The following is a 60,908-nucleotide window of genomic DNA, read 5'->3' on the forward strand; positions in this document are numbered from 1 at the left end:
TTGTCATCACCATTATTCTACGATGTAGAAAATAGTAAAAATAAACATCCTTTAACGAGTAGGTGTGTCCAAACTTTTGACTGGTACTGTATAGACAAGCCAATTGTACCAAATAACATTTTTTTTCCAAAGCAAGATTTTGTTACATGTAGAAACATCGGTCTGTCTGTAATTCTTTAAAGTATCTGTCTGTAAATCCTTCTATGTAAAACCCTTAATCATTCTCTATCCATGTTACAAAATATCTGGTTAAATGAGAAATAACTTGGTTCAATTCACACAAAATATAATACTGTTCGCAGGCATGTCAACTGTCTAAACAAGTGAGAGAAGATATTTGTTAACATAACACATTGGTCAAGGTGGACACTTCTCTGCCCTATTTAAGAAAATTGAGGTTTTGCGTATGATTATAAAAACACTTGAGAATACCATACTTGTGTGAATGTTCAAATATTGATTATTATGAGGTGAATTGTTGTTTGTTTTATATGTATGATCCTTTCAATTGTTTCCTCTCTTACCAAGGCGTTAATAAACACTGTCTTCGTCAGCCATCAAAAAATGTCAATATCTTGTACTTTGTGGTATTTTTAACATTCAAATGACATTGTTGCTGGGTCATATTTTTTTGCCTTATTCTTACTCCTGGAACGCTTTGAGTAGGGCCTAAATAGAAAAACAGCAGTAGAAATGGTTTGTAACAAGCGGATCTCCCAAAACAACACTCTCCTAAATCTCTTCCATCACCAAGAGTCTCTCTGTGTAATGAATACTCAGGGGAAAAAAGGTGTAGATTCACACGCAGAGCGCGACAGGTGTTTATTTCGCCATTGCAGAAGGCAGGAATCGTGGTCACAGGCAGGCAACGGTCATACACATTTAGACAAACAGGCAGTTGAATCAAAACTAGGACTGAAGGCTATAACTGGTTCTCGCCAAACAAGCTAGGAAAAGGCTTAGTAGAGTCAAAATGAACAATACCTCACAAAGGCACAAAAAACAATGAACTGAACTAAATAAGGAGCTTATGAGACAAGGTGAGTAACTAACACAGGTGAAAACAATGAACAAAAATGAAAGACAGTGTTATGTTCAAAAACACAAAGAAACAGAGCTTACGTTCCAGAACACAAGGTTGACTAAGAAAATAAATGCAGAACCTTACACTTTGAGGCAAAATACTTTTGCCTGAAAATCCACAAGATCACAAGCGAAGCAACAACTTCACAACAACACAGAAGTTTCTCGTGACACCCGAGAAACACAGAGAGAGTAGTCTTGCACTTTTGAAAGACTGTGTGTAGGTTTGTAAACTTAATAAACTTAAACACTGAGATAACATTTAAGTTAATTGCTAATCAAAGGGTTAGTTGAGGTAAAGGCCTCGGAAATCAGCAAATCACTAAAATTCCTCAAGTTGTCAAATAAGCAGAAGTTGATCAAATAGCCTAGAATTGAACAAATAGAGGCAGGCCAGGGATCAGGTTTGTAATTTCCTTCAATTGTCCAGTCGATGAGCAACGCAAAAGCCAGACATTGAGAATGTAATCAGAGGCCCCATGACAAAGCACACGTTCCCACAGCTGAAACCATCTCCCACAGGGCAGGCAGCACAACATCGCCTCTCTGCAGACTTTGACCGAGGCAGGATGGGCACAAGGAAACACACAGAGAGAACAGGACACAGTGTATCTATCTCTCACATGGGTACATCGGATGATGGCACGATCATGCTCAATGGCACATATCCAACACATTCCTGGTTTAACTACATACTGTACAATTGAACCAGAGTTGTAGTAGATAGTGGTGGAAAAGGTACCCAATTATCATACTTGAGTAAAAGTAAGATACCTTAACAACGATGAGACAGCTTATAGGGAGGAGGTCAGAGACCTGGCCGTGTGGTGCCAGGACAACAACCTCTCCCTCAATGTGATCAAGACAAAGGAGATGATTGTGGACTACAGGAAATGGAGGATCGATCATGCCCACATTCTCATCGATGGGGCTGTAGTGGAGCAGGTTGAGAGCTTGAAGTTCCTTGGTGTCCACATCACCAACAAACTTTCATGGTCCAAGCACACCAATACAGTTGTGTAGAGGGCACAACAAAGCCTATTCTCCCTCAGGAGACTGAAAAGATTTGGCATGGGTCTTCAGATCCTCAAAAGGTTCTACATCTGTACCATCGAGAGCATGGTTGCATCACTACCTGATATGGCAACTGCTCGGCCTCCGACCGCAAGGCACAACAGAGGGTAGTGCGAACGGCCCAGTACATCACTCGGCCCAGCTTCCTGCCATCCAGGACCACATACCAGGCGGTGTCAGAGGAAGGCCCTAAAAATTGTCGACGACTCCAGCCACCCTAGTCATAGACTGTTCTCTCTGCTGCCGCACAGCAAGCAGTACTGGAGCGCCAAGTCTAGGTCCACGAGGCTTGTTAACAGCTTCTACCCCCAAGCCATAAGACTCCTGAACAGCTAATTAAATGGCTATCCAGACTATTACATTGCCCCCCTTTTACACTGCTGCTACTCTCTGTATATTATCTATGCATAGTCACTTTAACTCTACCTTCAAGTACCTCAATTACCTCGACTAACTGGTGCCCCCGCACATTGACTCTGTACCGGTACCCTTTGTATAGCCACGCTATTGTTATTTTACATGTGCTCTTTAATTACTTGTTACTTTTATTTTACATTTTTTACTTATCTATTTTTTACCTAACAGTTATTTTTCTTAAAGCTGCATTGTTGGTTAAGGGCTTGTCCAAAGAGTTTAAGGGCTTGTAATTAAGCATTTCACTGTAAGGTCTACACCTGTTGTAAGGTCTACATGTACTCCGCACATGTGACAAATAACATTTGATTTGATTTGACCAGTGATGTTCTCTTGATAAGTGAGTGAATTGGACCATTTTCCTCTCCTGCTAAGCATAGAAAATGTAACAAGAACTTTGGGTGTCAGGGAAAATGTATGGAGTAAAAAGTACATTATTTTCTTTAGGAATGTAGTGGAGTAAAAGTAAAAATGGTCCAAAATACAAATAGTAAAGTAAAGTACTAATACCTAAAAAAAAAAACTGCTTAAGTAGTACTTTAAAGTATTTTTACTTAAGTACTTTACACCACTGGTAATAGGGTATCAATAAGAACAAACTGATTTTTACTAACACCCTGGAGTTTGGTTATTTGTTGTTACTGATAGATGACTACTTCTATGACCAAAGTTCCAAAGACTGGACCTAAAATTGTGTATCATCAGTCATACAAGAGGTTTCACAATGATTCCTATGTCAAAGATGTAAATAATATTTGCTGGTCTAATTTGTGTAATGAGGAACATTTGGACACTGCACTTGAAAGCATTTATAAAACTGCTTCTTCCAGTTACTGATAGGCATGCACCCATCAAGAAACTGACTGTTAGAACTGCCAAATCCCCATGGATAGATGATACATTGAAAAACTGTATGGCTGAGAGGGATGAGGCAAAGGGAATAGAAAATAAGTCAGCAGACTGGCAAACATACAGTAAATTGAGAAATCACTTAACTAAACTAAACAAAAAGAAGAAAAAAACTATACTATGGAAAAAAAGATAAATGATATAAAGAATTATAGTTAAAAGCTCTGGAGTACTTCCAATTAAATTCTAGGCAAAAAATAAACTCGGCTCCATCCTTCATTGAGGCGGATGGCTTGTTCATAACAAAACCCTTTGATATTTCCAACCACTTGAATAACTTTTTTGTTGGCAAACTGAGGTATGACATGCAAACAGCAAATGCTGAGCCTTCATATTCATGCATAATGGCCCAAATAATGAAATACATGCACTGTAGTTTTGAGGTCCACAAAGTGGTTGTGGAAGAGGTTACATTTTTTTTTGCTATCTATAAATAAAGACAAAACCACCTGTTACCGACAACATGGATGGTAAATTGCTGAGGTTGGTAGTGGAATACATTATGTTAGATGTTTGCCACATCTTCAATTTAAGCCTAGAAAACGATGTGTGCCCTCAGACACGGAGGGAGTAAAGGTCATTCCACTACCCAAGAATAGCAGAGCACCCTTTAATGGTTCAAACAGTCGACCAATCAGCATGTTACTGTCACATCTGCTCCCACTACGCCCTCTGGTGTTCATCGGTGGCGTCTTAACCTGCAATTCTCCCCCTGTACACTCTCTCTCTTGGTGTGATTGTGTGGTTGGAGACAGATGTGCTGGAGTCAGGGCAGATCCCAACCAGCTGCAAATCTTCCCATAAAATCAAGACCTCTACATAAACTCATTCCTGCCACTTCCACTCTGCCAGATCGTAATATCTGCTCATTTACCGCTCTGTCTCTGGATCCTGTACTACGTCTCACCACCCAACCACCTTGCTCTGGACTTCACTCACCACCACTGCCTTGGATTCCCCTCAGGACCTGTTTACCCTGTTCAACTCAGTCAACTCCAACCTCAGTCTACACTTCTGGTTTTTATGTAACTCATCTGAGCTACCCCGGTTCTGCACTCCACATCTCTCTGTGACAATAAACATTTTGGTTCATTCATTCCTGCTTCCGCATCTGAGTCCGCTCTTGGGTTCCCCTGTTTTCGCTCTGCGTAACAGTACGACCTGGCCAAGAAATTAACCCAGCAGACTCTACTACTCTTCGCCGAATTCTTGTGGGGCAAGGCACTCTTCTTGATCAACATGACCAAGCCTGTCTGACCTACAGGTCCGAATCTCTGTTCAGAATTCACAACCTGTCTCCAGTTCCTCTTCTCCTCCCGTGAACCTTTTGTTCCGACTCCTGAGTGCTATAATGGCAATCTTGAGTTCCGCACCCTCGCCGCAGAGAGCGGCTGGAATGACGAGGCCCTTCAGGAAGCATTCCGGAACACACTTACTGAGACCCTCAACGACGAGTTGGTGTCTAGAGAGGAGCCTGATGGACTTGATGAACTAATTTCTGTCACTATCCGCATTGACAACCGTCTCCGTTAGCGTCGAAGGGAGAGGGAGGGTAGGGTTGTATGTCCCATGATGTCTGCTTCTGTGCCTTGTTAAATTTCTCTGACTGCATCACATCACCAGGCAGATCCCAATCATGAACTGATAAAGGAATGTACAGTATATGTTTAAAGTAATGACTAAAGAATTCCACCCTGAAACATCTAATACTATAATTCTAATAATGTATGTGTGTGTGTGTAAGAGGGAGAAAACAGGCTGGTAGTGTCACGTTCTGACCTTTATTTCCTTTGTTTTGTATTTATTTAGTATGGTCAGGGCGTGAGTTGGGTGGGCAGTCTATGTTTGTTTTTCTAGGTTTTGGGTATTTCTATGTTTCGGCCTAGTATGGTTCTCAATCAGAGGCAGGTGTCATTAGTTGTCTCTGATTGAGAATCATACTTAGGTAGCCTGGGTTTCACTGTGTGTTTGTGGGTGATTGTTCCTGTCTCTGTGTTTTGCACCAGATAGGGCTGTTTTTGGTTTTCCACGTTTATTGTTTTGTAGTGTTCGTGTTTATCTTTGTTTATTAAACATGAATCAATATAATCACGCTGCGTTTTGGTCCGCCTCTACTTCACCCCAAGAGAACAATTACAGGTAGACTACACATGATAACTGAAAAAGCTGACAACAGGAGGGCCTGATGTTTATGGCCTCTCTAATCTAGAGAGGAGAGAACGGCGAGAAACTGCCAAGGCTGGTAGAAAAGGGATAAACCTGTGTGTGTGTGTGTGTGTGCGTGCGCGTATAGGTGGTTATAAAGACTGTTCAAATGTTGGTTGACTTGAGAGCTCTCATGAATAAACTACAATGAACCTTTTGCAGAATCTGAGTCTTTGCCTAATTCTTATTAACCCTAGCTTTACAACCTTGGGGGAATTTGTCAAAGCTATAGTGGCATGAACCCATGCAGCTCGGCCGGACCCGTCTATCTCCAGAGGAGAGGCAGTGGCGTATCAGTACTAGGAGCTGTCTGTATTGTGGCCAGGTTGGCCAACTGGTCTCCACTTGTACCCTGTGTCCAGTAAAAGAGAGGGCTCAGCAGTAGTGGGGGATGAGCCAAATCACCTGCCCATCCTCTCCCAGACCCCTGCTTGAGGCCAACCTTGTCTGGCAGAGCCAGGCTTTTCCTCTGTCTGCTCTCGTCGATTCAGCCGCCGACGAGAGTTTTCTGGACCGAGGGGTTGTTAAGCAGTTGGGCTTGGACACTGTTTTGCTCGATTCACCTCTATAAGCCAACGCTCTCAATGGAAAGCTACTCTTCCGTGTTTTGGAGGGAAATGTTACTGCTATCCTGCGTCTCTCTGGTAATCACCAGGAAAAGATCTGTTTCCATATAATCGACTGTTCTCACCCACCTCTGGTTCTGGGCATCTCATGGTTAAAGCTACACAACCCACAGATTGACTGGTCTTCCGGAAGGGTTACTACTTGGGGTACATTTTGCCATTCTAATTGTCTACATTCTGCCCATTATTTTCTACATTGTAGAATAATAGTGAAGACATTAAAACTATGAAATAACACATACAGACTCTTGTAGTAAACAAAAAAGTGTTAAACAAATCAAAATATATTTTATATTCTTTAAAGTAGCCACCTATTGCCTTGATGACAGCTTTGCACACTCTTGGCATTCTGTCAACCACCTTCATGAGGTAGCCACCTGGAATGCATTTCAATTAACAGGTGTGCCTTATTAAAGGTTCATTTGTAGCATTCTTTTCCTTAATGCGTTTGTGCCAATCAGTTGTGTTGTGACAAGGTAGGGGTGGTATACAGAAGATAGCCCTATTTGGTAAAAGACCAAGTCCATATTATGGCAAGAACAGCTCAAATAAGCAAAGAGAAATGACAGTCCATCATTACTTTAAGACATGAATGTCAGTCAAGTTTCTTAAAGTGCAGTTGCAAAAACCATCAAGCACTATGATGAAACTGGCTCTCATGAGGGCCACCACAAGAAAGGAAGACCCAGAGTTACCTCTGCCATAGAGGATAAGTTAATTAGAGTTACCAGCCTCAGAAATTGCAGCCCAAATAAATTCTTCACAGTGTTCAAGTAACAGACACATCTCAACATCAACTGTTCAGAGGAGACTGCGTGAATCAGGCCTTCATGGTCGAATCGCTGCAAAGAAATCACTACTAAAGGACACAATAAGAAGAAGACACTTGATTGGGCCAAGAAACACAAGCAATGGACATTATTTCCATTTAACTAGGCAAGTCAGTTAAGAACAAGTTCTTACTTACAATGGCAGCCTTTCAAATGGTGGCCTTCCTGCAGAGACAGGGATTAAATATACAAATAAATTAAATAAAAAATACAGGACAAAACACACGTCACGACAAGAGAGACAACATAACACTACATAAAGAGAGACCTAAGACAATAACATAGCATGGCAGCAACACAAAATGGCAGCAGCACAACATGGTAGCAGCACAAAACAGGGTACAAATATTATTGGGCACAGACAACAGCACAAAGGGCAAGAAGATAGAGACAACAACACATCACGCAAAGCAGCTACAACTGGCAGTAAGAGTGTCCATGATTGAGTCTTTGATTGAAGAGATTGAGATAAAACTGTCCAGTTTGAGTCTTTGTTGCAGCTCGTTCGAGTCGCTAGCTGCAGCGAACTGAAAAGATAAGTGCCCCAGGGATGTGTATGCTGTGGAGACCTTTAACAGAATGTGACTGGCAAAACGGGTGTTGTATGTGGAGGATGAAGGCTGCAGGAGAGATATCAGACAGGAGGGAGTGAGGCCTAAGAGGGTTTTATAAATAAGCATCAACCAGGGGTTCTTGCGACGGGTATACAGAGATTACCAGTTTACAGAAGAGTATACATTGTGCAGTGCAGTGATGTATCCTATGAGGTGTCTTTTTTAATATCTAGGAATATTTCACTTTCTCTGGTCATCGGAGTAACAAAATTAATTGGTGAATGAGGCAAAAATAATGTGACTTGTGTTTCACCATCAGCTGTAGAATGTCGCCTTTTCTCAGCAGACCGTTGCTCCCTCCTTGCAGGCCATCAGTCCAGAAAAAAAGCCAATTGTTATGCTCACTTAGGCACTTAGTGCCTCACATGTAATATAACAAATTATGAATTACCAGTGTGATCATACTTTAAATGGTCTGATAAGAACAACATTGGCAGGGCAATTCAAGCATAGTCAATACTCAGTGATAATGTATTAGGCACTGCCTCTGGCAGTCTCTATGGGAGTGCCACAGGGTTCAATTCTTGGGCCGACTTTCTTCTCTGTATACATCAATGATGTCGCTCTTGCTGCTGGTGAGTCTCTGATCCACCTCTACGCAGACGACACCATTCTGTATACTTCTGGCCCTTCTTTGGACACTGTGTTAACAACCCTCCAGACGAGCTTCAATGCCATACAACTCTCCTCTGGCCTCCAACTGCTCTTAAAAAGAAGTAAAACTACATTAGAATATGTGGACAACTACAAATACCTAGGTGTCTGGTTAGACTGTAAACTCTCCTTCCAGACTCATATCAAACATCACCAATCCAAAGTTAAATCTAGAATTGGCTTCCTATTTCGCAAACAAAGCATTCTTCACTCATGCTGCCAAACACACCCTCGTAAAACTGACCATCCTACCGATCCTCGACTTTGGCGATGTAATTTACAAAATAGCCTCCAATACCTTACTCAATAAATTGGATGCAGTCTATCACAGTGCCATCCGTTTGGTCACCAAAGCCCCATATACTACCCACCACTGCGACCTGTACGCTCTCGTTGGCTGGCCCTCGCTTCATACTCGTCGCCAAACCCACTGGCTCCAAGTCATCTACAAGACCCTGCTAAGTAAAGTCCCCCCTTATCTCAGCACGGTGGTCACCATGGCAGCACCCACCTGTAGCATCCACCATGGTCCTTTATTTTGCTCCTTTGCACCCCATTATTTTTTATTTCTACTTTTGCACATTATTCCACTGCAAATCTACCATTCCAGTGTTTTACTTGCTATATTGTATTTACTTCGCCACCATGGCCTTTTTTTTGCCTTTACCTCCCTTATCTCACCTCATTTGCCAACATCGTATATAGACTTATTTTTATATTGTATTATTGACTGTATGTTTGTTTTACTCCATGTGTAACTCTGTGTTGTTGTATGTGTCGAACTGCTTTGCTTTATCTTGGCCAGGTCGCAATTGTAACTTGCCTACCTGGTTAAATAAAGGTGAAATAAATAATAAAATAAAATATAGCCTACTGCACAAAATGTCATTGCTACAGAACTGTTTTTAATTGGTTAACGTTGCATTGGCTTACGTTAAAGTAATGTTGTTGTTTTTTTGTTTTTTAAAATCTGCGCTGTAGATCTCGGCTTGCATTTTGGCTCAAAGTGATCTTTAATTGATAAAAAGCTTCGATATATAATATATCTAAAAAAAATAGTCGAACACCAGATGAAGCCAACACGACGCCACACCAAAGATGGCCAAAAAAGAAAGACCATGAAAGGTGCCCTGCGAAGTGCCTGTAGGATATGTCGAGATAAACAAATTTAGGTCCTCTTTCTTGACTTTAGCGAGCTAACTAGCTGAATTGCTATCGTTCAGGTATTCACATATGCGGTAACAGATAAGGAAATCTCTCAATCCGTTTATTTATGTCAGGGGAACTAACTTGGTCGAATTACTAGCACGAAAGTATCGTCATTACTAAGCAGCTTTAGCTAGTTTTGATAGTAAAAAAAATAGGCGACCCAGCTCATTGTTTTTAGCTAGCTAACGTTAGCTTTGACAAACACCAACAAGCGAACTCCATCTAGCCAGTATCAATTGAATTATAAGGTAAGCAACTACTAGTAACCAATGACCTGTAAACGAACTGTAATATATTATCTAACTAGGCTTACAGGTGGGTGGGTGCATGTATGTTGGTTGGCTAGTTTGATGGTTGGCTAGTTTGATGGTTTGTTGCTAATTAGACTGCTAGCTGGGTAGCTAGCCAGCTTGTTACTGGCAATATCAATAACCAGAGCCATATGTAAGGGATAATCACTAGGGGCTAACGTTATGTGTACTATGGAAAATAATGAACAACGTGGAATGTGTGTTGCGGCGTGGAAGTAACCTTCCACGGAGTTGCATTATTTTACAGAAAACACATAGAGCACCTAGTTGAAACCCTTTTTATACCATGGCTATAAATTAACACATTAGCATTAGCTGCTAGAAATGTGTTCAACACCACTGAAGTACATAACAAGTTTACTACATAGCTACAGTAGTTGCCATGGTAATCACAGATTTGTAGCTTGCTAATATGAATATCGAATTCCACAATGCCAATAATGTTTTCAATTTGACTTTTGCTTTCAAAAAGTAGCTCAAATAGCCATTTAATTCTACCATGCAATTTAGGGAAATATTGCACGCTCTAGGATACCATTCAAGCCAATCAGAAACGAGTATTCAACAATGCCATTATATAAATGTAGTTATAAACTGGGTGGTTCAAGCCCTGAATGTTGATTGGCTGAAAGACGTGATGTATCAGACTGTATACCATAGGTATGACAAATTACTATTTAGTGGTCTAATTACGTTGGTAACCAGTTTATAATAGCAATAAGGCACCTCGGGGGTTTGTGGTAAATGACCAATGCAATATCCACATCATTGCTATCCACAATTAATGAGGGGAAATATATATAGCTAGCTAGTGAAGAGGTTAATTAGCTTTCAAGTTAACTTCATGTCATAAGAATTTTTCATGAGTAATATGGCAAGTCAACATTTTACACTTTAGATTTTTGTAATTTTCAGATGCTCTTATCCAGAGCGATTTACACAGGCAAATGGTGTTAACTGCCTTGCTCAAGGGCAGCACGGCTCAGGGATTAGAACCAGCGACCTTTTGGTTACTGTTCCAAGGCTCTTAACCAGGAGGCTACCTGCTGGGCAGGGCACTAGTTTCCTGTCCCAAATTGCAATCCGTAATGTAACTTTTGGATTACCCAGACTCAGTAATGTAATCTGATTACTTTGTTTCTTTTGGATTACGCTCCCCTTAAGAGGCATGAGAAGAAGACAAAGGATCCATCAAACACATTTGGTGTGTCATCATAGTGGTCTCTGACATGTGGTCAGACTCGTTCAGGTTGAACAAACTTGAACGGACTTGAATGTCATTAAGAAAACAAAGGAGTTGTAATATATTTTTTCGCAAACATCCTTTCTGAATTTAAAAGTAATCCATCTAGTTTTTCAAGGTATATGTAATCTGATTACAATATTTTTGGCTTGTAATGTAGCTGATTACAGTGAGTTTTTTTTGTAATCATTTTACATGTAACTGATTACATGTTTTCAGTTACTCCCCAACCCTCAATCCAACTATAGTATATCGTGGACATTTCTAATAAAAATGGTAGTTATCTACACATCCTTGTTCTCTTGTGGTTTTGCTATCCAGCCATGTTAATTGAGTGTTTTTATGTCTTCCCACAGGACTGTGTTAATGAGTAGACATGTCTGGTATCGCTCTTAGCAGACTGTCACAGGAGCGCAAAGCATGGAGGAAAGACCACCCATTTGTGAGGAGCTACCATACAAACAGTGAAAATAAACTTGTTCTGATGAATTGCAGAAGGCAAGCTTGTTCCTCAAACCTTATTCCCTCCCTCTCTCTCAGGGTTTTGTCGCTGTGCCTACCAAAAATCCTGATGGCACTATGAACCTCATGAACTGGGAATGTGCCATTCCGGGGAAGAAGGGGGTATGTCAACTTTTACTTTCTGTAGTTTTTACTCTAACAAGACCCAACAACCACTACCAGTCTGTCAGAATGAGTAAACGGATATCATAGTGTTTCTTATAGTACATAAAAAAATGGCCAACACAAGTACAAATACAAACTGATGTGTTCTCATTTAAAGTATTTTTATAGTGTGTAGGCACACCCTCGTGTGCTGGAACAATTAATGGATGTAATAACTATGTTCTTCAATTCTCTAGACGCTGTGGGAGGGAGGCCAATACAAACTCCGAATGCTGTTCAAGGATGATTATCCTTCCTCGCCGCCAAAATGTGAGTAAACCTGCAGCTTGTTGTTATCGACCATTCACAAGTCATCAAACCGGCATTAGGCTATAGTAATAGAGCTAGAGCCTCCGTGTGGCAAGTTATTAGGAGATATCTAGGCTAATCAAGTAAGATGGAATTAAAATGACAGAACTTAAGTTAAATGAAAAGGACAGGCTACATCACCAAGAGCCAACAGGTAGGCTGCTTCTTAAGTTGAAGAGGAGAATACACAGTTATGTAGTCTCAATTAGCCAAGCTAACATTAGCTCAAGTCAGGTACTATGTAATCAGATGAGATGAGCAATAACTAGCAATAAGTTAGTTTACCAGCGCGAGTCGACTTGGTTGCTATCTCTCCCCTTCCTGTTCCCTTCATCACTCACTCACACCGCATGGCCCCACGCCTCTGCCTGCTTGAGCTGCTACTCTCATACTGTATATACAGTCATTGATTACAGCTCCAGTTAATAAAGTAGCGTAAATTGTTACAGCATTGTTGAATTAGGTATTTCTATAATATTTCTTTAATCGCCTATATGAGGACGATCAGGGCCTATAATTGGTAGTTTTGTGATTGCTGCACTTTGATTTTAATTTTGTGAAAAACAAAACAATTAAGGATTTTTTCTTAACTTTAACAATCCCAATTTAATTTTGACATTTTAACACCCCTGATGTGCAGTGTTTTGTTCCTAGTCATTTTTGATATCGATGGTAAGGAAGTCGACAGAAATGCTTTTTAATCATCTCTTCTATGTCCTCTCAGGCAAGTTTGAGCCACCCATTTTCCACCCCAATGTCTACCCATCTGGCACGGTGTGTCTTTCCATCCTGGAGGAGGAGAAGGACTGGAGGCCAGCCATCACCATAAAACAGGCACACACACACACACACACACACACACACACACACACACACACACACACACACACAAAGAATGGGAGAGGCATCAAGTGCTTTCACCGGTTTGGAGGAATGCATGACATTGGCTCAACGGGTATCAAATTACTCTATTTTTTTATGTGGATCAAAGCATGGTACTCTCTGGTCGAGTGATTGTCTTCTGATCTGCATTGTTTTGTATTTCAATCCATTCTAAAAGCTGACTTCATCTGTTTTGTGTTCACAGATCCTGTTGGGTATCCAAGAGCTTCTCAATGAACCCAACATCCAAGACCCAGCACAAGCAGAAGCCTACACAATTTACTGGTGAGTTTCAGTCGAGAGATACTTAAAAAAATATTTTTGAATGTTCTACTCTATAATTGATACAGGTAAAGGGGCTCTTAGTGTGCTTTAAGACACTTCAAACATACACAATCTCACTTCGTTAAACTGAAAATAATAGCCTTGTTGGCTGATACTCAATTTCATAATGGACTAATCCCCCTTTGTTGTCTCTTTTAGTCAGAACAGAATGGACTATGAGAAGAGGGTGAGGGCCCAGGCCAAGAAGTTTGCCCCCACATAAAGCTCAGCTGAACATCTGCCTGAGAAGCCTGATACAACACCTGGGTACTGAACAGCAAGCAGCACTTAGAGGACCAATCCAATGATCAATCTACAATTTGATATGTTCTTCTTTACATGAGAAAAGTGTCATGTAGCCTACATTAGAGCCATTTTAAAACAAAACAAAAAAATCATTTGTCCACAATTTTTGTTGTTGCCATTTTCACTTCTAAAACACTTTCTTATAATTTAGTAAGATTCCATTTGGATTTGTGATCTATAAATCAGGAAGCTACTTTGCCTTATATTTAGTCTTATCAAATATTCACAAGGTTTAATAACAAATCATTTCAAATTGCAGTGTCTGATACATCATTTTGTAACTGAATCTGTACTTAAATAAATTACCCCCGTAAGTTAAGTGAGCCTTATTTTTCTGTATGTCTGGTCACATTGATTTTAATTGTAGATTTTTATTGGGATGCCCCTTTAATAAGATGGACGTCAGCGCTGAGAGTGTGCTGCATAGAGAGCTGAAGAGGTTTACCTCCAAAGACTTGAGTGTATGTATATAATATAAATATGTAGGTCCATATGGATCTTATGTTCTTTTCTATTGTTTTAGCAAGTTGATATTTGTCTGTGGTATTAAAAGTAATAAACACAATGTAAGAATTGTGAAATAAAGTTAATTGAATGGAAAATACTAAAGGTGTCCCTTGTTCCTTTTACTTTCTTTGCTGATAGTTGAATGTGTTATTGTCTGTGGTAAATGTACAGGGTATGAGTATTTAGTAGGGGAGGTTTTATTTGACCTTTTATTAGGGATTATGGTTTAAACTTTATTTTCCTGTTGTGGTGTTATATTGGATAACTGAGTGACCTTTAGCTCTTGAGTATGGAGTTCAAATGTCAGGTAATGCGCTCTACGCTGTATCGGAGCCCCCTTCACGCGACTACCTTCTAGGATAATTAGAACATTATCCAGATAACGTGTTACTCTTCACCCTGATTGGACGATGCGTGGGGTTCAGAAAAATCTAATTTATTGAGGTAAGGTTAGCTGCAGGATCGCAAAACTACAGTGACTGAGGCTCTGAATCGAAGCAGAGATGCAAGTATATTTAGGCTGTACTTTTCCCAAAATATAATTTCTCACTTACAGACATTCTATGCAATGCGCCTGACGTGATAATTAAACGTGCCAACGATGGTTATTGTAGCCCACCTGACCCATCTACAACGAATTCATGCCAGGAAAATAAGGTCACATTTTTCCGGTTTGGTTCAGCTTGAGTTTTGGTTTAGGCTATATCCCAATGAGGGTAAGATTACGTTTGAAAAATAAGATGCAATTTGAACGCTAATGCGGACACTTGTGTAAAATAATAAATAGGCCTAGACCTTCAGCGTCCCAGTGTTCTGTAAATGAGCGATTTTGAAAGTAGACGCACTTGTCAACTGCAAAAGTAATCTTATTCGCGGGAGGGCAGCACAGTATAATTCTCTGTTGGGTTCACACTAACCTTTTTAGTGCCAAATAGTCCCATTGAAAGCCAATACTCTGTCAAACAGTTACTATACGTCGAGAAAAGTGTATTATCTCTATTTAAGCATTAGCATATGTTGATTTGTTATGGCTCATGGTTGCCCAAATGTTTGTGCATCAATAGATTTATTATGAAGGAGCTTATAATGCTGCATCTTTTGATAGAACACTGGGCAGTGAATGTTGACATGGGAAACCTACAGGACTGTACCAACAACAAGAATACTTGTGGTCAGGCAGTGCATTCTTTAGTTCTGTTCTTTGCTTACATGACCAAGAATCCTCGACGCCTCTTGTTTGTTAGTCAAGGCAATGACCTCCACTGGCCAGCCGGAGACAACAGTTGGAGACAAGCCGCAGGTCAGTAGCGTTGCAGAGGGATGGTATAATTCAGTTTATATCCCAAAACGTGGTATTCCACCATAACCTATGCACACTACAGAGCTCTCAATTATGTTTTTGCAACTGTGTGTGTGTTGGAGGCGAGAGTTTTAGCATGCCCGGAGGTTCCTCCTCTCGTGCTGCCTCACTATACTGACAAAGGGTCAGCCTTCGACCCTCCCCATTGCTCCTACCACAGCCTGGGCCACTGTCTGCGCACCAACATCTTTCCAGGTCAGTGTTGCAAAGTGAATTATCAGCACATATACAGTCAAGGATTACTGTTCCTCTGTCTAATGCTCATGTTCTTTTCCTGTCCATGTTTCTATTCTATTCTTCCCAGGAGCTCCTCCGGTGTGGAAGTCCCTGATATAAGACTCCTACATCGGTCACCCCTTGCCCGCCCCTCCTACAGACACCCAGCGTTGGTACGGCCTCAGGACTGATGCCATTGGTGGGTGACCTGCTGCTAATGCCACTTATTGCTATATCAGCACTACCAAACCCTGTTTTCATTCGTCCTCGTTTAATTTGTTCTTTCATAGTGAAATGGACAGAAAGAAACATTGTGAACCAGAAGTTGAACAAGGCGCTAAAGGCAATGGAGAACAAGTGGTCTAAATGAGGCCAGGGTGCAAGTGGCCATTTCACACCCTCACCGCAGCGCTCATGCACCCTCTACATTATGCACATCTCTTTTTACACATATATCTACATGCAAGCCTTTACAAACCCTTTCTGGTACGTTCAGTCTCACATTCACACACAATTGTGCGTCACGTTACTCTTACATATTTCTTGACTGTGGTGTCAAATTAGGGAAATTACCTTTTGATGAACTGTATATCTATTATAATTCAATTATAATTCATATTTTTTATTAATCTAAATTCAATATCTGGCAAGGTTGCTGGTTCAAAACCAGGGGGGGGGGGGGGTTGTGCGTCACGTTACTCTTACATATTTCTTGACTGTGGTGTCAAATTAGGGAAATTACCTTTTGATGAACTGTATATCTATTATAATTCAATTATAATTCATATTTTTTATTAATCTAAATTCAATATCTGGCAAGGTTGCTGGTTCAAAACCACTCTACAATCTTTACAATATATATTTTTAAAGTACACTACATGACCAAAAGTATGTGGAAGTATGTGCTCATTGAACATCTCATTCCAAATTCATGGGCATTAATATGAAGTTGGTCCCCCTTTGCTGCGTATAACAGACTCCACTTTTCTAGGAAGGCTTTCCACTAGATGTAGGAACATTGCTGCAGGGACTTGCTTCCATTCAGCCACAAGAGCATTAGTGAGGTTGGGCACTGATGTTGGGCGATTAGGCCTGGCTCACAGTCGGCGTTCCAATTCATCCCAAAGGTGTTCGATGGAGTTGAGATCAAGGCTCTGTGCAGGCCTGTCAATTTCTTCCACACCGATCTCGACAAACCATTTCTGTAAGGACCTTGCTTTGTGGGCGGGGGCATTGTCATGCTGAAACAGGAAAGGGCCTTCCCCCAAACTGGGGGAAAGTTGGAATCACAGAATTGTCTAGAATGTAATTGTATGCTGTAGCATTAAGATTTCCCTTCACTGGAACTAGGGCTTAGCCCGAACTATGAAAAACAGCCCCAGATCATTATTCCTCCTCCACCGAACTTTACAGTTGGCACTATGCATTGGGTCAGGTAGCGTTCTCCTAGCACCGCCAAACCTAGATTTGTCCGTCGGATTGCCAGAGGGTGAAGTGTGATTCATTACTCCAGAGAACGTGTGTCCACTGCTACAGAGTCCAATAGCGGCAAGCTTTACACAACTCCAGGCTTGTGTGCGGCTGCTCGCTTATGTAAGCTAATTTCATGAAGCTCCCAATGAGCAGTTATTGTGCTGACGTTGCTTCCAGAGGCAGTTTGGAACTCGGTAGTGAGTGTGGCAACTGAGAACAAATTATTTTTTATGCGCTTCAGCACTCGGCGGTCCCATTCTGTGAGCTTGTGTGGCCTACCTGTCACATCTGCTCCTGCAACGCCCTCAACTGCTCATCCTGTATCTCCTTGACCTGCCGCCACTCCCCTGGTACTCTCTCCCTCTCCCTCTCTCTGTGCGTGTGTGATTGTGTGGGCGGAGATAGGTGTGCTGGAGTCAGAGCAGATCCCCTCCAGCTGCAAACTGTTCCATAATCAAGACCTCAACAAATACTCAGCTCTGCCACTTCCGCGCTGCCAGATCGTAATCTCTGCTCAGTCAGTCTACTTTTCTAGCCGTTTTTTACTATTCAGATCCTGTTGTGCCTGTTTTCCTTGCCTGACGCGGTTTTCCTCTCCCCTACAGTTCTGCCTGCTCTGACTCTGGTCCCTGTCTCAAATCAAATGTATTTGTTACATACACATGGTTAGCAGATGTTAATTAGATGTAAATGCGAGTGTAGCGAAATGCTTCTGCTTCTAGTTCCGACAATGCAGTAATAACCAACGAGTAATCTAACTAACAATTTCAAAACTACTACCTTACACACACAAGTGTAAAGGGATAAAGAATATGTACATAAAGATATATGAATGAGTGATGGTACAGAGCGTCATAGAGCCCCACGTCTCATCATCCTGCTACTCTGTCCTGGATTCCCCACTCTACTACTCCCTTGGATTCCCCTCCAGACCTGCTTACCCTGTCTCAACCCCTCTTGCTCCTGCCTTGGCCTCTGCACCTGGTTTCCAGCAACCCTAGTTTACCAGCAACCCGCCCGAGGTATCCAATAAAGACCTTGGTTACTTCATCCCAGTCTCCATGTCTGAGTCTGCTCTTGGGTTCCCCTGTTCCACTCCACGTAAGACTACCACTTCGCGGCTAGCCGTTGTTGCGCCTAGACGTTTCCACTTCACAATAACAACACTTACCGGAACAGGGCAGACATTTTACAAACTGACTTGTTGGAAAGGTGGCATCCTATGACGGTGCAACGTTGAAAGTTACTGAGCTCTTCAGTAAGGCCATTCTACTGCCAATGTTGGTCTATGGAGATTGCATGGCGGTGTGCTTGATTTTATACACCCTGTGGCTGAAATAGCCAAATCCACTCATTTGAAAGGTGTCTACATACTTTTGTGTATATATAGTGTATCTTATTTTCAGCAATTGTGGGTGTGGGTGACACAAGCACTTTCGTTATGTGGCCTTGAATTAAAAGCTTTAGCCCAGCTGTGACTTTTCACTCTATTCTAAGAATAGAAACCAATTAGTCAAACAATTATATAATTTCTAAAATTAAATGTTTGGACACCAAATTACTCATTTTGGAGCTTAGGATATGATTTCAATCTGATTAGAATGATAGGCCCCACTTAGAGTAATTACAAAAAACGTTCCACTAAGAATTCCACATGGAATTGTTTTAAGATGGTCTTACCAATGATCATTTAGCTATTTGATTTAGAATTTTATGACCCCTTTAGGTATCTATTTATCGATATATATATTTTTTTGATCAAACATTGAATTTGGCTTTACTGCTATTTGCACATAGAAATGCATTGATTAACAGATACATACATGAAACACATAGTCGAAAAATAAATCAAAAGTAAGTAAAGTGTCAGAGGTGTTGTGATGGTACACCTTTACAAAACATTGTTCTCACCTCCTCCCTTTACACACCACAGCCCCTGTACCCCTGTCCCTCCTGTGGTCTACTGGAGATTGTTTTTCTTATTGCTTCTACACAAACTGCACATAACACTGAGGCCTCGCACCAACTTCCCGCCACAAAGCGGACTCTGACCTTTCAACAAGCGTCATGTGTGTCACCTACCCAACCCCCGCCACTCTTCTGCAAGCCTCCCTAACCCATGCTGCAGAGTGAAAAGTACTCAGCTGAGCCCATATATCTGATGGTGTCAAAGTGCCATCATGGCCAAACCAACGCATTCACTTGCATTCTGTGAACAAACAGGCAGTTGTTGCGACACAAGCCTGAACTTCACTTTGTTTAATGAATGCTTTGTTCCTCACCGTTCACATAAAGAGAGTGTTTCACAATGCACTCCTGTACCAAAAGATAAAGCATGAGTTAAGATGTGCAGATACACTTCACAGGACCTGCTCATCTCAATGTGTTTTGTAATGTTGTAACAAGTAGAGGTTTCCATTGGTTTCTATGATGAATGGATGATTTTCATTTTCATTAACAAATTCATTCCACTACATTGATTGATACAAAGCATTTCATGTAACCGTGTGACATAAAATAGCTATCTACCTATTGCTTATGTTGTTTTGTAGGTCGCATAACATGTAAGTATGTGAAAGAAATCCAACAATGGAGGAAATGGGTATCATGCTGGAGATCTGACACTGTCAGGTGCCTGCCATGACCTTCTGCATTACACCATAGACAAACCAATACTCATTCTATGAGGAAAAGGCCTGTCTTTCTATGGCTACAAAATGAGAGGTCCGATGACCTTTGCTTTGTCATACTAACTCATCATAAAATACTAACTCATCTTCATCTTTCTATTGCCATTTCTATTGACCTTCTATTGACCTTAACAAGGATGTTTTGACTCCATTATCCATTTACTACTTGTTTAAATTTATGACCTGACTTGCATTCATGAGTATATTGGAAAACCATTATTTATTTTAACACGTCTAAATGTAGTGTATTCACCTGACACCTTGATCACACCGACAGTGTCATTGCGCAAAATCGTACAGCATCATCTGTCACGACTCCTACCGAAGGTGGCTCCCCTTCCTGTTTGGGTGGTGCTCGGTGGTCGTCGTCACCGGCCTACTAGCTGCCACTGATCCCTTTTCCCCTTTCTGTTTAGTGGTTTCACCTGTTTGTGTTTTAGGCTGATTAGTCGGGCTTTATTTACCAGCAGGCCTGGTTTGGGATTGTTTGGTGTACTTGTGTGCACGTCTGTGAGTTACGGTTTTCCCATTTTCGTGGGGTTTGCTGGACTGTTTAAGTCCCCCGTGTTTGGGGCATTTGTTTTGGTGTGCGCCCTGTGTTTCGTGGGGTTGGCTTATGTTCACCATTTTTGTGCATTAAAAAGTATAGCACTACCCTGAACTCTGTTTCCTGAGTCTGACTTCTCCCCCACTACACCCCGGACGTTACAGAATCCCGCACCACCTGATGGAGTCAGCAGGAGCAGCTGCCAACCCCCTTCCATCGATGGAGGAACGTGTCCTCCATCATACCACCGCCTTCCATCGGATAGGATTGGCGATGGAGAGAATGGACCGATGGGAGAGGAGTGGAATGGCCCAGACACACGGCCGATCGGTGCTGGGGGGGCCGTCTGGGAGTTGAGAGGGCAGGCGGAACACTTCTCGGTCACCCCAGGTGAGTCAGCACCAAGCTCACCCAGAACCCCCTATTGGTCACATGTTTGTCTTGATTTTGTTTCTTGACTTTTCTTCCTCTTCCCAGCATAAGGCGCTAGTCGATTCAGGCACAGCTGGGAACTTTATGGATCGTGGACTCGCCATCAAGCTGGGTGTTCCGCTAGTGCCGATAGATTCACCCTTCCCCGTGCACTCCCTAGAATACCGGCCATTACGGTCAGGGTTGGTCAGGGAGGCCACGGTTCCACTGGACATGGTGATGCAGGGGAACCATAAGGAGCGGATTAGTCTCTTCATTATCGATTCACCTGCGTTTCCAGTGGTGCTGGGGGTTCCCTGGCTGGCTAGTCACAATCCTAGGATTTCGTGGAGACAGGGGGGTTCTCCAGGGGTGGTCAGAGGAATGTTCAGGGAGGTGTATGGGAGTTTCCATCGGTGCCACTTCGGTGGAGAGTCCAGACCAGGTTTCCACTGTGCGCATTCCCCCTGAATATGCCGATTTGGCTATCGCTTTCAGTAAGAAGAGGGCAACTAAATTACCACCTCATCGACAGGGGGATTGTGCGATAAATCTCCAGGTAAATGCTGCGCTTCCCAAGAGTCACGTGTACCCATTGTCGCAGGAGGAGGCGTTGGCTATGGAGACATACGTCACGGAATCTCTGGGGCAGGGGTACATTCGGCCCTCCATCTCACCCGTCTCCTCAAGTTTATTTTTTTGGAAAGAAAAAGAGGGAGGTCTGCATCCGTTCATTAATTATAGAGGTCTAAATGCCATCACGGTCGGGTTTAGTTACTCAATACCTCTCATCGCTACGGCGGTGGAATCATTTCACGGAGCACAGTTTTTCACGAAACTGGACCTCAGGAGCACGTATAGTCTGGTGCATATTCGGGATCGAGATGAGTGGAAAACCCCGTTTAGTACCATATCGGGCCACTATGAGTACCTCGTCATGCCGTATGGGTTAAATAATGCTCCAGCCATCTTTCAATCCTTTGTAGACGAGATTCTCAGGGACCTTGGCAGGGCGTGGTTGTCTATATTGATGATATTCTGATCTATTCCGCCACCCGCGCCACGCATGTGTCTCTGGTGCGCTAGGTGCTTGGTAGACTGCTGGAGCATGACCTATACGTCAAGGCTGAGAAGTGTGTGTTCTCCAAACGAGACGTCTCCTTCCTGGGTTATCGCATTTCCACCTCGGGGGTGGTGATGGAGTGTGACCGCATTAAGGCCATGCGTAATTGGCCGACTCCAACCACGGTGAAGGAGGTGCAGCGGTTCTTAGGGTTTGCCAATTATTACCGGAGGTTTATCAGGGGTTTTGGCCAGGTAGCGGCCCCCATTACCTCACTGCTGAAGGGGGTGCCGGTGCGTTTGCTGTGGTCGGCAGAGGCTGACAGAGCCTTCAATAGGTTGAAGGCGCTATTCACAGATGCACCAGTGTTGGCGCACCCTAGCATTCATAGTGGAGGTGGACGCATCCGAGGCTGGGGTGGGTGCCGTGCTATCACAGCGCTCGGGTACGCCACCAAAACTCCGCCCCTGCGCTTTCTTTTCGAGGAAGCTCAGTCCGACGGAGGGTAACTATGATGTGGGGTACTGGGAGTTGTTAGCAGTGGTAAAGGGCCTGAGGGTGTGGAGACACTGGCTTAAGGGGGCTAAGCACCCTTTTCTCATCTGGACCAACCACCAGAATCTGGAGTATATCCGGGCAGCTAAGAGACTGAATCCGCGTCAGGCAAGGTGGGCCATGTTCTTCACCCAATTCAGGTTCACTCTGTCTTATAGACCAGGCTCCCTGAACATGAAGACCGAGGCGCTGTCCCGTCTCTATGACACGGAGGATCGGTCCAGCGAGCCTACTCTCATCCTTCCAGCCTCGAGGCTGGTGGCACCAGTGGGATGGGAGGTGGACTCGGACATCGAGCGGGCTTTACGGGTGGAACCTGCGCCTCCTCAGTGTCCGGCTGGTCGTAAGTACGTGCCGCTTGGTGTTCGTGACCAACTGATTTGGTGGGCTCACACACTACCCTCTTTGGGTCATCCTGGTGTGGCGAGGACAGTGCGGGGTCTCAGGGGGAAGTATTGTTGGTCAACCTTGGCTAGGGACGTTAGGTTTTATGTCTCTTCCTGTTTGGTGTGCGCCCAGAGTAATGCTCCTAGGCACCTTCCTAGAGGGAAGTTACAACCCCTCCCCGTTCCACAACGGCCATGGTCTCACTTGTCAGTGGATTTCTTGACCCGATCTCCCCCCGTCTCAGGGGAACACTATGGTCTTGGTTGTTGTGGATCGGTTTTCTAAGTCCTGCCGTCTCCTCCCGTTGCCCGGTCTCCCTACAGCCCTACAGACTGCGGAGGCATTATTCACCCACGTCTTCGTCTCTGATCGGGGTCCCCAGTTCACATCCCGGGTATGGAGGGCGTTTATGGAGTGTCTGGGGGTCTCGGTCAGCCTGACCTCCGGTTATCACCCCGAGAGTAGGTGGAGAGAGTGAACCAGGAGGTGGGTAGGTTTCTGCGGTCATATTGCCAGGACCGGCCAGGGAGTGGTCTATGGGCGGAGTTGGCCCAGAACTCACTCCGTCACTCCTCGACGAACCTATCACCATTTCAGTGTGTGTTGGGCTAACAGCCGGTCCTGGCAGCTTGGCATCCGAGTCCCCGGCGTACACGATACGGGCCATTCTGGACTCAAGACGCTGGGTGAGGGGCCTGCAGTACCTCGTAGACTGGGAGGGGTACGGTCCGGAGGAGAGGTGCTGGGTACCGGTGGGGGACATCTTGGACCCGTCACTGTTGAGGGATTTCCATCACCTCCATCCGGATCGCCCTGCGCCTCGCCCTCCGGGTCGCCCTCGAGGCCTGTGTCAGCGCGCTGCGGGAGCCGCGCGTCAGGGGGGGGGGGGGTACTGTCACGACTCCTACCGAAGGTGGCTCCCCTTCTTGTTCGGGTGGTGCTTGGCGGTCGTTGTCACCGGACTACTAGCTGCCACTGATCACTTTTCCCCTTTCTGTTTATTGGTTTCACCTGTTTGTGTTTTAGGCTGATTAGTCGGGCTTTATTTACCAACAGGCCTGGTTTGGGATTGTTTGGTGTACTTGTGTGCACGTCTGTAAGTTATGGTTTTCCCATTTTCGTGGGGTTTGCTGGACTGTTTAAGTCCCCCGTGTTTGGGGCATTTGTTTTGGTGTGCGGCCTGTGTTTTGTGAGGTTGGCTTATGGTCACCGTTTTTGTGCATTAAAAAGTATAGCACTACGCTGAACTCTCTGCTTCCTGCGCCTGACTTCTCACCCACTACACCCAGGATGTTACATCATCTGGTTATGTGTGCAACAAAAGTTCAACATTCACCTTCTGCTACCATTTCTGTCAAGCCGTCTACGCATACAGTTTGAGGCATACGCTCGAGAACGCGCTGCAACTGCCTCTCCAACGCAATGTCAGTGTAAACGTGCGTCTCTGTTCTAGCCTACTTTACTGGTGCTCGACTGACAGGATGTGGTGTATTCACTATTTATACCTTAACACATAACGGGGCTCAGGGGCCTAATGGCATTGCTTGTAGAGTATGTGTTGTAGAGAAGTGTTTCTCAATCCTGGTCCTAGGAAGGGCTACCACATCTTTGTTTTGGACCAAGCACTATTGCACGTAATTTAAGTAATCAACTCATCTTCATGCCTTTAATTTGAAACAGGTGTGTGAGTGCTAGGGCAAAACCAAAAATGGGTAACCCTTTGAGCCCCCAGGACCAAGGTTGATAAACACTGTTGTAGAGAATGGTAATTATACTTTTTTTTAAATCTTCAGTGTTTTGTGTGGCTTCCTGCAAGACACAGGCAAATGTCAGCCTTAGCGAGAGGTTGTGGTTACGTGTGTCACCATGAAATGTCATTGGGCACTTCAATCGAGAGGGAGGGAGAGAGAGAGTAAGAGAGTGATAGCGTTAAGGAGCAGGAGAGAATGATAGAGACAGTCAGAGTGAGAGAGCGCTAGAGGCACAGTCACAAAGGGAGAGACAGACAGACAGAGACCTGAGGCTAAGGAGACAGAGAGGAGAGAGCATCTGCACAAGTCAAATAGACAAAACAGAGCAAAGAAAGTAGGAGAACAGAATGAGGACTGTGCTGACACGTCGACCCTGACTAAGAGGGTAAGTCTGAAGAGGTTGAATACCTATTTGTTTACATGTGCATTAGCACTTACTCTCTAAGATTCAACTTAGATTAACATTTTATATATATATATATATATATATATATATATATATATATATATATATATATATATATATATATATATATATATATATATATATAAATAAAAAAAAGCCAAATTATCATTGAGTATCTATCCCTGTATCGTTCTTGTTATCATCAAGGTGTCAGCCGCATCACCGAATGTAGTCATTTAAAACGAATCCTTAGGACGGCAGGTAGCCTAGCGGTTAGAGTGTTGAGCCACAATGAAGGTCGCTGGTTTGAATACCCAAGCCAACAAGGTGCAAAATCTGTTGACGTGCCATTGTGCAAGACACTTAACCCTAATTTGCTTAGTATTACTATGGCTGACTCTGTAAAACAATACATTTCACTGCACCTATCCAGCGTATGTGACATTTCATCATACTGTGTGTGTATATATATATATATATATAATGTTTTTTTACATCTAGGCCAACCTGGTGAATCTGTCCAACAAGCACTCAAGAGGATAGTGTTTAGACTGTCTAGTTTTTTAGCTGTCTATTGGTGCAAACGAACTACAACATCTGCCTATTAAGGGGAGACAAGGGTACAAAAGGTTTTCTCATTGAGAGTTCAACATTAAGTCATGCAGTATTCATCAGTCTCTGGATGAATGTGTATTCTGTATAGATATCGATTCTAGAGGAGTTTCTGCTGCTGCCTTTAAGTGCCTTTAAGTGCCTACCAAAACTCTTCATGATTTACTAAATCAAATCAAATCAAATTTTATTTGTCACATACACATGGTTATGAGATGTTAATGTGAGTGTAGCGAAATGCTTGTGCTTCTAGTTCTGACAATGCAGTAATAACCAACAAGTAATCTAACTAACAATTCCAAAACTACTGTCTTATACACAGTGTAAGGGGATAAAGAATATATACATACGGATATATGAATGAGTGATGGTATAGAGCAGCATAGGCAAGATACAGTAGATGATATCGAGTACAGTATATACATATGAGATGAGTATGTAAACAAGGTGGCATAGTTAAAGTGGCTAGTGATACATGTATTACATAAGGATGCAGTCGATGATATAGAGTACAGTATATACGTATGCATATGAGATGAATAATGTAGGGTAAGTAACATTATATAAGGTAGCATTGTTTAAAGTGGCTAGTGATATATTTACATCATTTCCTATCAATTCCCATTATCAAAGTGGCTGGAGTTGAGTTATTGTCATTGTCAGTGTGTTGGCACAGTCAAAGGTGATGACAGTGGGTCATAATGGTATTGGGCTTGTGATGGAAAGATTTTCACGTTGTATACAATCAATTCAGGATGTCCCTTATCAGTGTCGTGTCTGCTCCTGTTCTATGCAACTGTTACTCAGGATTTTTACTGTCTAAATGTTGCTGGTGTTCCAGTGCTTTGTTATAACAGCCTCTTCATCTTACGTTGTCATCATCTTTATTTTACATTTAAACAGTGGTGGAAATGGCCAAGACTCTGTAAGTGACCGTTTCTTCGTCTTCTTTTCTTCATCTATGCCATCTGTTGTTTTCCAGTTAGACAGGGGCGGTAATGATGTGGTCCATGCTTCACCTGCTGTTCCTGCTGTCTGTCCCACCAGGCTTCACTCACAACCTCCAAGGTAACTAGTGACTTCATGTTACTCTCAGCCTACTCATTCAGATAAGATCTGTGAAAAAACAAACAGTACCTGCACCTTGTGGAGAAACATGATTTATTGATTGAATTTGTGAAGTTGGTGAGTTTGTGGATTTGAAAATGATAAGTGTTAATATACAGTAATAATCTTTTTGGTTTGCCTTTGCTGTCTTTCCCTCCAAGGACTGTTTTGTGTGAATGACTACATCAACAACATCGCCTGTGTGTGGAACAGCTCGGGAATAGATCCAGATGTGGCCTGCCAGCTCCTCGGTACAAGAGAAGACTATGAAAACAATTTTTTGTAAGGAATATTTTTTGGTTTGTCTTTATTATTACTGCAATACAGAAAATGACTGCATTGTGGTTTGAGGTATAAATGCATCCTTGTGAAATATTTAATTTATTTTGTTTTGTATAGCCAGAGTGGTTGTGATCTCAAACCCTTGGAAGGTCATTATTTTGGAGGCTGCAGTTTTGTCTTTAAGGGCCATGTAAGTTTTTCCTGATATCAGAATCAGAATTATATACAGTATGTTATTCTCCATCAATATGTTATTGTACATATATGTTATTTTCCATATAATTTTCATTGTTTTCAATGTATATCGATTTCTATTGTATTTTTCAAAAGTGAACTAAATATAGCATGTGAAATTTATTTTATAATAACTACTTGTGAAAATGAGAGTTACAGTTAGAATCCTTGGAATTATTCTCCATGAATGTAGAACAGATGCAAGGAGTTCTTACTTTATTAAACATGCAATCTGTTTCCTAACTGTGTTTCTCTACAGTATTTCAGTTCAAACGAGAACCTCCCCAGCATTAAGGTGGAGTGTAACGGGTCTGAGGCGGCAAACCTCATAAAATACACACCTATCGAACACAGTGAGTGTCCACTTTTTCAGTGCTCTCTTTTAATCTAGTGTATCTGCGAGAGTAGCCTCGCACTATAAATAGCTGTTCTTCTTCACTGGTTCATTTGAGAGTTTGATTCTTGCATGGGCCATATTCAATACTGAATGTGTGTACCACTATCAATGTAAACGTTGCTTTGGAAAGCATCTGCTAAATCTTCAGGTCTCAAGACATGGTTACTCATCACCTGGTCTTAGTTCACCAAACCACCTCCTCTATATTTCCACTTCATGGTATTAGATGACTGTGACATCTCCCTCTGTTTCCTCGCAGTTAAGATGCATCCTCCTGGTATCCCGCTCATCATCAATGGGACAAATGCCACCTGGACTGCTGGTAGTCCGCTGTCTAAGAAGATCTTTGCATATGAGTTCCAGGTGAAGGTGAAGAGGGAAGACCAGCTATGGGGGGTGAGTGAGACAAAACCATTGTGTGGGTGGGTGTGAAAGTGTGGTATTGGCTGAACATGCAGTATTCCTGCTGAATGAGTTACAGTGAATCTGATTAGTGGGTAGTCTTGCATAATACCGGTGCCTGAGTATTTAGCTGTGATTTTTGGCTGATTCTTCACTTCCATAGACATCAAAGCATGATCAAAATCAAATCAAATTAGTCACATGCGCCGAATACAACAGGTGTAAACCTTACAGTGAAATGCTTACTTACCAACAATGCAATTTCAAAAAAATATGGATAAGAGCTAAAATTAACAAGTAATTAAAGAGCAGCAGTAAAATAACAACAGCGAGACTATATACAGGGGGGCACCGATACAGAGTCAATGTGCCAGGGCACCGGTTAAATGAGGTAGTATGTACATATAGGTAGAGTTATTAAACTGACTACGCATTGATGACAACAGAGAGTAGCAGTGGTGCAAATAGTCTGGGTAGCCATTTGACTAGATGTTCAGGAGTCTTATGGCTTGGGGGTAGAAGCTGTTTAGAAGCCTCTTGGACCTAGACTTGGCACTCCGTTACTCCTTGCTGTTGTGCAGTAGCAGAGAGAACAGTCTATGACTAGGGGGGCTGGAGTCTTTGACCATTTTTAGGGCCTTCCTCTGACACCGCCTGGTATAGAGGTCCTGGATGGCAGGAAGCTTGGCCCCAGTAATGTACTGGGCCGTTCGCACTACCCTGTAGTGCCTTGTGGATGGATGCTCCAGTCTGGATGCTCTCGATGGTGCAGCTGTAGAACCTTTTGATCTGAGGACCCATGCCAAATCCTTTCAGTCTCCTGAGGGTGAATAGGTTTTGTCATGCCCTCTTCACGACTGTCTTGGTGTGCTTAGACCATGTTAGTTTGTTGGTGATGTGGACACCAAGGAACTCGAATCTCTCAACCTGCTCTACTGCAGCCCCGTCGATGAGAATGGGGGCGTGCTCGGTCCTCTTTTTCCTGTAGTCCACAATAATTTCCTTTGTCTTGATCACTTTGAGGGAGAGGTTGTTGTCTTGGCACCACATGGTCATGTCTCTGACCTCCTACCCTATAGGCTGTCTCGTCGTTGTCGGTGATCAGGCCTACCACTGTTGTTTCATCGGCAAATTTAATGATGGTTTTGGAGTCGTGCCTGGCCGGGCAGCCATGAGTGAACAGGGAGTACAGGAGGGGACTGAGCACGCACCCCTGAGGGGCCTCTGTGTTGAGGATCAGCGTGGCGGATGTGTTGTTACCTACCCTTACCACCTGGGAGTGGCCCGTCAGGAAGTCCAGGATCCAGTTGCAGAGAGAGGTGTTTAGTCCCAGGGTCCTTAGCTTAGTGATGAGCTTTGAGGGCACTATGGTGTTGAACACTGAGCCTTAGTCAATGAATAGCATTCTCACATAGGTGTTCCTTTTGTCCAGGTGGGAAAGGGCAGTGTGGATTGCAATGGATATTGCGTCATCTGTGGATCTGTTGGGGCAGTATGCAAATTGGAGTGGGTCTAGGTTTTCTGGGATGATGGTGTTGATGTGAGCCATGACCAGCCTTTCAAAGCACTTCATGGTTACAGACGTGAGTGCTAAGGGTCGGTAGTCATTTAGACAGGTTACCTCAGTTTCTTGGGTACAGGCACTATGGTGGTCTACTTAAAACATGTTGGCATTACAGACTCACAGGGAGAAGTAGAAAATGTCAGTGAAGACACTTGCTAGTTTATCAGCGCATGCTCGTAGTACACATCCTGGTAATCCGTCTGGCCCTGCGGCCTTGTGAATGTTGACCTGTTTAAAGGTCTTACTCACATCGGCTGCGTAGAGCGTGATCACACATTCTTCCACAACAGCTGGTGCTCTCATGCATGTTTCAGTGTTATTTGCCTCGAAGCGAGCATAGCGAGCATCGTCTGGTAGGCTCGTGTCACTGGGCAGCTATCCGCCGTGCTTCCCTTTTGTAGTCTGTAATGGTTTGCAAGCCCTGTCACATCCGACGAGCGTCAGAGCCTGTGTAGTACGATTATGAGTTACACACACTCATCTCAAATCAGGATTTCAGCCTGAATAGTTTGAGACAGTCTTGTAGCTTTGCACTGATTATGCTTATTTTTATCTACCGGTATGTCTCTGTCAGGAGGCCAAGAATTTTACCAGACCAAAGCAGGAACCGTGGATGGAGCTGGGTGTGGAGGAGAGTGGGATTCATCACATCAGGGTGAGAGTCAAGCCGACCCAGCCCGCCTCTAGCCACTGGAGTGAGTGGAGCCCCACTGCATCCTGGACATCAGAGGGTGAGGTCTCACCAACCTTTGGTACGTTTGAAGCCATGCCATGCCACAAACTTAAACATTACATCTACTATATGTTCGGTCATGCAGAACACTCTATCCTATCCAGAGAAACTGACAGTCGGTGCATAGTGAAGTTCATGCGGCCCATACAGGAATACAACTAATTTGCTGGTCTACAAAATTGTGTTAACGACCCGTGTTAAATGCATCCAGATGCATTTCTGAGACATATATTCCAACCATGCTTCCGTTCTGTGTTTCAGTGCAGTCCCCGGACCTGGCTTTGTGGCTGGTGTTGAGTGGTGCGCTTTTCACTCTCATCATTGTCATGTTGTTAGTCTTCTACAAAACACATATAAACAATAGGTAAGTAATGCGTAAAGGTGGATTTATATGCGTATTGTTGGCTCAGATCAGGAGTGAGACCCACAACCTTTGGCTCAGTGAGTTAATTTGGTCTTGTGCCATGTTGACGGGGGCTTGATTTTTATCATTGGTTGCATAATGTTTGGGTATGTAGAATCAAGATAAATTCTGGAACAGACCCAAGATGGTTTATTACAATCCATGTTGTTTTGGTGCTCTACAGGAAACACCAGTATGTGCCTGACCCCGCCAAGTACTTCCAGCCACTTAACTCTGTCCATGGTGGAAACTTTCAGGTACCTGGAAAATACTCCAACTTCCTGCTAAACTTGAAACCTGTTGAACCAATACAATTCTGTGTATGTGGCTTTATTCACTAGCGTGAATGTTTTCTTGATACCAAAACCTAGTGGACAGCCTAATATAATAATCTTGAACCTGGTTGAGTGGAAATGTCTGCATTTGTGTCCCTATTTAACTTTACTTACTACTTACTTACATTGGATGCTTACAGTTGGGACCAGTCTCTTTCGTTGCCAGTAAAAGGAAAGTTGGCAGCCACAGTAAAAACCCAAAGAAAACATTAGTCATGAGCATAGACCCCTTGATATGGTTTCTCTGTTGGTTTGAATTCCTCGCATTGACAGTTAGATGCAGACATAGACACACTCTCTCTACCACACGCACACACTAACACACCAATAAACTCACGTATGCACCTCGTATTACAAACAAGGATACAGACACACGCTGATCTTGCAGCAACTTTCAAAACATGATACTTGCCAGTGTAGATGCAGTAAAATATTTGTCCTTTGTCATTTTGCCTAAGTATCAGCATAACTTTAAATTTCACCAATAACCGTGACACTGTACAGTGCTCCATATACTGATGTGTGTCTCTGGCCCTCCCCATGCAGAAATGGCTGAGCCCTTTGTTTGCTCCAGAGTGCTTCATCACCGCCCAGCCCGGCGAGGACATCTCCCCTGTGGAGGTGTCTGGAACAGAAGTCTGGGACGTCACCGACTCCACCAGCTCCACCACCGCAGCCTTCCTCCTACACTCTGACCCCAACACCCTCTCTGATGGCTGGAACAGCAGCGGCCAGTCCTCCTGCTTCTCCAACATCGGCTACTTCTACCCCAGCGGCCTCCGCATCGAGTCTTGTCCCGTCTACTTCACCTACCAGGGGGACCACAGCTCTCTCTACGCCACCACCACATCCTCCTCCTATGAGCTCTTGGAACTTCTCGGTCGGCTGCAGAGGGAGCCCCAGAGCCCAGACTCTGGTTTCGGCATGGAGAGCGTAGAGGGGAAGGACCAGGTGGAGGAGGAAGGAAAGGGTAAGAAGGAAAGGGATATGGCTCCAGTTGACCATCATTCACCCCCTCCTCTTGTCCTACCAGTCCCCCTGCCTGCTGGAATCCCTCCAGGCCCTCACCATCCCCCGAGTCTCCCTCAACTCCCCCTTCATAATCCTGAGACTAACTCTGCCATGGCGCCTAGCAGCAGTTACAATGCCTGGCCAGTAGAGGCTGCTCTAGGCAGATCCTCCTCAATGACAGTGGAACCCAGTTGTAGCGGCTATTTAACCATTAATGAGCTGCAGAATACCTACAGCAACAAGTCTATTTGAACAATCCATTTTTTTCACTGAATTTACATTTTAGTTGAGCTGTTGAACTTATTCTTCATGCAAACTATGACACAAGGCTCAGATAATGCAGGTACAAAATCATTTTTTGTAGTTTATTTGTATTTTATATACATTTTGTATATTACTTGTATTACTATTGAGGCAGCTGGTTTGCCAATGCGTTGTTACTTTATCTCAGATAGTTAGTGCTGCTAGTTGTTTTTGTCTTTAAATGCGTTCACTGACAGCTTGTTTGTATGAAGATCTGAATAAAACCTCTGGCAGAAGAGAAGTGGGTCAGCCTTTAACTTCCTATGTTTGTGGGCTTAGGTAGTCTGCCCTACAGTACCAAGCAAAAAGGCAGTAACTGCTAATTTGGTCGAAAATGAGTTAGTCGTTTTTGCTACATTAAGTATCCTTCCTCTAATGTATTGTGTTTTTGAGAAAATGGGGGTCATGTTAGCAGTAACTGCATAAAGTTACTGTGAAACCAAGGTAAATAAAAGCCATTTTTCTCAGTTTCACGCTATGAGCAGTTACTGCTTTTTTGCTTGGTAGGGCAGTTAAAGTGGCAAAGAGTGGGCAAGTGTTCCTGCTGTATGTGTGTTGGTGTGTTTGCGTGCGTGTGGCAGTCGGTTCTGTTAAAGATAAGGGAGGACCATTTAAAAAAAAAAAAAATTATGAGCATTGCGTTATTTCTATTACAGCATGTTGGATGACTGTCATTCATATTCCATTCACCCAGTTCAATGTAACAGTGATAGGTTTAGGCTAGTACATAATTCTAAAATTTCCCTATACCCATCATGAGGTTCTTACAACCTAGTCTAAGAAGTTTACAACGTAGGTGCACACAGGTCGAGAGAAAAATTAAAGATGACAGACAGTGACACATTGATAGACAGTGACACATTCAATCCCGCCTTGCACACTCTTATCTGCATCTAGCTGATCTAGGGTGTAGTCATTAGTACAACAGTTGCAAATAAGAGTTTCTATTGTACAAATTCGGGTATTTTTTATCCCAGTTTCGTTCCGTTCGTTTCCGTTTAAGAAACATTTGAACAGAATCGGTAGAAGGAATAGCACCCTTGATCACATGAAAACACAGTTCATAGCAGCCACGTTGTATTCCTTATTGCATCCATGCGCTCTCCTCCTCTCACCTTTTCCCTTTGCTTTTGGACTTTTTTTGCACAACACATTAGCTGTATGTGACCATGTGAAAAAACATTTCCAAGCCAAACAATATCATAACCGCTACACACAGCCTACATATTGTCACCGTATTAGCTAAAGTAACGTAATAACTAATAGAACTAGCTAACGCGATAGTAACCATAAAATCATGCAGTAGTGTTACAGTGTACAGTTAGTAAGCAGTTTAGAACTTGCCCCGGTGGCAAAACCAAAAGCTTACCTTGAATTGGAAGTGTTTGAATGTTGTGTTGGATAGTCATAGCTAGCATCCCTCTGTTTGAGCAGGATGTTTCAGTAGGCTAAACTAGCTAGCTGCATCTGCTAGCTAAGTAAGTGAAACTGAAACTGAAAAAACAATGACTATCTCTCTATTTCTCTCTTGCTTCTTCATTTTGGAATAAATTAATATGTTCAAAACTGTTCAGCTATTGTCTTTCTCTCTCTTCAAGTCAACTATTCACCACATTTTATCCACTGCAGTGTTAGCCAGCTGTAGCTTATGCTTTCAGTACTAAATTCATTCTCTGATCCTTTGATTGGGTGGACAACATGTCATGCTGCTAGAGCTCTGATAGGTTGGAGGACATCCTTCGGAAGTTGTCATAATTACTGTGTAAGTCTATGGAAGGGGGTGAGGACCATGAGCCTCCTAGGTTTTGTATTGTAAGTCAATGTAACGATAACTAACAAACGTCCATACTTGAGTGTTTTAGTGCCCCCAAAAATGTATACTTCCAGGTCAACTGTAATATGAATACCATTGTAAAGCACAATTTCTCTGCTTTCCAGCAAAATCAAGCTTCAGACCTTCTGTCCGTCTCTGCATGATTGAAGAATGCAATGGAGCTCCACCTGGCCTTTAAAAAAATGGTGGTTGGGGAAGAGAAGGCTACTGAGTAATAGTGAAAGGGGGAGAGATGTCGCGTGGGGAAACTGCTTTTTTCAACCGATTGCTCAAAAATGTTAATAAAACACTATAAAGAGTTTATATAATCTATCATTATTTTTAGGGCGGCAGGTTTTTTAGGGTTTTAAGTGCGGAGCTAAAGTTATCTTCACAAGTAAACTGTGTCTGTCTCGCGGCTTTTAAGAATCATGATGACGTGCAGAGATGACGCGAAGAATGAATGCATTCAGTTGTACAATTGACTAGGTATGCCCCTTTTCCTGTCCCTCTCGCTACCCCTGTTGGAAAGACTCTGTACGGCACACAATGTGTTGCATAATGCGTGCTGTACGATACTTCACGATATGTCACAATGTATTGTACAGCGCTTTTTCAACTTTTCTCGCTTACTATTGGTCTATTACCATGTCAATCAATAGAAGGGTAGTTTACACCCCGGATTTTGATGCCAACACAGTCACTACAGTCCTATTAGTTTTCATCGCAGCCTTGTTTGAATGCCGCGGTACGCAAAATCTGTACGGAGCAGAGTTAGCTACTGTTACCCAGAGGAGTCTATTGTAGACCTTCACTGCAACACAGTGTGTTTTAATCAATTATTTGGTGACATAAATATATTTAGTATAGTTTTACATTTAAAAAAATGCTTTTGAATTGCTTTACCAATTTAAAATAAATGAAATTCACTGAGGAGGAGGGTCCTCTCTGATTCAGAGGGGTTGGGTTCAATTTGGAAGACAATTTTCAGTTGTCTTCAACTGACTAGGTATCCCCCTTTTCCTTATCCTCCCCTTCCTCCTCTGAGGAGCCTCCACTGGTGTGTATGTACAGTATGTGTGCGTGTTTGTGTGTGCATGTGTGTGGGCCTGTGAGTTGTGTGGGGGAGAGGTTCTGATTTGAGTGTGTAATTGTGTAGCCGATCTAAGGGTGGTTGTGGCTTATGAAAGCTAGGATGCGAAATTAGGTCTGTTTGCGTGTGTAAACATGTCCTGTCAGGTGTGTGAATGAGTTTATGTATTAGTATGTGGTCTGACATTTAACTGTGACACCACGTCCCCACCACTGACTTTCGCTCTCTTGAAAAATTTGTTTTACTTGTTACAAGGCATTGCTATGATGAAAAGAAAATGCATTTGAGCTTGGGGTGGGGGGGGGGGGGGGGGTCAGTGAATTAACTGAGAGAAAAGCATGCAGGGCATTCTACGCCATTAAATAACTAATTCAAATTGAAATACCTAATATCACATTTTAAATACCTATTAAAATGTGGCTAAAGCTAATTGAATTTGTCATTGAACCAATTGCACTTTATGGCAGCGAAAAGTCCCCTCATGGGGCTGAGTTCACAAACCTGTTCTACTAACACACTGAATCCTCAGGACCTGAACATCAAATTAGTCAGAATAAACCAAATTACAACACAGACAAAACTAAACTACATTACCTATGGGGAAACACAAACAGATGCACAAAGTAAACTGTAATGCTATCTGGCCCTAAATCGACAGTACACCATGGCAAACTATTCAAATCAAATTTGATTTAACCATGGTTACAAAAACAAAATATTGGCTCAGTGAGCACAGCCTTGCCATTGAGAAGGCTAGACACAGGAAAACCAGGCTCCGTGTAGAGGAAAGGCTGTCGAACCACTTCCCCACAGCAGAACCCGAGTCAGAGCTGCATTTCCTGACAAGAATTTTGCTAGCATTGTCTGATAGTGGTCTGAGTAAGGGGTGGAAAACTTAAAACTATCTGTTATTGGCAGAGACGTTTGGAACTCTGTTTGTTAGTGTTCTACAATCCAATTTACTGCATGGTGATATCACCATGGAAAGCCAAAACTCCCACCCATGCAAACCTGCTGATTAGAAGGCCCTGTGCGGATTGTATTTTCAATCAACAACTATCAGGAAATAACACTAATACATTTTTTTTTCACACTTTTACAGTGTTCGTTTCGTCAGCTGTTTTGTCTGCACTGGGCCTTTAAACAGTTTAGTGTGGTGTCAGCTTCTTACCACCAGGTGGCAATAGAATAAATACCACAGAATAAATCCTCTACCTTGTAATGTGCAGCCAAGAAAACAATAACAGACCTAAAACAGACCTTAAAAGGGCAATCTGCAATTGTTACATTTGTTTTTTTAACTTTTAGATTAATGATATATACCCATTTATTCTTGAAAAATATAACTTATAAATATGTTCAACTGTCTTACCCCACCAAAACCCCAAATATAAGCTTGTTTTACTCCAATGTTTGTAAACAATGTAATTGTAAAGAAACACTGGTTATGCCTCAGAACATGGTTAAAACCATAATTTTGATCTCATGGATTGTCAGTCCTTGCATCCATAACTCTATGAATGTTATAGTGGTTGTGTAACAGTATAACTTTAGTCCGTCACCTCGCCCCTACCCGCGCTCGAACCAGGGACCCTCTGCATACACAGACAATTGACACCCACGAAGCATCGTTACCCATCGCTCCACAAAAGTCACGGCCCTTGCAGAGCAAGGGGAACCACTACTTCAAGGTCTCAGAGCGAGTGACATCACCGATTGAAACCCTATTAGCGCCCACCACCGCTAACTAGCTAGCCATTTCACATCGGTTACACTTGCACTTCTCCATCCCTCAGCTATTTACATAAACACTGTCAGGGTGTACCGCTTTGCTATCGTTTGATCTGCAGATTGCCCCTTTAAACTCCAAAGACTAGAATGGGAGGAGCCCTATAGTTTTATAACGATAACAGTAAGGCTGTTATGACAAGCCAACTTCAGAGTCTATACGGTATGACATCTTCGAAGAGTTCACACTGCTGTGGATTCCCTGGCCTCTTCAGCTGCTCACAAAGAGTTTTCATACTCCCATTTATTATACGACATCTTCTCTATAACTAAGATGAATGAGTGTATTCAAAGAGAAATGATAAGACAAGAGGCGGTATCAAGTGATTAAACGAATAGAGATACAAGACTAACTAACGACTCCCACATGAATCTCGAGAGCGGAAGGTCACTGTGAACTTGGCTTACTACTTTTTTCGTCTTCTGTAGAATGTGTATCATTTTCCATCTGTACACCATATTCACCTGTATAAGACTCTGGTACCTCCATCTGCACAGAGAATGGGGCGCCTGCTTGATTTAGTCTCATGTGAGTCTCTGTTTGAGGATCCCCTGCCTGCCTGTTTGTCTGTTTGCCCTCCTCCTCAGCATGTGCTAGGAGATGAAGCTACAATGAGAGAGAGAGAGACAGAGGGAGAGGGAGGGAAATAAAAAAAATCATGACTAGCATACAGTAAATCTACAAAATCAGAGCTTGTCTTGGAACGGGTCCACCCTGGAATCTGAGGATGTCGGGCCAAGTCGAGTGTGTCTGTCCTCTTTATTCGTGTGGATTAGAAACAGAGCCCGGAGGAAAGCGTCAACGACACTGCAATCGTAACCAAGATACAGATTAGCCTAAATTAGAGGGGGGGGGGGGGGGAGCATATGGAAGCGCTTCTATTTGAGGCAATAGGGATAACCAGGGACAAATGAATGTGGATCGTGTTCCAAAGATCCACTTTATTTCCCATTCATTCCAGATGGTGTGGTGGACTTGAAATAAAAGCCATACAAAATGTGATGTTTCTCATATACTTTCTCATGACTGGCATTATGTACAGACTTTTACTTTACTGAGATTATTTTTTACAGGGACAGTGCATATTAATCAACGTTTCAGTAAAAGTACCGGTTTTAAAGCCGGCAAATTTTCAAATCGCAGTACCTGGGCAGGTTATTAAAAACAATTATAATAACAATACAGACAAACAAAGAGCAGTGAGAACATGCAGAGCAACATATGACAAGCAACACATAGCACATGGTCCCAAACGGATACCACCAGGAGCTTCTCCCCTGACACAGACATCTGGCTGAGTAGCATCAGTTGCCCTCTTTGTGAAGAACATACTGACTGTTGTTTTTTTGGACAAGAGAATGCTACTCGTAGGTAAACATACATTCATAATCCATTGTCCTAGATCTGAAACAGAAACAAATCTTTATATCTCAGCAAAAATCCTACCCAAGTTTGTTGAATGCCACAACCATATGAACTACTGCATTGATGTCCATGTTTCGGTAGACACCCCAAAGAACAAACACACGGACACAAGGTCAAATAATGTTTGCCACCTCATAAAAAAGAATGAGTTCTGCCTGGTGGAACACTGACTATGTCCCAAATGACACCCTATTCCATATATAGTGCACTACATTTGGGATGCGGCCTCTACCTTCTGGTTATTGGTGGGCAATTAAGTTGAATAGAGACAAGGAGCGAGTCTAGAGAGGGTTATGGAGTTTTTAATGAGAGGAGAAAATGAGAAGTCAATGAGTGGTCAGTGATTAAGGCCTAGGTGTGTCAGAACAAACTGTATAAACATGTGACCACTTGTAGGAAAGGTCACAGGTCAAGAGCTCATGTCAACAATATGATTGAGGAGGCTCATGCTGGAGAATTTCATTTTGGAATCTCACCATTAATATATCCCCAAATATAAATAATTTATTGTACATTTGTGTTTTTGTATTATTTGTTCACGTAGGCCTGGAATAAATTGAAGGATAGTCAATGAAACAAAAAGCATATTGACGTAGTTTAAAACACAGTTTGTGTTATGTGATTGATCAGTTCCCCTTCCTTCAACACATTACATTTGTGGGACAGTTATGTTTCCACTGCTGAATGTTTCTGGACGTTTTGCAGTTTCCTCTATTAACATTAGGAGTAGCGTTGACATCGGGGGAAAAGAAAGGTACAGAGGAAGAGAAAATGGTTGAGTAGCTTGCAGTTGAAAGAGGAATCAATAGTCTGAATGAAATCAGAGCGACAGAGCGACAAATAATGTGTTTTCTTGGCAATTAAAAATTGAAAGAGAGGGAAAGAAAGAGACGCAGACGACAGACAGGCAGCATGTGAAGCATGAGCCTTCCTTCCTTATTTCCTCCCTCCCTTCCTCCCTTCATAGATATACACAAACCGGTACTATTGACACTGGTAGTTCAAGGGAGGACAGTCAGTGTCGACGTATTAGAGTCAATAAAATGTGGGTCAGATGTGTCTGTTAACGTCGTGGAGATGAAAGAAGAAGAACACCCCTGACATAATTACATAACCATCTGTGGAGTCTCCTTCAATCCTGGACACCTAGGCGGTAGCACGCTCCAGATGTGCTTGTGTTACGCATGTTCACCCATTTGAAATCAACTTCCGGCTCTCACTGCAATGGCAATAAGAGCTCATCCAAAAACCTGCAGAGGGTAAATAAAAATAGGCCTGTTCATTCTCACTGTTTGCTGCAGGTAGACGGTTGTGCCAACATTGCTGTGCTGTGTCTGTGTCTATTCTACAAAAACTATTGGGCCCAATAAATAGTCAAACATATATTGTCTCTGCTAAAAGTGGATCTGTGTGTGCACGCGTGTGTGTGTGTGCTTGCCTGTGTGCCTGCACATGGGCATGTGTGTGTTACTGTCCCTTCCCCAAGGTTTCTGCCACCAATTCCTCCCCAGCGATGGTCCTCCCTCCCAATCTTTTCCTTCCCTCAAGCTAGCCTACCTCTCACCTCTGCCCCCCCCCCCCCCCTCACCTTCTGTCTCCACCCCAAAAATAACACTACCCCACCCTGTCTGTCCCTGACTCCATGTATAACACCCTGTGTCCCCTTTCTCCTCAGAGTGCTATCTCCCTTCCAGGCCCTCCACACTCCCACACTAACATCTGCTTCCTCCTCTCCTTTGTGGCTTGAGCTTTTACAGATGGGAAGCAGCAGAAAAAAAGAGCAGAGGGAAGGAATTCACCACAGCAGAAATACAGGACTGGACTGGAAGGATGGCAGACAGTACTTGCAAAGGCAATGGGATGGCTTCTTTTGAGCCTCCCGCAAACTATTATGCAGATGTAGTGTAGGGTTCGGGTATGGTGCGTGTGTGTGTGTGTTTGTCCACTGTTTGATTGGTTATGGGATATCAATAAAATGTTCCTATCTGTGTTCTGATTCATTTATTTAACAGAATGTAATAAACGGCTGTCCAAACAGAACCTCCAGACATAGCCTTTACACTCCATCCGTTCTGTATTGTCAGCTGGCTCAAATTAAGATCTTTTTACCAGTTTTTTTTATTTGGGGCAGCAGCGTAGCCTAGTGGTTAGAGCGTTGTACTAGTAACCGGAAGGTTGCAAGATCAAACCCCCGAGCTGACAAGGTACAAATCTGTCGTTCTGCCCCTGAACAGGCAGTTAACCCACTGTTCCTAGGCCGTCATTGAAAATAAGAATTTGTTCTTAACTGACTTGCCTAGTTAAATAAAGGTAAAATAAAAAAAAATGTATTTCTAACTATTCTTATTGTTGACGATGTTGTTTTCATAGTTTTGCTTTGGCAACATTTCATATCACTTTGCTTTGGCAACATTGAATTTGAATTTTAGAGAGAGAGAGAGAGAGAGAGGCTAACTCAGGATTCTCCTCATCCCCCTCCCCTCTCCTCTCTCTCTCCTCAGCTGATCGACACGACTTGCAGAGACTTCCACGAGAGGTAAATTACAGCCTGCTTTACTATCAATCACATTAACTGTCATTCTCTGGTAGCCTCTGCACAATGCCAAGAGTGCATGTATCACGCAGTCCAGCATCTTTCATTTGGCTACATTAAACGTAATGCCTCACTGATGGGCGTCGCCTGAAAACAAATGATTTTGTTTTTCACTGTCTTTTAAAATATATATATATTTTAATTTTAGCCCTTTTTTCTCCCCAATTTCTTGGTATCCAGTTGTTTTAGTAGCTACTATCTTGTCTTAGCGCGCACTGCGCCCGGCCCGCACAAGGAGTCATGTTTTTCACTCTCACTCAGATATCATATTAGCATGACATTTACAGCTAATTCCCTGTAATTCTACACATTTTGACATGGGGTGGGGATACATTGTTGCAGTTTTAAAGCTAATTCCATGCAATTCTACATATTTTTGCCAACGACTTATGTCATGCTTTTTTTGGCTACACTGAGCCTTTAAAAATGAACTATGCAGAATTCTCCAGTTCCTGTTTGCAAAAATTGTAATAGTTTGCATAATTTCAGTTTATGTGACAAAACAAGAAAGTATAGAGTAGAGAATATTGTGCCATATAAATAACTGCCACATAATGAAAGTGCGTGTGACACCCACATTTACTGAAAATAAGATACACTATATACACAAAAATATGTGTGTGGACACCCCTTCAAATGAATGGTTTCGGCTATTTCAGCCACACCTGTTAATGACAGGTGTATAAAATCGAGCACACAGTCATGCAATCTTCATAGCTCAGTGACTTTCAACGTGACACCGTCGTATGTTGCCACCTTTCCAACAAGCCAGTTCGTCAGAAATCTGTCTTGCTAGAGCTGCCCCGATCAACTGTAAGTGCTGTTGTTGTGAAAAGAGACGTCTAGGAGCAACCACGGCTCAGCCGTGAAGTTGAAAACCACACAAGCTCACAGAACGGAACTGCCGAGTGCTGAAGCGTGTAGAGCGCTTTTAAAACGTCTGTCCTCGGTTGTAACACTCGCTACTGAGTTCCAAACTGCCTCTGGAAGCAACATCAGTGCAATAGTGTTCGTCAGGAGCTTCATGAAATGGGTTTCCATGGCCAAGCAGCCGCACACAAGCCTAAGAACACGCGTTTTCTGGAGTGATGAATCACGCTTCACCATCTGGCAGTTCGACGGACGAATCTGGTTTTGGTGGAAGCCAGGTAAACGCTTCCTAACCCAATGCATAGTGCCAACTGTAAAGTTTGGTGGAGGAGGAATAGGCACCTTAGTTAGGCCCCTTAGTTTCAGTGAAGGGAAATCTTAACTTAATGCCCATGATTTTAGACTGAGATGTTCGACGAGCAGGTGTCCACATGCTTTTGGTCATGTAGTGTATGTAAAGCCACATATGGCCATATTACTTTTCCGTATGGGGCAGCTTGCGCCAAAATGCTAATGTACTTGATTTATCAAATGCAGATTAGTCTATCGCAGCATCCCACTGGCTTTCTTTGCATGTTCTCTAATCTAGCACCACACCAGATCATATAACTTTAAACCCACACTGTACGTCACTGCTACTACATGCCAAAGTCAAACTTGATTAACTATGCTTGTGTTACCATCGCCTTGTTCTAGGACTGTAGGCCAGCTTTGCTGTAGTGTATGGATATTAACTCAAACAATGTGTACTGGATCAGTTGAATCCTGATTCATAAAGTCAGCCTTTATACTATCTTTGGTCTTGAGATCTACCCAGTGTGAATCCCAAATGGCACCATTTTCCCATAGAGCACAACTTTTTTTCACCAGGGCCTAAAGTACTGCACTATGTAGGGTATACCGTGTCATTTGGGATGGTGTCCAAATGTCCATCTTTTAAACTGTAAAATTGAACTGGGTGGCTCAACTATCAACTCAAGTCCTAAACTCAAGTCTTAAACAAGTCATAATGTGCTCTTCGCCAGATGTAATACCATTTCATTTTTTTAACAAGAGTAATAGTTAGTATATTACATTTACGCAAATCATGAATTCTTTAAAAAACATCTATATATTTATTACTTTAGCCATGAGAAAGACCCACCCCCCAATAGTGATCGACTATCAAGGATCGCTATGGGGCGCAATCGGGCGATGTAGGCTTGTACACAATCGCCCAGCCCAACCACAATGGCCCAACTTTGTTTTAGGAACAGCAGTAACATCGGGCAGGATTTAAGCTACCAACTGCCTAGCAAGTTGTAGCTCAATCTTGGGTGCAATGATCACGTTCACGCACTGACTGACTGTGCGGAGGCTCATTGATTTAACGTTAGCCTACATAATACACTAGTAAAGTAATAAAATGTATATCTGCCAGCTATATTAGCCACGACTTACCATTCTTTGTGCAGCTTCAAATGTCGAACAAAGTTGGAAATTGTTGCGCCTCCATCTGTAATTTTCTTCCCGCATGTTTTGCAAGTTGCAATCCGTTTTTTTGTTGATACAGCATCATCTTTTAATCCGAACAGAATCATTACGGATATCATCTTTCCAAGGGCTCCATCTGAATTCACCCCTCCGATGTTCCTCTGCACTGCCGCACAACTTTTTCCTCAGCTGGCACAATTTCATTGGCTGCTGTCCGATTCAAACTGTAATCTGTTAAATGAAGAGTTTATGGCTGCACACTTTTTTAAATAGCATCATTTTTAATATTTGGGCTCGGGGAAGGTATCAAGTCAGGTCGAGTCATAAGGCTCATGTCCAAGTCAAGACACGAGTGTCACGCCCTGACCTTAGTTATCTTTGTTTTCTTTATTATTTTGGTTAGGTCAGGGTGTGACGAGGGTGGTATGTGTGAGGATCTTGTCTAGGGTTTTTTGTACATCTATGGGGTTTTGGTTTGTCTAGGTAATGTAGGTCTATGGTGGCTTGAATTGGTTCCCAATCAGAGGCAACTGTTTATCGTTGTCTCTGATTGGAGAGCCTATTTAGGTTGCCATTTTCCATTTAGGTTTTGTTGGGTTATTGTCTATGTATAGTTGCCTGTGTCAGCACTCGATGTTTATAGCATCACGTTTGTTTTGTATAGTTTGTTAAGTGTTCTTTGTTCATTATAAGAAGAATGTATTCTAATCATGCTGCGCTTTGGTCTCGTCTATACGACGAACGTGACAACGAGCCATTGGTGTTAAAGTCAAAGTCGAGTTGCAAGTCATCATATTCTGGAGTCTGACTCCAGTCCAAGTCATGTGATTTGAGTCCACACCTCTGGCCTGTACAATAAAAAAAACTATCAAGATACTGTACCTCAGTACACTTCACAAGTTTAAATGGTTAACATTTTTTTTACAGCGATTGTACAGAGTACTATGCTGCATCCCGTGCATATGAGAATCAACTTTGATTTGACAATCCCAGAAAAAGACCAAGATCACTCAGATGTCTGCAGATCATGGCCATTTATTTCAGGGACATTATGGAAGAAGCTATAGCACTGCTATACTTTTGGATTGTTGATGAGAGCCACACTAGTGTTTCTTCTGTGGATTTTCATTGGACCCTTGGCCCTATGTTCTGTCACTGCAATGAGCTATGGATCTAAAATGTCACCTTAGTATAACAGCTGTGTTGGACTGTCTGTCTGAGACTATAAGGCTGGCATCATAGAAAATGATCAATGATGGTCATGGTTTGAACCGAAGCTCCAGACAACAGTGGTTGCTGTCTCATGGATAGTTCATAGCTAGCTTAAATCAAAGTGAAATCAAAGTTTATTACAGTGAAATGCTTACTTACAAGCCCTTAACCAACAGTGCATTTTTTAAGTAAAAAATAGGTACTAGGTAAACAATAGATAAGTAAAGAAATACAAAAAATGAAACCGTAAAATGACAGTGAAAATAACAGTAGCGAGGCTAAATACAGGTGGTACCGGTACAGAGTCAATGTGCGGGGGCACCGGTCAGTCAGGCTAATTTAGGTAGTATGTACGTGAATGTATAGTTAAAGTGACTAGGCATAGATGATAAACAGAGAGTAGCAGCAACGTAAAAGAGGCAGTTGGTGGGTGGGGGGTGGCGGGACACAATGCAAATAGTCCGGGCAGCCAATGTGCAGGGGCACCGGTTAGTCGGGCTAATTGAGGTAATATATATGTGAATTGACTATGCATAGATGATAAACAGAGAGTAGCAGCAGCGTAAAAGAGGGGTTGGGGGGGGTTGGGGGGTTGGCGGGACACAATGCAAATAGTCCGGGTAGCCATTTGATTACCTGTTCTGGAGTCTTATTGCTTGGGGGTAAAAGCTGTTGAGAAGCCTTTTTGTCCTAGACTTGGCACTCTGGTACTGCTGCTTGCCATGTGGTAGCAGAGAGAACAGTCTATGACTGGGGTGGCTGGGGTCTTTGACAATTTTTTGGGCCTTCCTCTGACACCGCTTGGTGTAGAGGTCCTGGATGGCAGGCAGCCTAGCCCCAGTGATGTACTGGGCCGTACGCACTAGCCTCTGTAGTGCCTTGCGGTCGCAGGCCAAGTAGTTGCCATACCAGGCAGTAATGCAGCTAGTGAGGGGGCTCTCGATGTTGCCGCTGTAGAACCTTTTGAGGATCTGAGGAACCATGCCAAATCTTTTCAGTCTCTTGAGGGGGAATAGGTTTTGTCGTGCCCTCTTCACGACTGCCTTGGACCATTCTAGTTTGTTGGGGATGTGGACACCAAGGAACTTAAAGCTCTCAACCTGCTCCGCTGCAGCCCCGTCGATGAGAATGGTCCTCTTTTTCCTGTAGTCCAGAATCATCTCCTTTGTCTTGATTACGTTGAGGGATAGGTTGTTATTCTGGCACCACCCGGCCAGGTATCTGACCTGGTTTTCGGTGATCAGGCCGACCACTGTTGTGTCGTCTGCAAACTTAATGATTTTGTTGGAGTCGTGCCTGGCCATGTAGTCATGAGTGTACAGGAAGTACAGGAAAGGGAGCATGCACCCCTGAGGGGCTCTAGTGTTGAGGATCAGCGTGGCAGATGTGTTGCTACCTACCCTCACCACCTGGCTGCGGCCCGTCAGGAAGTCCAGGATCCAGTTGCAGAGGGAGGTGTTTAGAGGGAGGTGTTTAGTCCCATGATCCTTAGCTTAGTGATGAGCTTTGAGGGCACTATGGTGTTGATTGCTCATGTTCATCATTCCTAAACCTTCCCTGCTCCCATCTATGCAAATATACTGTATGTTTTCTCTGGCTCCAAAACCACTCTTTTTCCTACTGTCCTGGAACAGCAGTGGGACACGTAATAATTCAGTTGCTAAGCAGACTCTGATATATTTCAGATGATGTTTTTTCCCCCCCATCTTATTCATGTGGGTATTCATTAAACCACTATAGCAAACTTTTTTGGCCCACAACCACATTTTAATATCTGAAAATGATTGCGACCCCAACCATGTGAAAAAAATGCAGCCAATGTTTACTTTGTTATTTCGGGCTATGGCAGTTCATTGTAAAACGTTCTAACAGTATTTCTGATTGTGTTCTCAAATCACCATCATATGCTTTTAATGTTGGGCTATGACAGTCAATTGCAAATTAGTCTCTTATCTCTTATCTCATAATGTCTCTTATCTCACCACCACTAATTAGATGGGTGTACTTGATCCATGTCGCGTCGGAGCTTCTCAAAGTCAGGGGGTGTGTTCGACAATGCGCACCTCACCTCTTTTTTTTCTAATACAGACGAGAGCACTGAATCAGAGTACCATGAGTTTTAATGCTCCGAGGGAGACGGCACAGTATTCCGTTTGAGTCATGAACCAAATCTCCTCCATAGTGACCTGCCTTATCTGCTGCATGACAGCTCGATCAGCTGTTTCATTTAAGGGCAAATTTCATTTAAGGGCATGTCAGCTGAGCCAGGGTCACAGTCAAACGGATTTTGCTGATTTGTTCACTCATCTGTATAAATGTTTTGTATTTCCCCTTCATGCCTGCATTCAGTTCGTTCAGTTTCCCAAATATGTCTGTCTACATAGGCAAGGAAACACATTTTCACACAGAAAGTCAACAAAGTGTTTTACATCCATTGCGAATAACAACAGTCCCTTTCCATTTCAAAAAATCTTTCCAACACTCCTCCTCGATAACCACCAAGCCTCTGTGTGAAATAGAACATTGTCATGCTCTGATCCCATATCTCCACACAGTTGTGCGAACAGGCATGTACGATGTAGTTTACAATCGAAGTTACCTGCTGCATATCTCAGAGTTCTGCGCTCAGCTCTTTTGCCGCCAGTTGCTTTTGTTGTATCCATTATAGCTCAGGGGGTGTATCATGCATCCATATGGCAGAGGGAGAAACATTTATAACTGGAGTGCAGAGGCCTGACGCCGTCCTTGTCCATTTACAGCACTTGCAGTGCTAGGAAGCCAATATGTAATTTGGGCGAACTATCCCTTTAAGGTTGTGTCTAATCTGTCTGTTGACCTTCCTTGTCCTCCCAGGTGCAGCAGCAATGTTTGACCGCCTCCACCTCCTGACCCCCGTCCTCCTTTTCCTCCCCCTGGTCATCCCTGTCCCACCCCAGGGAAATGCCTCTCCTGCCCCCTGCCGCCGCTGCTGTGATGACCTGGAGCCACAGGAGGGCCCCTCAGATGAGGGACCAAAAGAGTGGCCTGAACCAGATACCTGAAGTCCGCACCTTCATCAACATGACCATCCTCAAAGGTGCGCCTGGATTGTGCCTTTACACCTGCAATAGACATAGCTTGATCCCAGGTCTATTTGTGGTGTTTTGCCAACTCCTATGGTGGTTGTCATGCCAAAGACAAAGCAATTGGCAAAACAGCACAAAAAAAACATGCTACACTGTACACAATGACTGAATTTCATTTGATTGGATTATCAGTATGTGTATTCCGATCCAAGGCTCTACTCAATTGGACACCTGCTCGCATTTGACACATTAAGAGACTTGGTAGTATGCTAGTGTAACAGATGTAAATCGTACTCTACTTGCGTTGTGTTTTCTCCTAATAAATCACATCAGCCAGTGGTCCCAGTTGAGCATCATTTATTTCTGTTGCTGTTGTTAAATGGGAAACAGCACGTTAGTTGTGCAGGGATTAACGATATTGATGGCTGTCGAAGGCTAAATCTGTAGCATGAAGCCAACTGTGTTAGCGGTGGGCTTATGTGACCATTACATCGGTGTATGCTAGCTAACACACTTATTTACAGCAATCATATGCCAAAGCACATCCCAGAAAGCCCCTCAATCCCTAACAGGTGCCACACATGTATAAATCAGTAACGTACAGCAAACTTGTACACATTGTAAAATATAAAATAGTATCCACAACGTGACCTACCCCTTGCATCACATTTTCATACTGGGAAGACCTGACGTTCGCGATCTCCCCCTATCTGCAAGCGGGGCCAATCACAACACACCTTATTGTCATCAGAGTTGAACCAACCAACAAGAATGCTTGAACATTAAATACACCTTTCTTTAGAGGCAAGTGGAAACATAACCAACACTAGACACTGAGATTGGCTCATGTACATGTGATTCACCAGAGGAGAATGACTGCTCCTGGAGTTAATGAGGCTGTTTGGTTTCAAACGGACCTTTTCATTGAATGAATGCTTTATTTTTTTCTCCAGTCATTGGACTGGAGTCTAAAAAGTCTAATGCCATTTCAGAACATTAACCTGGCATTGAACTTGCTTATGTGGCAGAAAACATGACCAATAACGTAAAAGATTGTGTGTGTGGCTTTGCGTGTTTTGTGTGCTCACCAGAGAGCGTGACCTAGCTTTGAAAAACATGCTTTGGCTTTCCAAAAATAAAGCTGCAAAAAAAAAAAAGATAAGCAGAACTCTAGAACCCTAAATTCTCATCTACTGAATGGTCTGGAGTGACTCCGAGTTTACGTAACATTCCTATCTGGACTTCAGAAAATCATAAACAATCTATCTACACAAAAGCTTCTATGATTTATGTTATACTAACTTTAATCTCAACATTACCCCACTTGGACCTTTAGTCTACATTACTGTGTCATAGCTCTCTAAGGACTCATGTGCTGTATATTTTCCATCTTGCCTCACAGGGGACAAGGGAAACAGCGGGGACAGAGGGACACCTGGGAAGTCTGGTGAGGAAGGCGCTCCTGGGTCCCGAGGGCCAATGGGCCCCAAAGGAACCAAGGGCCAGGCGAGCCCCCCAGGGGACTCCTTCAAGAACCAGGACGCAGCCTTCTCGGTGGGGCGTCGCAAGTCCCTCCACAGCGTGGACTACTACCAGGCCCTGGTGTTCGACACAGAGTTCGTCAACCTCCACGGCCACTTCGACATGTTCAAAGGAAAGTTCTACTGCTACGTCCCTGGGATTTACTTCTTCAACATCAACATCCACACCTGGAACTTTAAAGAGACCTACCTGCACATCATGAGGAATGATAAGGAGCAGGCCATTGTGTGCCCAGCGAGAGGTCCATCATGCAAAGCCAGAGCCTTATGTTGCCCCTTGAGCTCAGTGACGAGGTGTGGGTCCGGCTGTACAAGAGGGAGAGGGAGAACACTGTGTATAGTGACGATGTGGATGTGTACATCACCTTCAACGGATACCTCATCAAGCCCACCTTGGAGTGAGATGACCTGCTGGGTCGTGTTCGGTAGGCACAAAATGGAAGAAAACGCCCTAACAGAGTCAAACGGGGAGGTACTATCTGGACTTGTCCAGGAAGAAACGCTTGTTTTCTTTTTCCGTTGCAAAATGTTTGAAATGTTTTGTGTTTAGTCCAGTGTGTATGCTGTTTTTTTTTGTGTTCAGTTTCTGAGCTCTTGATCAATTCTGTCTGGTAAAAGCTGTTCATAAGATCCTGATATTTTCCAGGTGGATATCAGTTGCACAGTTGTATAAATGAAAAAGACTACGGTAGTGATTATAGTGGGCTTGCAAAATTGATCTCACAAGTACAAATGAGAAAAATATGATAATAGTTCAATCTCAACGGGGATGCCTTGGTAACAGGATACAGAAATGTTATTTACAGTTTGGTGCTGTTTCTGTTTGGTCTTCTCTAGTCAGAACCTGATGTGGAAGACTAACAGTGCCAGCTGGAATAGGGTACCATCGCACCACTCAAACAGGGTCGACATGGATCAAGTATTCAATACCACAAATAAGCCCTCTGGAGTAGAAAGATGAATTGATTGATTCCAAAAGTAACGACTCAAAGAAAATGTATGAACAGTTCTCTTGGCAGTATTTCCTTCAATGACAGCAGCTGAGACAAGTCTGGCGAAATTTGTCGCCTTGCACATCAGGGAATGTGGTTCCTTGTGTGATATTATTTTGCCAGGTACTCTGAAATGTAATGGCTTGAAACCCAGTCAAACTCCAACATAACATAGCTTCAGAAAATAGAGCATTTCGGAGTCTAAAATCAACACAAATCCAGTTGCCAGCAGTAGCCTTACTGTATGCTAAAATACGCTACTAAATACAAGGTGCTAAAACATCCTTCAATCGTTTTCAAATTCACACCGTAAATGCTTCCAAATGTGTGGTTGTACTGCAGGTTTATGAATGTCTGTGTGAGAGTCAGAGAGGGGCTTTACAGGAATGTAAAGAAGGGAGGGGGGCTGTAAAGATTCAAAACAGGATGTCAGAGGTGCAGGTAAGTTTCTTCTCGTCAGTCATCCAGACAGACCTCCACCCTCATATCACATGCAGGAGGGAGTCCAGAGATCAAACAAAGATAAACTGTTGATCAAAGGGTTGATTAAGTGTGAAAATACAGAGAGCGAATGAAGGAAAAATATAATTCTATACAGTGCCTTGCGAAAGTATTCGGCCCCCTTGAACTTTGCGACCTTTTGCCACATTTCAGGCTTCAAACATAAAGATATAAAACTGTATTTTTGTGTGAAGAATCAACAACAAGTGGGACACAATCATGAAGTGGAACGACATTTATTGGATATTTCAAACTTTTTTAACAAATCAAAAACGGAAAAATTGGGCGTGCAAAATTATTCAGCCCCTTTACTTTCAGTGCAGCAAACTCTCTCCAGAAGTTCAGTGAGGATCTCTGAATGATCCAATGTTGACCTAAATGACTAATGATGATAAATACAATCCACCTGTGTGTAATCAAGTCTCCGTATAAATGCACCTGCACTGTGATAGTCTCAGAGGTCCGTTAAAAGCGCAGAGAGCATAATGAAGAACAAGGAACACACCAGGCAGGTCCGAGATACTGTTGTGAAGAAGTTTAAAGCCGGATTTGGATACAAAAAGATTTCCCAAGCTTTAAACATCCCAAGGAGCACTGTGCAAGCGATAATATTGAAATGGAAGGAGTATCAGACCACTGCAAATCTACCAAGACCTGGCCGTCCCTCTAAACTTTCAGCTCATACAAGGAGAAGACTGATCAGAGATGCAGCCAAGAGGCCCATGATCACTCTGGATGAACTGCAGAGATCTACAGCTGAGGTGGGAGACTCTGTCCATAGGACAACAATCAGTCGTATATTGCACAAATCTGGCCTTTATGGAAGAGTGGCAAGAAGAAAGCCATTTCTTAAAGATATCCATAAAAAGTGTCATTTAAAGTTTGCCACAAGCCACCTGGGAGACACACCAAACATGTGGAAGAAGGTGCTCTGGTCAGATGAAACCAAAATTAAACTTTTTGGCAACAATGCAAAATGTTATGTTTGGCGTAAAAGCAACACAGCTCATCACTCTGAACACACCATCCCCACTGTCAAACATGGTGGTGGCAGCATCATGGTTTGGGCCTGCTTTTCTTCAGCAGGGACAGGGAAGATGGTTAAAATTGATGGGAAGATGGATAGAGCCAAATACAGGACCATTCTGGAAGCAAACCTGATGGAGTCTGCAAAAGACCTGAGACTGGGATGGAGATTTGTCTTCCAACAAGACAATGATCCAAAACATAAAGCAACATCTACAATGGAATGGTTCAAAAATAAACATATCCAGGTGTTAGAATGGCCAAGTCAAAGTCCAGACCTGAATCCAATAGAGAATCTGTGGAAAGAACTGAAAACTGCTGTTCACAAATGCTCTCCATCCAACCTCACTGAGCTCGAGCTGTTTTGCAAGGAGGAATGGGAAAACATGTCAGTCTCTCGATGTGCAAAACTGATACCCCAAGCGACTTACAGCTGTAATCGCAGCAAAAGGTGGCGCTACAAAGTATTAACTTAAGGGGGGGCCGAATACTTTCGCAAGGCACTGTATGTGTTTAATGGTGTGACAGACAGTTGCTTTTCAATGGAATGGCAGAGTGCAAGCTATCCAAAAACTCACAGTACTGTTGCCCTCATGAACCAATTCCTAACCATGTAGGTCAATGGTTTTAACAACAGGTGGAATCCTTCAGCCAAGTTCAAACCTCTTCACACAGCAATTTTATTCAATGTTGTTTTTGTGTCATAATGGGGAATGAGTTGATAGGAAGTTAGCTTTGGGAAGCTGGCCATTCAGGGGAGAACTTTTAATTTAGAAAGTTAGCTAGTAGACAAAGGGGTAGAGATGTAATAATTCGAGAACTATTCTTCCTTTATTCATGGGGTGTTTTGCTTTTCAAGTTACTTGATTGTCTGTCTCCTTATGGTGCTAAATAATGTACAAAAAGGTGCTACATTATATTTTGTTTTGTACATGAAAGACCAATACATATTTTACAATAACTTCGCAAACCTTTGTTAATAATAAAGATATGGAAACATTTTTGTCTCAACCTCAATCTTGATTGTTCCACACTTGACACATTTGTCAAAACAGCTGGAGTGGAGAAAAGGTACATAAGAGAAGAGGTCAACACCTATGTTTACATGTCTTCATAAATGAACAACCTCCAATGTTATAGGACCTATTATCTGTTATTTTGAGTGTTGAGGGATTATGGTAGCCTTCTACCAAAGGCAATAAGAATATCATGGTTGGATGGACTGGTTAGTGCACAAGAGTGGAGCCGAGTTCAAGTCGGCCACCTCCCAATTCTCCATTGTCACAAGAACACCCTTGAAATAACTCGGGCCTCCTTTGGACATAAAAAAAACACCACAGTGAGAACATATTTCATGATTGTTCATGATTCCCTCTCTATAGTTGTGCTGACTGAGACATTAGTGGTTTAAACGCAACCCGACCACAATGGGCAGGCGTTCCCTCTTTGGTCTGGTTTTCTCTGTGTAGTCCCAAGGAGCATGTACTTTCAGTGGCTTCTTCCTTGCTGAGCGGCCTTTCAGGTTATGTCGCGATAGAGGGCTCGTTTCACTGTGGATATAGATACTTTTGTACCTGTTTCCTCCAGCATCTTCACAAGGTCCTTTGCTGTTGTTCTGGGATTGTTTTGCACTTTTCGCACCAAAGTACATTCATTTCTAGGAGACAGAATGCGTCTCCTTCCTGAGCGGTATGATGGCTGCGTGGTCCCATGGTGTTTATACTTGTGTACTATTGTTTGTGCAGATGAACGTGGTACCTTCAGGCATTTGGAAATGGCTCCCAAGGATGAACCAGACTTGTGGAGGTCTACAAAAGTTTTTCTGAGGTCTTGGCTGATTTCTTTTGATTTTCACACGATGTTAAGCAAAGAGGCCCTGAGTAGGCCTTGAAATACATCCACAGGTACACCTCCAATTGACTCAAATTATGTCAATTAGCCTATCATAAGCTTCTAAAGCCATGACATTATGTTCTGGCATTTTCCAAGCTGTTTATAGGTACAGTCAACTTAGTGTTGTAAAATTCTAACCCACTGGATTTGTGATACAGTTATTTATAAGTGAAATAATCTGTTTGTAAATAGTTGTTGGAAAAGTTACTTGCGTCATGTGTAACAGTATAACTTTAAACCGTCCCCTCGCCCATAACTGGGCGCGAACCAGGGACTCTCTGCACACATCAACAGTCACCCTCGAAGCATCGTTACCCATCGCTCCACAAAAGCTGCGGCCCTTGCAGAGCAAGGGGAACTACTACTTCAAGGTCTCAGAGCGAGTGACGTCACCGATTGAAACGCTATTTAGCGCACACCGCTAACTAAGCTAGCCGTTTCACATCCGTTACACATGCACAAAGTAGATGTCCTAACCGACTTGACAAAACTATAGTTTGTTAACAAGAAATTTGTGGAGTGGTTTCAATTACTCCAACCTAAGTGTATGTAAACTTCCGAGGTCAACTGTACTTTTAATATGGGGCTATGACAGTCAATTGCAAATGAGTCTGACATAATTTCATAATTTCTCTTATCTCACCACCACTAATGAGATGGGTGCTTGATGCATGTCGCATAGGAGCTTCTCAAAGTCAGGGGGTGTGGTCGACAGTGCGCACCTCATCTCTCCTGTCACATCCAGCCTGGATTGATATTTGTTTTGATTGCAGACAAGAGCACTGAATCAACCTACCATGAGACGTAATTGCTCAGAGGGAGACGGCACCGTTTTCCCTTTGAGTCATAAACCAAAATTCCTCCATAGTGACCCATGAATGTGTTGTCTTCAGCATTCGGTCACATGACAGCTCAATCAGCTGTTCGAGTTCACTTACTGGCATGTCAGTAGAGCCAGGATCACAGTCAAATTGGATTTAGCTGATTCGGTCACTCATCTCTAGATATTTTTTGGTGTTTCACCTTCATGCTTGCTTGTTTACATAGGCAAGGCACCCAGAAAGTTTACATCCATTGCAAATGACAACATTCACTCTCAATTCAAAAAATCTTTCCAAAACTCCCCCTCGATAACCACCAAGCCTCGGTGTGAAATAAAACATTGTCATGCTTTGATCCCATATCTCCACATAGTTCTGCGAACAGGCATGTGCGATGTAGTTTACAATCGAAGTTACCTGCTGCATATCTCAGAGTTCTGCGCTCAGCTCTTTTGTCGCCAGTTAATCTCAGTGTACTGATTATAGACAAATATTGTCAGTAGAATTGCCTTACTGACGAGCTCAGTGACTTTCAACATGGCATCGTCGTAGGATGCCACCTTTCCAACAAGTCAGTTCGTCATATTTATGCCCTGCTAGATCTGCCCGGGTGAACTGTGAGTGCTGTTATTTTGAAGTGGGACCTTTAGGAGCAACAACGGTTCAGCCGCAAAGTGGTAGGCCACACAAGCTCACAGAATGGGAGTGCGCCGAGTGCTGAAGCACGTAACGCGTAAAAATCATCTGTCCTCAGCTGCAACAAACTGCCTCTGGAAGCAATGTCAGCACAATAACTGTTCGTCAGGAGCTTCACGAAATGGGCTTACATTGCCGCTCAGTCGCACAAAAGATTACCAATGGCAATGAAAAGTGCCGGCTGGAGGGGTGTAAAGCTCGCCGCCATTGGACTCTGGAGCTGTGGAAATGGATTCTCTGGAGTGACGAATCACGCTTCACCATCTGGCAGTCCGGTAGTCGAATCTGGGTTTGGCGGATGCCAGGAGAACACTACCTGCCCCAATGCATAGTGCCAACTGTAAAGATTGGTGGAGGAGGAATAATGGTTTGAGGCTGTTTGTCTTGGCTTGGGCTAGGCCCTTTCAAATCCAATTTTATTGGTCACATACACATGGTTAGCAGATGATAATGCGAGTGTAGCGAAATGCTTGTGCTTCTAGTTCGATAGTGCAGTAATATCTAACAAGTAATCTAACAAATTCACAACGACTGCCTTATACACACAAATGTAAAGGGGTAAATAAGAGTATGTACATATAAAAAAAATATATGGATGAACGATAGCCGTGCGGCAGAGGCAAGATTCAGTAGATTGTATAGAATACAGTACATACATATGAGATGAGTAATGGAGGATATGTAGACATTATTAAAGTGACGTTATTTAAACTGACTAGTGATACCTTTATTAAATCCATTTATTTATAGTGGCCAGAGATGTTGGCAGCAGCCACTCTATGTTAGTGATAGCTGTTTAACAGTCTGATGGCCTTTAAATAGAAGCTGTTTTTTAGTCTCTCAGTCCCAGCTTTGATGCACCTGTACTGACCTCGCCTTCTGGATGGTAGAGGGGTGAACAGGCAGTGGCTCGGGTAGTTATTGTCCTTGATTATCTTTTTGGCCTTCCTGTGACATCGGGTGCTGTAGGTGTCCTGGAGGGCAGGTAGTTTGCCCCCGGTGATGCGTTATACAGACAATACCTCCATCTGGAGAGCCTTGCGGTTGTGGGCGGAGCAGTTGCAGTACCAAGCAGGGATACAGCCAGACAGGATTTCGATTATGCATCTGTAAAAGTTTGTAAGTGTTTTAGATGACAAGCCACATTTTAGTCATTACCAAAATGGCTGATACAGCACAATGGCAAAGGATTTCACACCAACACATCAAAAGCGCTCAATGATCTCGGAGTCTCTGCATTTGAACTTTATGTTTGTGGTATAGCGTGATATAAGCAGAATTCAATATAATTCCAATGCAAGAACCCCAAAGAATTGTGCCCCCTCATCGATTTCAACTGCCCCCTTAGTCACTCTATCCTGGCGCTGGGTCTGATTGCACTCTGCTGTATCCCAAGGGTTATAATCCTATGAAAAACACCAACAATAAAGCATGTAATAGTACTGTACTACCGTTCCTACTATACTACTACTACTTTAAAAACCCATTGTTTAGCAAACACCAAACAATGCTTGACACCTCTGAGTTACCTGTGTGACTTGCCTGACAACTAACAATTGCTGAAATTTAGATATTCTCTTCAGAGCACAAGCACTCAGGGCAATGTGTTGCCACTTTCCAGGGCAGGTGTTAGCCAATAGGGGGCCCAGGACAAATATGAACAGTTAAGGGGCCTAGCCCTTCTAAGAATATGTACAACAGACCATGCATTAATATCAACCTTAATTTTGGGCTAGCGACAACATCAGGTGAAATTGCAGGGCACACAATTCAAATAAATATTTGATGATGATGATTTAAATGATTTAAAAGCTTAACTTCTTGTTAATTCAACTGTGTTGTCAGATTTCAAAATGGCTTTACGGCGAAAGTATACCATGCAATAATATGAGGACAGCGACACACAACACATTTTTCCACCAGCATAGGCTTCACAAAATCACAAATAATGATTAAATAAATCCCTTACCTTTGAAGATCTTCCTCTGTTTTCACAGATGTTGTTACGGATACAGGTATTCTGTGTGTGTGTGTGTATTTCTTTTCTTTCCTTCTCCCCTCCTCACAGGTGGCAATCATCATTGCCCAATCAGTCACCAATCAATCATCAATCAGAAGACGCAACTCCTATTTCCATTAGCCTATCACATCCCCTTTCCCTTGGTTTAAAAACTCTGTCCTATGTTTCCTCTAGAGCTCAATCTCTCTGTCAATGCCATCTGTCTGTAGATCTCTTGTTTGGTTTTTGCAACTACATGGCACTTTGTCCCCACCTGTGAGTATTGGTTTTGTTATGGTGTTTGTTTGACGGTGGGAAAAGGGGGTACCAAGATAAGTCTCCCATTACCCATAGGAATACTTTGCTTTAGAACACTAGTTAGAACTGGGCGGACCACCCACTGTATTTTTGGTTATTTAGCTGTTGGTGAAGCAGGCTCGTCTAGCTTAGAGGTGTTTTTGGATACTTATTATTTCTTTCCTTGGGTCCAGCTCAGCCCCTTTTCCTGCTCCCCCCTTTACCGTGTGTTTTCAAATAAACCATGAGTGTTTGACAGTAATTTAGTTGTCTGTGGTTATTTTGTTCTCACTCTTACTTTTTCACTATTATAATTTGCATGAGTTATGTTACGGGTCTCGTTACCATCCCCCCCTAGACTGTTACGGGTCTCGTTACCATCCCCCCTAGACTGTTACGGGTCTCGTTACCATCCCCCCTAGACTGTTACGGGTCTCGTTACCATCCCCCCTAGACTGTTACGGGTCTCGTTACCATCCCCCCCTAGACTGTTACGGGTCTCGTTACCATCCCCCCTAGACTGTCGGGCCAAAAGGGATTCATTCGTAACACATGTTCTTGAGCTGGTGGTCAATTTTAAATGAGTGGGAACTCAGCGGACTATGAGATTGTCTACATTATTTTCATCAAAGACTGTTTTACACATAATCTTACAACAAATAGCCCTAGTAACACAACAATACCAGTAAATCAAGGAATATTACATGGAAAATGCACAACTGCATATTCAAGTGTAATCCTGGATTGATCATTTGACCATTTATTTTATTTTTTATTTAACCTTTATTTAACCAGGTAGGCTAGTTGAGAACAAGTTCTCATTTGCAACTGCGACCTGGCCAAGATAAAGCGTAGCAATTCGACACATACAACAACACAAAGTTACACATGGAATAAACAAAACATACAGTAGAACAAAAGAAAACAAAGTCTATATACAGTGAGTGCAAATGAAATAAATTAAGGAAATAAATAGGCCATGGTGGCGAAGTAATTACAATATAGCAATTAAACACTGGAATGGTAGATCGGCAGAAGATGAATGTGCAGGTAGAGATACTGGGGTTCAAAGGAGCTAAATAAATACCAGTATGGGGATGAGGTAGGTAGATAGATGGGCTGTTTACAGATAGGCTAAGTACAGGTGCAGTGATCTGTAAACTGCTCTGACAGCTGGTGCTTAAATCTAGTGAGGGAGATGTGAGTATCCAGCTTCAGAGATTTTTGCAATTCGTTCCTGTCATGGGCAGCAGAGAACTGGAAGGAAAGACGGCCAAAGGAGGAATTGGCTTTGAGGGTGACCAGTGAGATATACCTGCTGGAGTGCGTGTTACGAGTGGGTGCTGCTATGGTGACCATAAAGTACAATAATGCAAAAAGTTATATTTCCAATTTCCCTCTCACATTGACATTCTACTTAGGCCTACATCTGTGGACAGAGAATAAGACATTTGATCAAGTTCGCCATTCCTATATCCTTTAGATTGCATTACTGTCAAGGCTTAACACCAGAAGTACATTAATTTCCTATGCTATGTTTACCTGGCAGCATTGCATTGTGTGGTGCATAATGCCTCGATCACATCAATGGTGTCATTCACAAAATGGTAAGCAGCATCTTCTGGATATGTGTGTAAGACAAGTTCAACATTCACCTTTTGCTACTGTTTTTGTCAGGCCGTCTACGCAAACAGTTTGATGCATATACTCGATAAATCCAATTTATGCACCACACAGAATGCACTGCAACTATCAAGTTTTGTGTATGAACCAGATGCAGACAGTGTCGAAGAAACAAACATTTATTTCTAGCAAACGACAGGTCAAAGGCAGGCAGGGGTCAGTAATCCAGAGAAGGTGCAAAGGGTCCAGAACGGCAGGCAGTCTCAGGGTCAGGGCAGGCAGAAAGGTCAAAACCGTGAAGGACTAGGAAACAGGAGCAAGAAACAGACAGGAGCAGGGGTACATGCGCTGGTAGATTTCACGAACAAATGCTGTAAGGCAAACGCAGCATTCTATTAGAAATGAATGTACTTCTGGTGTACCAAAATGTAATGACGTAGACGGCTTGACAGAAATGGTAGCAGAAGGTGAATATTGAACTTTTATTGCACACATATCCAGATGATGCTGCGTACCATTTTGCGCAAGAACACTGTTTGTGTGATCGAGGCATAATTTCAATACTTCCAAACTATACAGCAAATAAGGGCATTATTGTCACCATTGTTCAAGCATGCACAGCTTTACCACAGGTCTGATTTATAATGGGAAACGTCTATGTATGGCGTGCGCCAAGTTATTGAACTCTCAATATTTTTGTGCATGTGCAGTCTTTTCATAAATGTCAGACATGGATATTTAGTGTTACATTTACACAATGGCTATAAAAGTAGGCCCCAATGCAGAAACCAGCTACCCTCTGAATGTACACATGCTGTATTGGTGTGTACTCGATATCATCTACTGTATCTTGCCTATGCCGCTCTGTACCATCACTCATTCATATATCTTTATGTACATATTCTTTATCCCCTTACACTTGTGTGTATAAGACAGTAGTTTTGGAATTGTTAGTTAGATTACTTGTTGGTTATTACTGCATTGTTGGAACTAGAAGCACAAGCATTTCGCTACACTCGCATTAACATCTGCTAACCATGTGTATGTGACATATAAAATTTGATTTGATTTGATACAGTATATTCTATGGAAAATGGTATATAAAAGTAATTTGTATAATATATAATTTCTATAATATCCCCCAATATTCTATATGTACATCTTGTTATGGTATTTTGGTTGCTATAACATTTGGTTTGAATTAACTTTCAGGATTTGGGCATGCTTTTTGTAGCATCCTGCCATAGGCCATAACACTCCCATTTTCACTAGCAGCTATGCTAATGTTGGCTGTGGGGTAAGAAAATAAAATTAAGCCATGTTTTTGGTCATTGTCTCTTCGGATCAATGGACGATTCACTTATTGTCCATAAAATTAAGTATATTTTAAATGACAGTTGTTTTCACCACCAAAATATGACATCATTAATATTTTCATCAAAATTCAAAAACTAAATGATACTACAATCACATGATCGTAAATCCGCTTTTTAGTACTAATGTGGATTGTACTTTAGAAAAAAGCTGCACATTATCTAAGGGAAAACTTCATATTTTAATTTGACAGAATATGCTAATTTACTGTAGGCCTAATTTTGCAAAAATAACAGTAATTTTGGGTTCTATTTCTTTCAGCTAAAAATATTTACACGTCAAATTATGTTTGGATAAGAATAAATACACACAACACATTGTTTCCCTCGACTTAAACTTTAAGCATCGGTTAGTGTGTCACACCCTGACCATAGTTTGCTTTGTATGTTTGTATGTTTTGGTTG

At 42.7% G+C, this 60,908-nt stretch overlaps 2 protein-coding genes and 1 pseudogene across 7 annotated transcripts; all 3 read left to right on the forward strand.

The window, feature by feature from the left end:
- Positions 1–9,361: 9,361 nt before the first annotated feature.
- LOC109898288 (SUMO-conjugating enzyme UBC9-like) lies at positions 9,362–14,263 on the forward strand. The gene is made up of 7 exons (XM_020493206.2): positions 9,362–9,866; positions 11,529–11,614; positions 11,713–11,796; positions 12,036–12,108; positions 12,872–12,981; positions 13,235–13,314; positions 13,513–14,263. The coding sequence occupies exons 2-7, from the start codon at positions 11,549–11,551 to the stop codon at positions 13,574–13,576; spliced, it is 477 nt and encodes a 158-aa protein (XP_020348795.1). The 5' UTR covers positions 9,362–9,866; positions 11,529–11,548; the 3' UTR covers positions 13,577–14,263.
- Positions 14,264–15,402: 1,139 nt separating this feature from the next.
- On the forward strand, positions 15,403–32,646 carry LOC109898289 (interleukin-2 receptor subunit beta). Of its 6 annotated transcripts, XM_031833860.1 has the most exons (13): positions 15,403–15,466; positions 15,589–15,721; positions 15,831–15,941; positions 20,617–20,842; positions 26,620–26,705; positions 26,906–27,026; positions 27,144–27,216; positions 27,520–27,613; positions 27,917–28,053; positions 30,198–30,375; positions 30,618–30,720; positions 30,944–31,016; positions 31,641–32,646. In XM_031833860.1, exons 5-13 carry the CDS (start codon positions 26,636–26,638, stop codon positions 32,355–32,357), a joined length of 1,566 nt encoding a protein of 521 aa, XP_031689720.1. In that variant the 5' UTR covers positions 15,403–15,466; positions 15,589–15,721; positions 15,831–15,941; positions 20,617–20,842; positions 26,620–26,635; the 3' UTR covers positions 32,358–32,646. The 6 variants fall into 6 exon arrangements, with proteins under 6 accessions (XP_031689720.1, XP_020348798.1, XP_031689721.1 ...); XM_020493209.2 differs by lacking the exon at positions 15,403–15,466 and having other exon boundaries at positions 15,574–15,721; XM_031833861.1 differs by lacking the exons at positions 15,403–15,466; positions 15,589–15,721; positions 15,831–15,941; positions 20,617–20,842 and adding an exon at positions 24,691–25,004 and having other exon boundaries at positions 26,624–26,705; positions 30,198–30,354.
- Positions 32,647–47,616: 14,970 nt separating this feature from the next.
- On the forward strand, positions 47,617–50,861 carry LOC109897259 (complement C1q tumor necrosis factor-related protein 1 pseudogene; annotated as a pseudogene).
- The last annotated feature ends 10,047 nt before the right edge of the window (positions 50,862–60,908 follow it).

The sequence above is a fragment of the Oncorhynchus kisutch genome, linkage group LG10, assembly GCF_002021735.2.
Source record: "Oncorhynchus kisutch isolate 150728-3 linkage group LG10, Okis_V2, whole genome shotgun sequence".
NCBI lineage: Eukaryota > Metazoa > Chordata > Actinopteri > Salmoniformes > Salmonidae > Oncorhynchus > Oncorhynchus kisutch.

Excerpts from the sequence above, each read along its gene's own strand:
- LOC109898288 (XM_020493206.2), top strand. The coding sequence starts at position 11,549 with ATGTCTGGTATCGCTCTTAGCAGACTGTCACAGGAGCGCAAAGCATGG. Across the intron at positions 11,615-11,712 it reads GGAGGAAAGACCACCCATTT|GGTTTTGTCGCTGTGCCTAC; the intron begins GTGAGGAGCTAC and ends CCTCTCTCTCAG. Across the intron at positions 12,982-13,234 it reads CAGCCATCACCATAAAACAG|ATCCTGTTGGGTATCCAAGA; the intron begins GCACACACACAC and ends TTGTGTTCACAG.
- LOC109898289 (XM_031833860.1), top strand. The coding sequence starts at position 26,636 with ATGATGTGGTCCATGCTTCACCTGCTGTTCCTGCTGTCTGTCCCACCA. Across the intron at positions 27,027-27,143 it reads GACTATGAAAACAATTTTTT|CCAGAGTGGTTGTGATCTCA; the intron begins GTAAGGAATATT and ends TGTTTTGTATAG. Across the intron at positions 27,614-27,916 it reads ATACACACCTATCGAACACA|TTAAGATGCATCCTCCTGGT; the intron begins GTGAGTGTCCAC and ends GTTTCCTCGCAG.